The sequence below is a fragment of the Herpailurus yagouaroundi genome, unplaced genomic scaffold (genome assembly GCF_014898765.1).
Source record: "Herpailurus yagouaroundi ecotype Mexico unplaced genomic scaffold, PumYag 29, whole genome shotgun sequence".
NCBI lineage: Eukaryota > Metazoa > Chordata > Mammalia > Carnivora > Felidae > Herpailurus > Herpailurus yagouaroundi.
The window spans coordinates 103815930-103887331 of record NW_024412377.1 but is presented as its reverse complement, the minus strand read 5'-3'; the positions used below and the strand labels follow the sequence as shown (position 1 = coordinate 103887331).

General features: G+C 40.8%; 3 protein-coding genes across 9 annotated transcripts in view; 2 read left to right on the top strand and 1 right to left on the bottom strand.

Annotated features, from left to right (window-relative positions):
- LOC121014789 (general transcription factor IIH subunit 2) overlaps nt 1–15044 on the top strand; it is a 35588-nt gene extending 20544 nt beyond the window's left edge. For 4 of the 5 annotated variants that reach the window (XM_040451387.1, XM_040451383.1, XM_040451407.1 and 1 more), the window contains exons 9-16: nt 328–418; nt 574–661; nt 1884–1991; nt 4821–4884; nt 6667–6770; nt 7761–7863; nt 11016–11055; nt 14453–15044. In XM_040451387.1, coding sequence (XP_040307321.1) covers nt 328–418; nt 574–661; nt 1884–1991; nt 4821–4884; nt 6667–6770; nt 7761–7863; nt 11016–11055; nt 14453–14572 — 718 coding nt within the window. In that variant the 3' untranslated portion in view covers nt 14573–15044. The remainder of the gene's footprint in view (nt 1–327; nt 419–573; nt 662–1883; nt 1992–4820; nt 4885–6666; nt 6771–7760; nt 7864–11015; nt 11056–14452) is intronic. The other variant, XM_040451415.1, reaches the window with a different exon arrangement.
- Nucleotides 15045–26912: 11868 nt separating this feature from the next.
- On the top strand, nt 26913–62847 carry NAIP (NLR family apoptosis inhibitory protein). Of its 2 annotated transcripts, XM_040451339.1 has the most exons (15): nt 26914–27008; nt 29027–29597; nt 31329–31428; nt 33014–33095; nt 34011–34062; nt 37622–37741; nt 40100–40199; nt 47260–47341; nt 48756–48813; nt 48931–51036; nt 54341–54508; nt 55967–56119; nt 56456–56542; nt 58587–58751; nt 62225–62847. In XM_040451339.1, the coding sequence occupies exons 2-15, from the start codon at nt 29030–29032 to the stop codon at nt 62587–62589; spliced, it is 4206 nt and encodes a 1401-aa protein (XP_040307273.1). In that variant the 5' UTR covers nt 26914–27008; nt 29027–29029; the 3' UTR covers nt 62590–62847. The 2 variants fall into 2 exon arrangements, with proteins under 2 accessions (XP_040307284.1, XP_040307273.1); XM_040451350.1 differs by lacking the exons at nt 58587–58751; nt 62225–62847 and adding an exon at nt 57511–57587 and having other exon boundaries at nt 26913–27008.
- Nucleotides 62848–67587: 4740 nt separating this feature from the next.
- SMN2 (survival of motor neuron 2, centromeric) overlaps nt 67588–71402 on the bottom strand; it is a 46102-nt gene continuing 42287 nt past the window's right edge. For both annotated transcript variants that reach the window (XM_040451310.1, XM_040451318.1), the window contains one exon: nt 67588–67944. The gene's annotated coding sequence lies outside the window, so the exon portion shown is untranslated. The remainder of the gene's footprint in view (nt 67945–71402) is intronic.

Genomic DNA, 71402 nt, shown 5'->3' with positions numbered 1-71402 from the left:
TTCATACTTTCCAATGTACACTTTAGACTTTGTATGAAATGAATCTACTAGTTTGTAAGCTTCATGATGTCAGGAATGTTGTTCAGTCTTGCTTATTACTCTATCCCCAGAACCTAAAAACAGTATTCAGTCAGTATTTATGGAATGAATGAATGAATTTTTTGTGTAGCTAACTTTAGAAAAATTTACATTGACGTAGAGTATACTCGCAATTCATTCCTTTGCGGTGTTAAAACAATAGTCTAAATAAATAAACCACATATACTATTTTTTCTAGGTAAATTAATTAATCTACTCCTAATTGGAACATGTTTTATCTTTCTGTAGACACATGCCTGGACATACAAGTAGAGAAGTGCTAATCATCTTTAGCAGCCTCACAACTTGTGATCCATCTAATATCTATGATCTAATCAAGGTAGAATCAGTACATTTCTTTATAATAAAAGCCAGAGGAGAATTCTGTAGTGAATTTATTACTAGTTTTCAGAAACTTGTTTTTCAAGCACATTAATTCTTGCATGTTTTTTTTTCTTCCCCCCCAAATGCTCCATTTATGTGGATTTTATGAAGACCCTAAAGGCAACTAAAATTAGAGTGTCTGTTATCGGATTGTCTGCAGAGGTTCGGGTTTGCACTGTACTTGCTCGTGAAACTGGTGGTATATATCTAGAATCTTCAGTATTTATTCATAATTAGTATGTAAGAAATAACAATTGATTAATTAGGATGTTTTCAGGGCGCCTGGGTGGCTCAGTCAGTTGGATGTCCAATTCTTGATCTCAGCTCAGATCATGATCTCACAGTTCTTTTTTTTTTTTTTTAATTTTTTTCAACGTTTATTTATTTTTGGGACAGAGAGAGACAGAGCATGAACGGGGGAGGGGCAGAGAGAGAGGGAGACACAGAATCGGAAACAGGCTCCAGGCTCTGAGCCATCAGCCCAGAGCCCAACGCGGGGCTCGAACTCACGGACCGCGAGATCGTGACCTGGCTGAAGTCGGACGCTTAACCGACTGCGCCACCCAGGCGCCCCATGATCTCACAGTTCTTGAGGTAGAGCCCTGCGTGGGGCTCTGCACTGGTAGCATGGAGATTGCTTGGGATTCTCTCTCTCTCTCTCTCTCTCTCTCTCTCTCTCTCTCTCTCTCTGTCTCTCTCTCTCTCTCTGGCCTTCCCCTGCTCTTTCTCTGACTCTCGAATTAAATAAATAAACATGGGAAAAAATTATAAATTAGGATATTTTCATGCCACTAAATTTGAATCACTTCATGTCCTGAAGTCTGTAATATGTATAGTCATCTTAAATGTATTATTGATTCTGTAAGATATCAGCTCAAAATGCAAGAACTTTTTAGTAGTTATGGCAGTATTTAGAGGAAGTGTTATGACTCTTGAAATGCTAGAAATTTCACTAATGTGTAATACTTTGTAAAGATCTTAGGGGCGCCTGGGTGGCTTAGTTGGTTAAGTGTCCGACTCTTGATCTTGGCTCAGGTCATGGTCTCACTGTTTATGGGATCGAGCCCTGCATCAGGCTTTGCCTGCTTGGGATTTTTTCTCCCTTCTTTTCTCTCTGCGCCTTCCTTGCTCAACCTCAATCTGTCTCTCTCTAAATAAATAAGTAAATAAAACATTTAAAAAATAATAATAAAGATCTTATAACTTGGCTCTAACTAAATTGTAATTATAGTTATTCCTAGAGAAGTCAGTTTAGAGATGTCAGTTAAATGAGGTTTTTGAAAAATGATTATTTAACTTAAATAATTAATTTTGAAAATGTACATTTTCAGATGGTATAACTTACAGAATTATGTAGAAATTACCATTGATACTCATGTCTGGAAAGCTGATTTTTTTTCTTTTACTTTTCGTCTTCCTAGGCACATACCATGTTATTTTAGATGAAAGCCATTACAAAGAATTGCTGACACATCATGTCAGTCCTCCACCTGCTAGCTCAGGTTCTGAATGCTCACTTATTCGTATGGGTAAGTGTTTATTTTATGTTGTTGTAAAATGGATATTTAAAAATGACTGGGGTCAAATTAGACTTGCTGTTTTCATTTGTACAAGTTTATTTTAATGCTTAAGAATTTATTTCTTTTAACTTAAATGTTTTATAATTAGAGAAAATTATCCTGTTGAAGCAATCTTGGAAAGTACAAAGAAGTTAAAACTAAAACCGGGGTGCCTAGGTGGCTCAGTCGGTTAAGTGTCCAACTTCGGGTCAGGTCATGATCTCCCAGTTCATGGGTTTGGGCCCTGTGTGGGGCTCTGTGCTGACAGCTCAGAGCCTGGAGCCTGCTTCAGATTCTGTGTCTCCCTCTCTCTCTGCCCCTCCCCCACTCACTCTCTGTCTTTCTCTTTCTCTCTCTCTCTGTACCTCAAAAATAAATAATAAAACATTAAAAAAAAAACCAAAACCATTTGTTGTCCTGTCACAACAGCCATTACTGACTTTGTTTTATTTTTAAAGCTAGAAAGGTACGAAGACACTGCATTTATAGAAAAATTCTTATTGTGTTAAGAAATTTAAAAGATAAGCTACAAAATTCTTTGTACTGTTTGATCAAAGCTGTGTAATACAAACTGCAAACACAGAAGGTTGCAGGGAGGTACATCACATTGTTTAAAAGGGATTTTGGGGGGTTGCACCTGGCTCCCTTAGTTGGTAGAACCTGTGAGTCTTGATCTCAGGGTTATAAGTTTGAGCCCCACTGTAAGTGTAGAGATTACTTAAAATCTTTTAAAATAAATAAAGTAAAATATTTTTTTAAAGGGATTTTTTTTTTCAAGAAAAGAAGAATGATGGGTTTTGCATCGTCTGAAACAATTTTTCGTTTTCTTATATTTTCCAAAACTTTTATAATGAACACTTACCATGTTTACAATGGAAAAAGGCATAAACTTTTTCAGTATGAGAAAGGATTTCTTTATACATTTATTTAAAGTTTATTTATTTATTTTGAGAGAGAGAACGAGATGGGGAGGAGCAGAAGAGAGAGGGAGAGACAGAATCCCAAGCAGACTCTGCACTATCAGCATGGAGCCCGACGTGGGGCTTGAACTCATGAACTGGTGAGATCATGACCTGAGCTGAAATAAAGAATTGGATGCCTGACTGAGCCACCCATCCTCTGTCTCCCTGCCCCTCCCACGCATATGTGCCCGCTCGCTCGCTCTCTCTCTCAAACATTAAAAAATAAAGTTAAAAATAAAAATGTTTATTATTTATTTTGAAAGAGAGAGCATAAGCAAGCGCTTGCAAATGCCGCTGGGGAAGGGTCAGAGAGAGAGAAACACAAGCAGGCTCAGTGTTGTAGCGCAGAGCCCATGGGGCTCAATCCCAGGAACCATGAGATCATGAACTGAGAAATCAAGAGTCAGAGGCTTAAGTGACTGAGTCACCTAGGTGCCCTTTGATTTTTTTTATTTTGTTGTGTTTTAAAAAAAATTTTTTTTTAATGTTTATTTATTCTTGAGAAAGACAGCGTGAGTGGGGGAGGAGCAGAGAGAGAGACACACACACAGAATCCAAAGCAGACTCCAGGCTCTGAGCGCTCAGTGCAGAGCCTGATGCAGGGCTCGAACTCACTGACTGTGAGATCATGACCTGAGCTGAAATCAGCTGCCCAACTGACTGAAGCACCCAAGCACCTCTTGTTTTCTTTGCTAATATACATTTTTTAACTGTTAGTGAGATGGAATGCTTTTCTGTCTTTTTTTAGTCCATTTCTAGTACTGGTCAACCTCTCCTGTTTCCTTATCTGTAAAATGATGTGTCTATCTCGTGTGTTGCAACAATTAACGTAATACACTTAAAGCATACAGAATAATACTTGACATAAACAGTTAATATATTTTAAATGTTATGGTTGGCTAATTTTTTTTTATTTACCGATAACATTTCTTTCGCCCATTTTAAAGTTATTTAAACTTATAATAATGTATTCTTCAAATTGATTTGTTAGAGCCATTTAGGAATATCAACCCATTTTTGTCACATGCCGCAAATATTTTTTCATTTGGCCATTTACCTTTACCTTTCCTTGTTTTGATCTGTAGATAGACTTAAATTTTGTAGGTAATGAAATATGTTTTTTTATGGTTTCTGCTTCTCTTGGACTTGTTTTCAGAATTTAAAAATATGTATGGAGGGGGACCTGGGTGCCTCATGTTAGCCGCCAACTCTTGATTTTAGCTCAGGTCATGATCTCATAGTTTCATGACATTTAGCCCCACATCGGGTTCTGCACTGACAGCATGGAGTCTGCTTGGGATTTTCTCTCTCCCTCTATCTCTACTCCTCTCCTGCTTGTGCTCGCTTGCTTTTTCTTTCTCTCTCAAAGTAAAGAAATAATCATTAAAAAAAGAAAAAAGAACTTCCTTAAAAAAATATGTATGGAAAGCAAATTACATGGGTTTGGGCATACCAAAATTTTAAACATAGAAGTATAGTCTTATATAAAATGAAAGTGGACAGCTATGTAATAGACTTCTCAATGATGTCAGAAGTATTTAAAAATTACAAACATTTTCTTTTTAAAAAGCAGCACATGTTGTTACTGAATTAGAAAATTACAAACTTTAGAATCTACGGCCATATGTATGGACCGATCTTTCCCCCATATTCTCAACTTTTAATTTTTTTATAACCTGGTATTACTATACATACTATAATAAGCCATTCTAAAAGTCAGGAGAGAGAACTTTTGTACAACTTTGTGGGCTTTCTGGTAGGAACATTTTTAGCTTCCTAGTCCTAGAATTTTGCTATGTGCTTGGAAAAAGAAAGTAATACATTTTCTTCTATGAAGGATTTCCTCAGCATACCATTGCTTCTCTGTCTGATCAAGATGCAAAACCCTCTTTCAGCATGGCGTAAGTAAAAACTTTGAAACTGTCAGCGATGATGTTTTTACGTTTTAAATTCCTTCTATAAGTTATAAGTTAAAAAAAAAACAACGCTAAAGTTATATGGGCTTGCAGTGTATTTGCTTTTGTAAAAGGTTACCTTCTATATAGCTATAACAAGGAGTGAGGACTATCTCCTTTACTCCTGTGGGGTAATCTTCAGGATATATTATTAGGTAAAACAGCAAAGTAGAGAAAAGTGTATAGTATACTGCCAGTCCTCTAAGATGAAGGCGGAGATTTGACTAGATATACAGTATGTTTATATTAATGATAAAAAGACTAATTGAAATAAAAAGTAAACACTAAAAAAATGTTTACCTGAGCATTGTGTAGTGAAAGGCAAAGGGATAGCCCCTAGACTTTTCTGAACATACCTTGTTTTAACTGTAGAACTTTATATTTTACATAATTATAAAGCAAAGTTAAAATAATTCTTAAAAATCACAAGTAAGACTTGTGTCTCCAGCTATAAAGGTACCATAGGGACTGAATTTACTTTTCTCCCTCCTGCCAGACAAAACATATAACACAATGATTTTCAGACATGGACAACAGACAGTGCAGGTAAATGATCCCTGAAAGAAGGGAAACAAATGAGGTGAGCCCTGTGAGTGCAGCTTACTGCCTAGAAGAAATATCTAGGCTGCATTGTAGGAGGGGAAACCCACACAGAGCCTGGAGGTCTTGATCAGTTGAAGAAACAAAGTCCAGAGTTTGGGGAGGCTGAAATGGCTATAATTTTCTAGGCACAGTACTAGAAAGTAAAGGGCTGGACAGAGAACTCTTGGGATTGCAGGGACTTCCCTGGAGTCATCAGCTGAGTTATGGTTATCCCAGTCCTATGACTGCTACTAGAGGCCCAGGAAAGAACCACTGAAGAGGAACAGGCAGCATAGTCACTGGAGCTCACACGGGGCAGGGAATATTTCATGTTCTCACAGTCATTGTGGAGAAACCTTTTAACAATGGGCATTGAACAGTGTTCACAGCAATGGAACCAAATTAATTCCAGACTAACAGCTATTATGGACAGCCTAATGAACTAAAAAGCAAGTTTTGAACAGATCAAACTATTTCCAAGTATATTCTAGAATATTCTATACTTCATTTCCAAGTACATTCTAGAAAAAGCCCCAGTATATTTAAGGGAATACCAGAAAAATCCAGCACCTAAAACAAAATAAAATTCATAATGCCTGGCAGCCAATCAAAAATGACCAGGCCTGCAAAGAAGTATGAAAATATCACCCATAACAAGGAGAAAATCATTGAACAGAAACATATCCAGAAACAACACAGTTGATGGAATTAGTGGTTAAGGTGTTAAAACAGCTATTACAAAAAAGACCCAAATCAAAGTTCTAGACACAAATGTCTGAGATGAGAAATACCCTGGATGGGATTAACAGCAGATGAGTCCCTGAAGAAGAAAACATGAGTGAATTCAAATACCTTACTGCAAATTGGGGTGCCTGGCTGACTTAGTAGAGCATACGACTCTTTATGTCGGAGTTGTGAGTTTGAGCCCCATATTGGGTGTAGAGATTACTTTTTAAAAAACCCAGAAAACAAAGACATTAATGCACACTATTCAAAACAAATGCAGAGAGAAGAAAAGGTAAAGAATGAACCTTGTGTAAGTAAACTATGAAACAACTTCAAGATTTTACAGGGTAGGATACTTTCTTTTGCTGTAACCATTCACATTGTCATATATCATTTTAAAAGTAATGTTTCCTCCCACAGGCACTTGGATAGCAACACTGAGCCAGGACTTACATTAGGAGGGTATTTCTGCCCACAATGTCGAGCAAAGTACTGTGAACTTCCAGTTGAATGTAAAATCTGTGGTAAGAAACGAACTATCCTGTATCCAGTAAATTAATCTTTAAAAGCTTCTTACATATATTGCTATTAAAGTAAATGTTAGTATTAAGCTCTGCCTATGTTTCTGGATTTAATGTGTGAGAAGAGTGTATTTTTTAATTGAATGCTCAGTACCTCATTTCTAAGAATAACCATGGCATTCTAGAACAGTTTTCTGATTCTCTTTCTGAAATGAGTATATTCTTTAAAGGCATTGCAGTAGATCTGGTAAACGTTTTTGCAGCTCTTACTTTCTTTTAAAAAAAAAAATTTTTTTTTTAATGTTTATTTATTTTTGACAGAGAGAGAGAGAGAGAGAGAGAGAGAGAGAGAGAGAGATAGCATGAGTGGGGAAGGGGCAGAGAGAGAGGGAGATACAGAATCTGAAGCAGGCTCCAGGCTGTCAGCACAGAGCCCGATGTGGGGCTCAAACTCACGGACCGCGAGATCATGACCTGAGCTGAAGTCCGATGCTCAACTGACTGAGCCACCCAGGCACCCCACAGCTCTTACTTTCATTGTTTCATTTATAAGTTGGCTAATGGCCAAGAGAGGTCACACAATTAGTGACAGAAGTAAGACTCCATCCTGGAATCTCCTTTTTAAGAGACATGTAAATAAAGAAATGAATACCAGCAGTCCTGAAAAAAAAAATACCTTGAAAATATTTAGCCTATCATTTCACATTTTAGCCGTTGTCTGTTTTTTTTTTTTTAACATTTATATATTTTTGAGAGAGAGACAGAGCGTGAATGGGGGAGGAGCAGAGAGAGAGGGAGACACAGAGTCCGAAACAGGCTTCTAGCTCTGAGATGTCAGCACAGAGCCTGACACGGGGCCCAAACTCACGGACCGGGAGATCATGACCCGAACTGAAGTTGGATGCTTAACCGACTAAGCCACCCAGGTGCCCCTCAGCCATTGTCTTAATGAGGTTTAGGCTATTAAATATGACTCTGTGTTTTATTTGTTAGGTCTTACTTTGGTGTCTGCTCCCCATTTGGCACGGTCTTATCATCATTTATTTCCTTTGGATGCTTTTCAAGAGATTCCTCTAGAAGAACATAATGGAGAAAGGTATATGAGTTTTGATTAATTTATATCTATTATATGTGGTAATGTTTGAATGCATTGTTACTACATAGAAAAAGATAGTCATATTAATTTGGGCAAGATTACTTCTGATACAGAGAATAAGATGGTAGAATGCCTTCGTTATGACTGAATTGACTCATTATTAGATCTGGATTTCCAGAAATTAATTTTCCTAAACCCATCTATATATAGTAAGTGTAGTCATATGCTGATATATCAGCTCTCCAAAACAACAAAAAAGCCCTGATTTGTAGCCTTAGCCAGTTTCTGTGGTGTAAAACCAAAGGATTTATCCAGAAGGTCTAATACTGTGGTCTAATGTTCTTTAGCTATTTCTTTCCTAAAGGATATTTTCTACTTTTGAAGGACAGAACTTGGTGGATTGAAACGGATTGCCAAGTGCCTAACATAGTTAGGAAATATAGACCCACACTAAAGTTTATTGTTGTGAAATTTTAGAATATGCAGCAAAATACTATCTGTAAGCATTTCTGGAGAGGGAAAGTTAGGTTACATAATCTGGAATTACAATTATTTTGCTTTTCAGCAATACTGGATGTTGCCAGGGAGCAATTTCCATCAAAGTTTGGAGTGACAATTGTTACCAACCTAAATTACGTACCTGGCAAACCTATCAAGTAAATGTAGGTAGGATAAAGACATTTTCAGACTTGTAAGGCCGCAAAACAAGACTTTCTGGGGAAGCTGTGGAAGAGATGTTTCAAAGGAACTGAGAAAGAGAATAACCAGAAGAGAATAGGAATATTTATCTAAAGAAAGCCCTCGGATGATGCTAAGGGGAGATTACAGAATGACATTTGTGTATCAGATATGGAGACTAAATAATCCAATTTGGAGAAGGTCTGAATGCTCCAGCCAGGAGAAATGTCACCTGGAGGACGAATTCCTGATGGAGGCGAACACAGAGAAGGCTTTGAGACTTCTCAGGGAAAGGTTGGGGCTGAGTTGGTGATAATTACATAGAAAACTAAGGTTGTGGACCACAATATAGTTATTAACTCCAGGAAAAAAAATATATTTTTAAGTTTAGTTATTTTGAGAGAGAGGGAGAGAATCTGCTGTCAGAGTCCCATGCAGGGTTCTATCTCACAAACCGTGAGGTCATGACCTGAGCTGAAATCAAGAGGAGTCAGATGCTTAACCAACTGAGCCACCCTGATGCCTCCAGCAAGAAAATATTTTTTTAATGTGCTTTATTATTATTTTCTAAATGTTTATTTCTGAGAGACAGAACACGAGCAAGGGCAGAGGGGAGCAGAGAGAGAGGGAGACACAGACTCCAAAGCAGGCTCCAGGCTCTGAGCTGTGAGCACAGAGCCCAACATGGGGCTCAAACCCATGAACCACCAGATCATGATCTGAGCCAAAGTCAGAGGCTTAACCATCTGAGCCATCGAAGTGCCCCAAGAAATATTTTGAAGAAGAGTTTTATTACATGACTCAGCTGAATATGTTTATGTAGTCATAATAAAACCAAACATTTAATATTGCTCTATTCAAAATGATTTCCTTACGTAGAAAGAATTGAGAATTAGTTGTGTGTATACATGCTGTTGGTTCAAGAAGGTTGAAAGAGAATTAAATTCTCATCTCCCATAGTAGGAGGTCTATAGCCAATGCCAGAAAAAAACGAGATCTCACTGTAAGTGTAGGTAACTATCAAACAGTTAAAGGTTTTGCAAGTGGGGAACTGGAAATGTAGTGGGGGTGGATGGGGAGAGGGCCTCTATTTTTTTGTAGTAAGGTTTTTTTTTCTTTTTTTTTTTTAAGTTCATTTATTTATTTTGAGAGAGAGAGAGAGAGAGAGAGAGAGAGAGAGTCGGGGAGGGGTAGAGAGAGAGAGGCACAGAGAGAGAGAATACCAAGCAGGTTCTGCACTGTCAGCATAGAGCCCAACACTGGGCTTGAAATTCGGGAACCACGAGATCATAACCTGAGCCAAAGTCAGTTGCTTAACTGACTGAGTCACCCAGGTGCCCCGAACTTTTTCTTTTCTTTTTTTTTTTTTTTTTTAAGTCTATTTATTTATTTTGAGAGAGAGAGACAGAGAGACAGAGAGACAGAGGGAGAGAGGTAAAGAGAAGCCCAAGCAGGCTCCATGCTATGAGCATGGCGCCCAGCACAGGGCTGGAACTCACAAACCCTGAGGTCGTGAGTCTAAATCAAGAGTCAGATGCCAGAGCCACCCAGGTGCCCCGTTTTGGGATCTTGTAACTCTTTAAACCATTCCTTGAAAATTAAGCACTTAGGCATCCACACATAAATTAATTTCTGTCCACCTAGAATTGTACCAGCTGTCTGCTGTCTTCAGGAGAGTTGCAAAATAGTCATTCAGATTATTTTCTGTAGGGCTTAATTCCCTGGCAGAATCCCAGTAGGAAAGGTGTGTTCATATTTAACCTTGATGAAAATAAAATTAAAAATTTCTTACGACTTTAATTTATTTTTTATTTTTTAGCCAAAACAATTTTTTATTGAAGTATAATTGACATAGATCCTGTTATTTTCAGGTGCACATCATAGTGATTCAATTTTTTTTCCAGTTTATATATAATTATGTATATAATTGTATAAAATATAATGAAGTACATATATATTTTTTCAAGTTACCTAACATAGAGTGTATATGGTGTGCTCTTGGCTTCGGTTGTAGATTCCTGTGGTTCATCACTTCCATGCCACAGCCAGTGCTTCCTCCCAACAAGTGCCCTCCTCAGTACCCATCCCCCACTCCCTTCCACCCTCCATTTGTTCTCTTTAAAAGTCTCTTATGGTTTGCCTCCCTCTCTGTAACTGTATAGATATATATTTTTTTCTTTCCCTTCTCCCATGGTCTTCTGTTAAGTTTCTCAACTTCCTCCTATGAGTGAAAACATGATACCTGTCTTTATCTGAAAAGTTAAAAATTTTTTAAGGTAGAACTTTCCTTTGTGAGATGACCTTGGGACTATAGAATTTTCTTAAATTATTGGTATTCTTGATTCTGTCTTTCTCATAAAAGTCATATGTAAAGATAATTACTTATTAATTACAGGATTCTTGTTACTGAGATTTTGCCGAACTGTATTAACAAGTGAGTCCCTAACAAATAATTCTTAAACTTTCTTTTTCAGATTTTGTTATGGATGTCAGGGGGAATTAAAAGACCAGCACGTAAGTTCATGTGCTTTCTAAATGCTAAGTATTGTCTAAGAAATACTGAGGAACTAGCATTAGAAGTTTACAGTATATTATTAAAAACCAGGCTCTTACCAGGTTATCCCTCAGAAGGGATAACAGTAGGTAGAGGGTAAATGGAAGTAAATTAGTTTAAATAGGGGCACCTAGGTGGCTCAGTTGGTTGAGCATCTGATTTCAGCTCAGATCATGATTTCACCAGTTCGTGAGTGCGAGCTCCACATCAGACTCGCTGCTGTCAGCACTGAGCCCTCTTCAGATCCTCTGTCCCCCTCTCTTTCTGACCCCGACCCCCCCAGTCATGCTCTCTTTCTCTCTCTCCCAAAAATAAATAAAATTTTTAAAAATTAGTTGTTTTTTTTTTATAATTCTCCATTCTAATTTTCCTGTAATAATATTTTAGTACTTTCAACTGTCTTTAGTTTACAAGCTAAAATGCATTTAGATGGAAAGTATTAAAAGTTTTTTCTCCATAACTTAGTTTAGGCTCTGTCACAGTGTACTTGGAAGTTACCATTTAAGGTGGTTTCAGACCAGAGGTTGTTCCCCGATTGTGCCAATTAGAAAATATTTTCAAAAATTTTGAAGGGTGCAATTTGAATGTATACACTTATGTAAAGATGCAGATAAGATCAGTGTGTAGTTTTATTTTTATTGGTAATGTGTCCATATTTAAAACTGTACTTTATACACTATATAAAATATTAGTTGGAAGGATTGCTTGCTTTATTCTCATATTTGATAAAACAATTTTATTAATTTTTACGTGCCTCTGACATTGGTAGCTTCATCCTCACTATAACCACCATTGAATCTTTTGACTTTTTTTTGGATGGGGAGTGGGTTTGATTCTTACAGTTTTTTTGCTACAAGCTGTGATGCAGGGAACATCTGGTACATATTTCTTTCTGCATATACACAGTGGTTTCTCTGGGGACTCAGAACAGAAATTGTTAGGTCAAAGGGTATTCATATTCAGCATTCGTATTTGACATTTTAATATATGCTACCAGACTGTCCTTCTGAAGGTCTGAACTTAGACTATACTGTTAAATGTGCTTTTTTTTTTTAATTTTTTTTTTTAAATTTATATCTAAGTTAGCATATAGTGCAACACTAATTTCAGGAGTAGATTCCTTAATGCCCCTTAACCATTTAGCCCATCCCCCCTCCCACAACCCCTCCAGCAACCCTCAGTTTGTTCTCCATATTTAAGAGTCTCTTCTGTTTTGTCCTCCTCCCTGTTTTTATATTATTTTTGTTTCCCTTCCCTTATGTTCATCTGTGTTGTATCATAACATCCTCATATGAGTGTAGTCATATTGATATTTGTCTTTCTCTAACTAATTTCACTTAGCCTATTACCCTCTAGTTCCATCCACATGGTTGCAAATGGCAAGATTTCCTTCTTTTTGATTGCCGAGTAATCATATATATATATATACACACACATATACCACATCTTCCTTATCCATTCATCTGTCGATGGACATTTGGGCTCTTTCCATACTTTGGCTATTATTGATAGTGCTGCTATAAACATTGGGGTGCATGTGTCCCTTCAAAACAGCACACCTGTATCCCTTGGATAAATACCTAGTAGTACAATTGCTGGGTCATAGGGTAGTTCTATTTTTAGTTTTTTGAGGAACCTCCGTACTGTTTTCCAGAGTGGCTGCACCAGCTTGCATTCCCACCAACAATACAGAAGAGATCCTCTTTCTCCACATCCTTGACAACATCTGTTGTTGCTTGAGTTGTTAATGTTAGCCATTCTGACAGGTGTGAGGTGGTATATCTCATTGTGGTTTTGATTTGTATTTCCCTGATGATGAGTGATGTGGAGGGAACATTTTTTCATGTTAGCTGGCCATCTGGATGTCTTCTTTGGAGAAGTGTCTGTTCATGTCTTTTGCCCATTTCTTCACCAGATTATTTGTTTTTTGGGTGTTGAGTTTGATAAGTTCTTTATAGATTTTGGATACTAAGCCTTTATTTGCTATGTTGTCTGCATATATCCTCTCCCATTCTGTTGGTTGCTTTTTAGTTTTGCTGATTGTTTCCTTCACTGTGCAGAAGCTTTTTATTTTCATGAGGTCCCAATAGTTCATTTTTCCTTTGATTTCCCTTGCCTCCAGAGACGTGTTGAGTAAGAAGTTGCTGTGGCCAAGATCAAAGAGGTTTTTGCCTGCTTTCTCCTCAAGGATTTTGATGGCTCCCTGTCTTCCATTTAGGCCTTTCATCCATTTTGAGTTTATTTTTGTCTGTGGTGTAAGAAAGTGGGCCAGGTTCATTTTTCTGCATGTCGCTGTCCAGTTTTCCCAACATCACTTGCTGAAGAGACTGTTTTTATTCATTGGATATTCTTTCCTGCTTTGTCAGAGGTTAGTTGGCCATACGTTTGTGGGGCCATTTCCAGGTTCTCTCTTCTGTTCCATTGATCTTAGCATCTATTTTTGTGCCATCATTTGACTGTTTTTAAGAACACATCTTTACTTGTATACTTTTTGAGATTTAGTAATTTTTTTAACTGTGTATGGTGCTGCCTTGGTAATTTTACTCCATGGCACAAGTATCCCTATATGTAATACTGATAGAATTATAGATTTTTAAATTTTATCTTATGTGTGTCTTTTCCCATATTAAGTAGTTCAGTAGTTAAATAAAAGGGGAATATAATTTGTGCAGTTGTGAGATCATTCCCTAGCAATAACTAAATCTGTGTTACAGTTTTGTGCTTTTCTTTTTATTTTTTTTAAGATTTTTTCTTTTAAGTTTATTTATTTTGAGGGAGAGAGGGAGAGAGAGAATCCCAAGCAGGCTTTGCACTGACAGCTGTCTCATATCAATTAAGTTATCTTGAGGGAGAAACAGAGACAGGGAGAGAGACGATCCCAAGCATTCTCTGCCATGACAGCCCAGAGCCCTGGGTGTTTAATCCGTGAGATCATGACCTGAGCTGAAATCAAGAGTCGGACACTTAACCGACTGAGCCACCCAGGTGCTCCCATGCTTTTCTTTTTATTCGCATCAGAGAAATGACCACTCTAAGCATTTGGAACCAGCCCTGCTTTCAAGTTCATGTGTCTTCCCCAGACATTTACCTAAAATGAAGCAATTGACAGTGTCTTACAATACAACAGACTGTAATGAGTCAAAACAAAGTAATTTTCTGATGATAAGGAATAGGGTTTTTTTGGAAAAATAATCACCCGAGATTTGAGAATAAATAGTACAGTGGAAATAATGGGTAGGTGGGTGGAGCAAATTGATAAGACATGGAAGAGCAAAGCAGTGTGAATGTCTTCTAGCTATGCTGCACTTAACTCTGGGAAACTGTTTTTTAAAATCTCTTTTCTTCTTTTCACTGCAGGTCTATGTTTGTGCTGTGTGCCAAAATGTTTTCTGTGTGGACTGTGATGTTTTTGTTCACGATTCTCTCCACTGCTGCCCTGGCTGCATTCATAAGATTCCAACTTCTTCGGGGATTTGATTCCAGCATATAGTGCACATTGTATGTGTTAAAAGGACATGTGCAACTGTAAATGAAATGATCCTTTAAAAGAAGTTCCAGTTAAAATATGAAGGCCAGTTTGAAAGGAAAATATGATTTAAGGAGCTTTTTGCTGAGAAAATAAGGGATTGGAGCACCTGGCTAGTTCCGTTGGAAGAGAATGAGACTCTTGATCTCAAGGTTCTGAGTCCGAGCCCCATGTTGGATTACTAAAAGATAAAATAAACTTAAAAAAGTAAAAAAGAAAATGTAGGATTTTATTACATTTTAAAATTTATGTCTTGTCATAGAAATGCCCAGATTTCAATAGTACTTTACTCAATTTTGTTTTCTATTATTTTGAGTTAACAATGTTTTCAGTCATTATACATTATTGTATTTAAGTTATTTACAATTATTAAATTGATATGACAGTTTTACTGCCTTATAATTAAAGTAAATGAAGAATCTATAGTTTATTTTTATTCAATTTTAGTGTAAAAAGAAAAGTATAAGTGTGAATTCACTGAGATTCGTCTCACATGAAGCAGTAGTTAGGGGCGCCTAGGTGGCTCAGTTGATTAAGTGTCCAGCTTCGACTTAGGTCATGATATCGCGGTTCGTGGGTTCAGGCCTTGCGTCGGGCTCTGTGCTGACAGCTTGGAGCCTGGAGCCTGCTTTGGATTCTGTGTCTCCTCTCTCTGCCCTTCCCCCTCTCCACATTCTGTCTCTCAAATCAATAAATGTTAAAAAAATTAAAAAAGAAAATTAAGCAGTAGTTAGGAAATTATTACTGCTACACCCACCTGAGGGGTTTCTTTAGGCTTAACTAAACAATTAGAATATAATTGCAGAATTTATGCATCTAAAATTATTTATAGCTATGACCAAAAGGGGCCTTTTTTTTTTTTTTTAATGTTTATTTATTTTTGACAGAGAGACAGAACATGAGTGGGGAAGGGGCAGAGAGAGAGGGAGACACAGAATCTGAAACAGGCTCCAGGCTCTGAGCTGTCCGCACAGAGCCCGACATGGGGCTCAAACTCCTAGGCCGCGAGATCATGACCTGAGCCGAAGTCGGACGCTCAACCGACTGAGTCACCCAGATGCCCCAAAAGGGGTCTTTTTAAGTTTAAGCATTCAAACTTAAAAGATTACCATGACCACATGTAGCACCAGTATACTCAAAAGAGATAATAAATGGGAACAGCGGGCTGCCAGTAGGACAGTGTCCAGCAGTCCTTCTTAGCACGAGAGGTCCTGTAGCAGTTCACCCAAAACAGTTTAGGTGCAAGGTGATGAGATCCTTCACAGGCCTCAAGGAGCCACTATCTCTAAGTACAACTTCCAGGGTCCCCACAAGGGACATATCAGTCTTAAGAGATACCACACTCAGAGGAGCCCAAAGCTTGAGGTTCCCATCCGATGATTTATAGTGCATTCAGTCCAGATACAGTTTAGTAGCCAGGAGTCCTTTATGTCACGAGAAAGTTGCCTAGAAACAGTTGACATTCCTACCTTCATCAGTTACTGTGATAACACAGCCAGAAAGCTTAACTAAAGGGGACATTCACACGGAGGGAAAGAAAAGGTCTTCCTTCACTTTCATAAGGTAAGCCTACTGCATCCTTTGTAATAGTTGGTAAAGGATTTTACCTAATGGAGTATATCTAATACCACCATTCTGTTGGATATGAAACTCGTTTACCTTTTTGTTCAGGCTAATGAAGCCAAAGTTGTGTCTATTCCTGTTAGCCTCATTCAGGTTCATACCCAGGGATTATTCAACAAAATCCCCTTTAACTTTCCCAGTGTTTTCACTGGAAAAACTTAGGTGAGAATGTATGAAGAGGTCTGTATTTCAGGTTCAGTATAGAGGTACCATTATAGGGAGAACTCTTCATGGTATACCCTGTTGAGAATTATTAAGGTTTCCATAGCAAAGGTATGTTTATTTTAAATCTACAAACTTTACTCTAGATTGTCACTGTGATATTTATGATTTTATAAAAGCAATTCTTAGTGAAAAACATTATCAGTAAAAATGATATAATCCTACCTTAGAGAGTCTATTCAATAAATCTTGGGGCACCCACATGGCTCAGTTGGTTAGGCATTCAACTCTTGTTTTGGCTCAGGTCATGATCTCATGATTCAGGGGACTGAGCCCTGTGTTGGACTGCGCTGACAGTACAGAGCCTGCTTGGGATTCTCTCCCTCTCTCTCTGCGCGGGGGCCCCCCGCCCACGCCGACACCTGCAAAGGGAAGGAAGAATCGTGAACTGAGGCCAGAAATATGCATTTTGAATAGTGTGCACAAACACGAAGACATAATGTGACCAAATGAAAGTAATAGATCTTTCTCCCATGAGTCTTATTACTCTCTGAGCCTATCCCCAAATTGTTCTTTATGCAGAAATAGATTTCAGCTATAGGTAAACTGCTGTCTTCCTTCTGTTCTGTCAACAGAGGTTATCAGTAGCTTCTAGGAGATTCCTTAACATGATCACAGTATTGTATCCCCCTCACCTGATTTAGAAGAAAGGCCATGAGTGGTCACCTCTTGAAAAGTTACTAGACATATGTTAGAGATACACCCTCGCTACCTTATATAAAAGGAATATTCAGTGCTATCTTTTTTTTTATCTGCTTTATCTCTCTACATGGTTGCATTTCCTGTGCATACTTGGTAAGGGTAAGGTGAATATTTTAGTTAGGCTTAAGGAGGAATTTCTGTCACAATTATAGAGAAGATATTGGCTTGTTGGAGATGCAGAAATAGGGGCGCCAACTGGGTGGCTCAGTTGGTTAAGCATCTGACTCTTAATTTCGGCTCAGGTCATGATCCTGGGGTTATGGAATCGAGCCCCGAGTTGGGGGCTTATAATTCTCTTAAAATTCTCTCTCACTCCCTCTTTGCCTTTTCCCCTGTTCATGCACGCTCTCTCTTTCTCAAATAATAATAATAATAAAAATTTAAAAAGATTACAGAAATAGAAATGGTGATCTAAGACTTACTTCCGGTCTTTACTTTCCGTGTTGGAACTTCACAGTATACTATGATATTGAAGGAAACTATTTAACATTAGAGATCTTTCTGAATGGTATGGATTTCTCAGTTCTTTTATTGAATTAATGAGAAAACTTTTTAATACATAGCATTCGTTATGAAAATTAGATTCATTTTAAATACTTTTAATTAATTTTTTTTTTCAACGTTTTATTTATTTTTGGGACAGAGAGAGACAGAGCATGAACGGGGGAGGGGCAGAGAGAGAGGGAGACACAGAATCGGAAACAGGCTCCAGGCTCTGAGCCATCAGCCCAGAGCCTAACGCGGGGCTCGAACTCACGGACCGCGAGATCGTGACCTGGCTGAAGTCGGACGCTTAACCAACTGCGCCACCCAGGCGCCCCCATTTTAAATACTTTTAAATGCCTACGATTTACTTCATATATTTTTTAAATGTTTTAAATGTTTATTTATTTTTGAGAGACAGAGTGTGAGTGGGGGAGGGGCAAGGAGCGAGGGAGACACAGAATCCGATGCAGGCTCCAGGCTCCGGGCTGTTTGCACAGAGCCCGATGCGGAGCTCTAAACCATGAACCATGAGATCATGACCTGAGCCCAAGTGGCACATTTAACCAGCTGAGCCACCCAGGCACCCCTTACTTCATATTCTCTTTTATTTGGCCTGACAATCTTTGTTTTTTAATTGAAACATTTAGTCCATTTACACTTAATGTGCCTGCTGATATATTTGGATTTAAATTTACCATCTAACTTTGTGCTATTTGTTTAAACTATTCCATCTTTATTTTTCTTTTCTTGTCCTTTTTTGGATTGACAGTTTACCATGTTATGTTTTTCCGTGTCTAATTTGGAAAGCGTATACTTGTTTTTATTCTTTTAGCATTTATCCTAGAATTTGCAATACACACCACTATTCAACTTGAGTCCTCTAGAAAGTAGAACTTGAGGCAGAAAATGAAAGTATTAGGAGGTATAGATTCAGGGAAGTGAGGGTAGGGAAGAAAATGGAAAGTCCTGATGTGATGTGTTCCCACAGTGGCCAGGCTTGGTCATGAGCTGTGAAGAGTCACCCAGCATGCAGTGTTTACTCAGAGTGCGTGACTTCTCCAGGAGGTTTATAAGAAGAAACTGCCCCTCCGAGCAGTTCTTCAAAGGGAGGAAAGAGGGCAGTGTGATTTCCTAACTTCTTCCGTCTCACATTTCCCGTTGGCCAAGGCTTGCCACACAGAGTTGTCACTTGGTCCATCGGCAACTGCTTAGAAAGCCAAACCTCCTGCTCAGTGGCGTGGCATTGCAGGTAACTGTGGAAGGTGGGGGAACCTCGGGTCAGATAGGCTTGGTGTACTTCAGTTTGGAGGCAGGCAAGAGTCCAGAAAGAAGGAAGCAGCCACGGGAATGTAAAGGGGAGTTAGAAGTTTGTGTTCAGGGGCGCCTGGATGGCTCATTCGGTTAAGTGTTCAACTCTTGATTTCAGCTCAGGTCATGATCTCGCGGCTCATGAGATCAAGCCCCGTGTCGGGCTCTGCTGACAGTGCAGAGTGCTTGGGATTCTCTCTCCCCTCTCCCTCTCCCTCTCTCTGCCTCTCCCCCCCTCATGCTGTCTCCCCGCTTTCAAAAATAAATAAAAAGTTTGTGTACAATACTCATTCGTAACATGAGAATCTAAAGTTGATATGGGCCTTTACGCTCCTCACAGATAATACAGTAAACCTCATTTACCTTCTTCCTCATTTCTATGTTATTGTCATTGTATATATAATTATTTCCTTCGTTTCATAAAACGATATTTGTTTTAATCAGTCATCGTTTATTAAGATCTAATTACATATTTACCAGTTTCATGGCTCTTCATTTCTTCTTACATCTCAGATTTATTTAGGACCATTTTCCCTCAGTTACATCCTTCAGAATATACTGGTGCTCAAAGTACACAGTGTACTACCTCCTATTTATGTCAGGAAGAAGGAAAATTCAGATGATTTGTGTTAGTGCAAAGAAATACTAGAAAACCGTAGAGAAAATCAACAAACCTAAAGTTGGTTCAACAAAATTGAGAGATCTTTAGCTAGATTAACCAAAAAAAAAAAAAAAAAGAAGACTCCTGTTACTGAGATCAAGAATGAGGAGCCCCACAGTGGGCATAGAGATTACTTAAAAAAACAAACAAAAAACAATATACGTTAAGATGCCTGGCCGGGTCATTAGGTAGAGCATGAGATTTGATCTCTGGGTTATGAATTCAAGCCCCATGTTGGGCCGAAAAAAAAAAAAAAAGAATGAAGGAAGAGATATCTCTCTGCACCTTAGGAAAGTAAAGATTGTAAACGAGTGCTGTGAACAGCTAGGGCAATGAGTGAATGTTAATGGGCATAGAGCTACTTTCTGGAGTGATAAAAATAATCTAGAATTGTGTGGTGGTAATGATTGTTCAACTCTGTGAACCTACTGAAAACTGATGAATTGTACACTTTGAATGGGTAGGTCGTGTTGTATGTGAAGGATATCTCAGTAAGGGGCCTTTAAAAAATAACACACAGGGGCACCTGGGTGGCTCAGTTGGTTATGCATCGGACTTCAGCTCAGGTCATGATCTCGTGTTTGTGAGATTAAGCCCTGCATCAGGTTCTGCACTGACAGATTCACTTTCCCTCTCTCTCTCTGCCCCTCCCCAACTCACGCGTTCTCTCTCAAATTAAATACACTTAAAAAAAAAAAAAAAAGTAGGGGTGCCTGGGTGGCTCGGTTGGTCGAGTATCTGACTTCCGCTTGGGTCATGATCTCGTGGTTCATGAATTTGAGCCCCACATCAGGCTCTCCACTGTCAGCAAGGAGCCTGCTTCAGATCCTCTGTCTCCCTCTCTGTACCTCCCCTGGTCACTCTCTCTCTCTCTCTCCAAAATAAACACTTAAAATAAATAAAACACTGGAAGAATACTTGCCTGGGGTGAGGGTCTAGAACTGAGTAGACAAACACAGGGAAGAGAGTGAGAATTATTTTTCACTATTTTTACACAGTTTAAATTTTTGAGCCCTGTAAACAAAGTATTCGAAAATAAAATTTACGGAATCCTGGGAAACTGTAATGAAGCAAATGAAAATAAAGTAATGTAGTTAAATGTTACCTGTTAGTTGAGGGCCTGAATAATAACGCAAAAGCAGTCATGTTCATCAAATGAGGTAGGAAGTATGGAGCTGGAGGTTGGAAGGGAACTGGAATAAAATTTTATTTGGGTCATGGGTTCAAGCAATACATTTTCCATATGGCAATATACCCTTGAGGATAACTATATCTATGCAAGATGAAGAAATGAGTAGATGAAAAGCCTGTAGGTCCTGTGTTTAAGGACTGTATGTGACCCACTGTATATATGAATACATGCTGTACTCACAGTGTGGAAACTGTGAGGGGACAACAGGGCCACTGATGCTCCGAATGGCAGAAGAAGAACCATAAACATTTTGCAACATTTCTCAATCCTTTGTAACTTCCTCATGTTTGCGGCCATATCTGTGTTCAGCTGTCTGTATCTCTGTAATCATTGGCTAATACATAACAAGAGGAATGGTTTCATGGTGGTGACATAGGGTATGTCCAGATTGACAGAAAGTGGGGTGGTAGAATCTTAAGGCCTTTAGTGGGTGCAAGAGTTCATGAGAAAGGGTGAGAAGTTTGAGTTCCGGGAACCTAGCAAGGAAGAAGGGGTCAGAAGACATTGGCACACTTTTGGGAAATAGTCTTAGGAGTGTCCTAATACCCTCTTTGGATCTGGTTTTATAAGAATAGAGGGTTCATTATATTCTTTCCATGTTCTCTAATCTCTGGGGCCTCCAGTTATGAGGTTGACTGGGGACTCTCCTGGGGTTTTCATGGGACTTAAATTCTTTATTTCACTTGACTAAATTGCTATTTGAGTCACACCTCGGGTCAGGGCCCTGGAAATAATACACAGCTTCTTGATTTATAAGTTCTCTAAATAAACCTTGTACACCTGCTGCCTACCTGATGGGATCGTAGGCATTAGGACGTAGACACCAAAAAAAGGACACAAACTCTAACCCTGTGGATCAGTGGACCTACCAGCCTAAGAGGCAGAGCTATGAAGAAGTCAGTGTGAAAGTGCTAATAATGAGTTCTCCTAAGTTTTAAGTGTTGACATCTAATTTTTTTTTATTTTTTTTTCAACGTTTATTTATTTTTGGGACAGAGAGAGACAGAGCATGAACAGGGGAGGGGCAGAGAGAGAGGGAGACACAGAATCGGAAACAGGCTCCAGGCTCTGAGCCATCAGCCCAGAGCCTGACGCGGGGCTCGAACTCACGGACCGCGAGATCGTGACCTGGCTGAAGTCGGCCGCTTAACCGACTGCGCCACCCAGGCGCCCCCAACATCTAATTTTTAAAAAGCGCACAGGCTATATGATGTATAGAATTGTTGAATCGCTACTTGTACACCTGAAACTAATAAAACGCTATGTTAACTGTATTAGAATTAAAATAATTTTTCAAAAGCCACACAGGCTAAATAACACTTATCTACTGGCCTGTCTCTATCTTACCGTAAGGGCAGATAATCTTTTAATTTTCAGGTATCTGACTTTCCTGAGATGTGCCACTCTTGGGATAATTCAGTTCCAATTTTAGGTATTAAGAATCGACTCTTTGGAGGAAGACGGATGTTTCAAGGACCTCTATAATCAATGATTCTAAGGGTGGTTCCTGGACTAGTAGCATGAGCATCATCTGGGAACTATAGACAGGCATATTCTCAGGCCTGTCACCAGTGTTGGGAATGGGCCTAGACATCTGTGTCTCAGCAAATCCTCCGGGTGGCTGTGATAAATGCTAAAGTAGGAAAAGCACTGCCTCTCACCATATTGTAAACGTGCACAGAGCTTAAAAACAGGTAGGTCCTAATAATAGAATTCTACTAACTTTTAAGGCTATGTAGAGTTCAGTGCCGCTGGGAGTAAATGGGGACTTCTTTCAACTGATAAGGGATATCCACTAAAAATCCACATCAAATATTCTTTTTTTTTTTTTAACACATTCATTTTTGAGAGAGAGAGACAGAGTGTGAGCGGGGGAGGGGCAGAGAGGGAGAGAGACACAGAATCCAAAGCAGGCTCCAGACTCTAAGCTGTCAGCACAGACCCTGATGCGGGGCTCAAACCCACAAACCATGAGATCATGATCTGAGGCGAAGTCAGACACTCAATCAACTGAGCCACCCAGGCACCCCCCACATCAAATATTCTTAAGGGTGAAAGTTTAGAAGAATTCCTAGTGAAGTCAAGAATAAGGGTGGGGTGCCTGGGTGGCTCAGTCAGTTGAGGGACTCTTGATTTCGGCTCAGGTCACGATCTCACGGTTGATGGATTCGAGCCCTGCATCTGGGCTGACGATGTGGAGCAGTCTTTGGGATTCTCTCTCCCTCTCTCTCTGTCCTTCCCCTCTCTCTCTCAAATAAATAAACTTAAAAAGAATCTTATAAAAAGTAAGATAGGATATCTATTATCACTGTTTTAAAGCAACATAATATTGGGGTGCCTGGGTGGCTCAGTCGGTTGAGCAGCCGACTTCGGCTCAGGTCATGATCTCGCGGTCCGTGAGTTCGAACCCCGCATCGGGCTCTGTGCTGACAGCTCAGAGCCTGGAGCCTGTTTCAGATTCTGTGTCTCCCTCTCTCTGACCCTCCCTCGTTCATGCTCTGTCTCTCTCTGTCTCAAAAATAAACGTTAAAAAAAATTTTTTTTAAATAAATAAAGCAATATAATATTGAAGCATATAATCCATGTGACAAGACAATGAAATGACTGTAAAAGACCAAAGTGTCATCATGTTGAGAAGATACAAATATCTACTTCCAATATACAAGAGGATTTACACTCATACATTAAAAAAAAAAAAAAGGTTTTTTTAACGTTTATTTATTTTTGAGAGAGAAAGAGAGAGAGTGTGAGCAGGGAAGGGGCAGAAAAAGAGGGAGACACAGAATCCGAACAGGCTCCAGGCTCTGAGCTGTCAGCACAGAGCCCGATGCGGGTCACAAACTGTGAGATCGTGACCTGAGTTGAAGTTGGACACTTAACCGACTGAGCCACGCAGGCGCCCCATTACATTCATATCTTTAAAACAGACCAGAAAGAGTCCTGTACATCACCAATAAATATTTTGAAGATAGAATTTTAAGTTAAAAAAAAAAATCCAGTCCATAGAGGCAACAAAATCTATAAGATGCTACAATAAATGTAATGTGCATTGGGCAAGACGCACACAACATTATAGATGAACAGTAAGGTCGATTGGGGAAAGTTTTATAGGCAGAAGTGTCAGCGGTGTGGACAGGTTCCACCGACCTCTGGACTACCTATAAGAGGAACTGTTGGTTCAACAACAGCGGGATGCACCACGGAAAGTGCTTCAAAAGAGCACTGTCCCTGTAACATTATACATGCTATTAGAAAAGCGAGGAGGGGCTGGTGAATACCCGGTCATCTAGTCAACAATGATTGCTTCTTAGCTGGGAAACTGACCTTGTTGGATCAGAGCTTAGCCAGTGAGTTCACATTCCAATGATGCGGGTAACAAAAGCCTCCCTAACTCAGCAATTTGCTCAACTACCAAAAAGGGTAGGGAATGAGCTTTCTGGATTACCTAGGTTTGCCTTTCCCTAAAATCTAGCCTTATGGCAGCACAACATAGCAGTTAAAAGTGCAGACTCCATAGCCAGACTATCTGATTCATCTGAACCCCTATGTGCCTGAGTTATCCCGTCTGTAAAATGGAGATCATAATCATACCTACTTCCTTTGGACTGTTCAAGGGATTGGATGGACACATCTAACACACTTAGAGCTGTGCCAGGCAAGTACTAGACCTTAATAAATTTACCTGTTAAATTACCTACTTAATAGACCTATTTATTTTAGACCCTAGTAAATTGCCCATTATTGGTAATAGTTACACAGTCTTGCTGAAATGATGTTAAAAAGTATAAACCCTCCAAAATTAAGAAAGCAGGAGGGGACCATCCGTGCACAGAATATTTTAACAAATTTTTGGAAGGTGGGAAGGCCACTGGGAGTTCCCTTGGGAACAGCACACCGCTGTAGTAATCAATGAATAGGCCGAAGAAAACCACAGCCTGAATGTACCCATAACCTGTGGGAGAGTATGTCCCCTGCAAAGAAGACTGGGGACCCAAATTGCCAGGTGAGAAGGGCAGGAATGACAGGAAGGGCTGAATGTCGAGGGACCAATTTAAAGGCCAGCTCCCTCTACTGCACCATTCGGTTATTTGTAGGAAGGTGTTAGCCCCAAGGCAAAAAATCAGATTCTTCTCTTAAAAAACAGAGAAAAAACTGTTTCAATGAACTTTGAGGAGTTAGTGTGGGCACTGGCACCCCCAAAGAATCCTTCCAGAACCGACCATTTGATTCTCAAGGAACATCTCAAGTGAGCTTTCTTTCAGCTAGCTGCTAGCTCTGTCCCTACAGGTAACTGGAAATCATTTTCTGAGGGGTTTCTCTGACATTTAAGGCTGGCTTGGCTGGGGTAAATCTTGGTTTTCCAGTCTGTTCTCCATAAAGTAAAGGGCTTAGGTTCAAATCACACTCATGTGACTTAATTGGATTTTTTTAACCCTAACTCTGACCAATCAGAATTTAATTTGCTTCATTCTTTTTTTTTTTTTAAATTTTTTAACGTTTATTTATTTTTGAGACAGAGACAGAGCATGAACGGGGGAGGGGCAGAGAGAGAAGGAGACACAGAATCAGAAGCAGGCTCCAGGCTCCGAGCCATCAGCCCAGAGCCCGATGCGGGGCTCGAACTCACAGACCGCGAGATCGTGACCTGAGCTGAAGTCGGACGCTTAACCGACTGAGCCACCCAGGCGCCCCTAATTTGCTTCATTCTTAAATGTGAAACCGAAGACCAGGATACATTTGAGGAAAGCTGATGATGTGAAAAATAGACACCAAGATAAATGGTAAGAACCTTGGAGGAAACAGATAATGCAGGAGACAGATGGACTTAAACATCAGTATTGATAAAGTTAATTTGTAGACAGGGACCCACAAAATGGAGATGACCCCAGGGGCCCAGGCCAAGTCACAAATCTAAACGTAAGTCAGGGGCAGCTGGGTGGCTCAGTTGGTTGAGGATCCCTCTTTGGTGCACAGTTTGTGAGTTCTAGCCCCGCATTGGGCTTCGTGTTGTCGGCACAGAGCCTGCTTCGGATCCTTTGTTCCCCTGCTCCTCCCCTCTCTTGTGCTCTCTCTCAAAAATAAATAAAAACATGAAACAAACAAACAACAACAAAGCCTAAGTCAGCCTGCACTTACAGGAAACACCTGTCAAGGAAGCCTAACGATACCAGTCACAATCCTTCAACTCAGCTTTAGCTACTTTAGCTCACTGTAGAAAACAGAGCCTGCCAGCCTTACAAGGGAAGCGTCGACCTCCTAGCCAGTCATACTGTTTCCGTGTTAACTCTTCTCTATAAAGCTGGCGCCAGCGCAAAATCCCTCGGGCAGAGCACGCTAGCTGCTTGTAAGGTCCTGTACTCCCCCATACGTGGATTCTGTTCCCTTGAATAAAGGACATCAAACTTGTTACTAGATTGTTTTAGTTTTGTCATTTGATAGTATCAGAGAAGAGACTCAAAAGGATCGCATTGGTTTAATAAATTAGATGTGAAAACAAGGAACCGTCACCACAAGAAAGACCTGTAGGGAAATAGAAGTAGAATGGCTGACACTAAGGATTGTTGTGGGAGAATTGAAAGAATATAGGAGACGAAATCTCCAGGAAGTAGAGCAAACTGGTAAGAGAATGTTTGAGGGAAAAGAAAGTTAAGACTTAGATTTCCAACTGAATAGGGATACCAGGCAGAGTGAAAAGAGAAAAACAGTAGGAAGTTAGGAAATTAAAGATAATCGCCCAGGGCTGTTGGGAGCTCCAGCTGTTCCGAATGAAAAAGCCCGCTGGGTGCTCAGGGCAATGAATGTAAGAGCACCCACACCTAGACCATATCCTAAGAATGTTTATAACCCCAAAGATAAAAGAGAAAATCCTCAAAGATACCAGAAAGGTAGAAAATGCCATCTTCCCAGAAAGAAGATTTATACTAGCATCATAAGCTTTCATTAATCATGAACTATTTAGAATAAAATACTTTCTGCTGTGGGACTTGGCAGGTTTTATTATTCCTTTCGAGTTCTGACCTAATGCCTGTTGACTCACAACCCTGGAACATTGACCGGTAACTTCCCAGTGAACTATGCAATTTGAGTTTTGGTTCCTCAAATGTTTTCTCAGTGCTTCCCATTAAAGGGCTAGCACAGAGGCTCAGCCACACACTCTCCTTCCTTCTGAGTGGGACTCCGGACAAGCCTCTCAGTAAGTAAATGACCTTCTCTGACCATGGTGCTTTGCTTCCACACCTCACCTCGCAGTTCTCATGTTTCTCTCATTCCTGTTTGTCTCTTGGGAGGCCAGAGGACAGGCACTAGGGTCACACAGATGGGTTTGAATCCTAGCTGCACAACACAGGAACCTCCCTGGCTCTCTTAGCTCTTGCTGTAAAAGAACAGGAAAGCTGGAGAGGGCTTCGGAGGTCTCTTCTGCCCAGAAACAGCCTGGGGACCAGCAAAACTGACCGGTGAACTTTGTTGTCTACGTACAGGACGACTGCGGACCAGCTGGTCTCTTGCAATCCTGTACTTCCGTACCCCCGGAGAGATAGGGATCCGAGATGCTGCATGTTTGCCAAACCTGAATGAAATGTCCAAAGTGGTGATGAATGTAGTCAGTCGTGTGCTAGGGTCTGAAACAGGCCGGGGCCCGGGGGGGGGGGGCGCAGCTGGCATCAGCTTGTTTCTGGTTTTGGGACCGGTCACGCAGCCTAGTTTTGGTCACAGGACCAGAGGGGTCTCTAAGATTCCTCCTCAGATGAGATTATGGTTTCTCTAAGAGCTACCTAGGTGGTTCATTACCTAAAATGAAGAATGTCCTGTGCAACAGAGAAAAATCCCTAGGTACTGATCCTGGAGTCTGAGTCCCTCTCTCGTGTAGACCTGTTTTTAATTTTTTTTTTTTTCAACATTTATTTTTTGGGAGAGCACAGGTGAGGGAGGGACGGAGTGAGGGAGACAGAGGATCTAAAGCAAACTGCGCTGACAGGCTGACAGCGGCCAACCCGACATGGGGCTCGAACTCAGCAACCGCAAGATCATGACCTGAGTGGAGGTCAGACGCTTAACCGGCCGAGCCACCCAGGCGCCTCATGAATTTTAATTTTTGTATCTTATCTTTCACTGTTGTTAAAGCCTTATGTAACTATACTGTGTAGAGTCTTGTGAGTTTTTTCAGTTAGCCAACCCTGGGTGATGGCTGGAGACAGGGCACTGTGATTGCATACTGGAAACCCGTGGTTCCTCTTTTAAATTTAAATGATGGCTAAGACTTTGGGAGAAAAAAAAAAAAAAAAAAGAATGAAAAGTGGGAGAATGAGAAAAGAATGCAAAGAGTTCAAGCCACAGAGGCCAGGCTGGCTGCTGAGGCATCAGTGGCTTGATTTCAAGTAGGAGAACTATTGATGGGAGGAAAAGCAGAGCAGGGAGGGACCGGTAGTAGATCCTGAACCAGAGCAAAGAGCTAAGCTATTCACACAAACTCAGAGAGGAAGTCCTCCAAGAAAACCATTTCTTGGCGGGTTTGGGCTGCTTTGGCAAAAATGAAAGTAAGAGCCTCAGGCAGCCGAGCCCACCAAGGTTTGATCTGTTCATTCTGGGAAGGGATGTGATGGCAAATGAGAGTTGGGGAGATACTTCTTTTGGTCATAATGTGACTCTCATCTGCTAGCCACCAAAGGGACTGTACAGGGCAAAAGAGAATTGAAACAAAGGGGCGATTCCGTCGAAACCTTGGTAACCTTCTGGTCTGATAGACCTTCCTGGATAACCTCCTCGGAGACAAATTTCCTGCACTAATGACAAAGGAGCTCTTCCTTGCGCTGGATCCGGCCAAATGAAGGGCATGCTTGCTCTTAATCAAGATCCTCAGCTGCAGCTTTTGCAGAAATGTGGGTAGATGGGCAAGTTCTTGATCAGCTGAACCGGGTAAAGGCGGGAGTGGGTGGGAAGTGCATAAGCCCACCTTGCAGAGCGGAACCACCCAACTTCATGTTGGGTTTAACAGAAGATTAACAGGGATTAACAGAAGTTTAACAGAAAATTAACAGGGATTAACAGAAGACTCCTGAGGCTCCCGGAGTGTGGAGAATGCAAGCAGGCATGCTGTGGCTTGTTATATGATGGTGCTATGGGAGACCCTGTTTTATGCCTTTGACCTAAATGGTGACTTACCTGCAGCTGCTCAGGTGGAAGTTCATCAACCTGCTTTTCTTTCCTTTTCAGAAAATGGCGGCCCAGGAGGCGGCCCAGGAGGATAGGATTTCCGAGTTTGATTTTGCTTTGCTCCCGGAGCTGTCTGCTTTTCTAGGCATAGATGCAGTTCAGTTCGCCAAAGAAATGGAAGAAGGATTTCAGAAGGAACGAGAAAAAATGCAGAAAGGCTTTAACTCACACATGCGCAGTGAAGCAAAAAGGTTGAAGAGTTTTGTGACCTATGAGCACTACAGCTCATGGACGCCACAGGAGATGGCAGCAGCCGGGTTTTATTTCACTGGCGTAAAATCTGGGATTCAGTGCTTCTGCTGCAGCTTAATCCTCTTTGGTGCCAGCATCCACAGACTCCCCATAGAACTTCACAAGAAGTTTCGTCCACGTTGTGAGTTCCTTTTGGGCAAAGATGTTGGTAACATTGGCAAGTATGATATAAGAGTCAAGAATCCAGAGAACATGCTGAGAGGCGACAAAGCAAGGTACCAGGAAGACAGGGCCAGACTCGAATCCTTCCAGAACTGGCCATTTTATGTGCAAGCGGTATCCGTGAGGGACCTCTCAGCTGCTGGTTTTGTCTTTACAGGTAATTTTTTTTTTTAATGTTTATTTATTTTTGAGACAGAGAGAGACAGAGCATGAACGGGGGAGGGTCAGAGAGAGAGGGAGACACAGAATCTGAAACAGGCTCCAGGCTCTGAGCTGTCAGCACAGAGCCCTATGCGGGACTTGAACTCACAGACTGCGAGATCATGACCTGAGCCGACGTCGGCCGCTTCACCGACTGAACCACCCAGGTGCCCCTACAGGTAATTTTTAAAGTCATTTTCTGGGGGCGCCTGGGTGGTTCAGTCGGTGAAGCGTCCGACTTCATCTCAGGTCACGATCTTGCAGTCTGTGAGTTCGAGCCCCGTGTCGGTCTCTGGGCTGATGGCTCAGAGCCTGGAGCCTGCTTCCGATTCTGTGTCCTCCTCGCTCTCTGTCCCTCCCCCATTCATGCTCTGTCTCTCTCTGTCTCAAAAATAAATAAACGTTAAAAAAAATTTTTTTTAAAGTCATTTTCTGAAGTATTTCTCTGGAGTTTTGCGTTTGGGTCCCATGTTGGAATTGGAACATTCTGTGAACTTCTCCTCAGTTGTTAAATGAGTTACATGAGGCATAAGGTGTGTTTTATTAAAATTGAACCCTTGTAACTTGAACACACTGTACAAAGCATCAAGTTAATTTGCAAAATGTATTATAAAGTAAGGAAGTTACTTTTCCTTAAATTTGGACCTCAGACAATGCTGGTTGCATTCTCACTGCCCTCGTAATAAATCACGAAGTCAAACTGACCACAGTTTTCTTACCCGTTCCCTGGTTCTTCTATGATCTTTAATTCCTTTTTTTTTTTTTTTTTTAATGTTTGTTTATTTTTGAGACAGAGAGAGACAGAGCATGAACGGGGGAGGGTCAAAGAGAGGGAGACACAGAATCTGAAGCAGGCTCCAGGCTCCAAGCTGTCAGCACAGAGCCTGACGCGGGCCTCAAACCCACAGACAGTGAGATCATGACCTGAGCCGAAGTCAGATGCTTAACGGACTGAGCCACCCAGGCGCCCCTTTCCTTAATTCTTTTAATGGCTGCAGTATTGGGAGGGGGGGAGTTGTTTGCTTTAATTTTAAGGCTAACTTTAATGTATAGGGAGAATTGCACTCTAGAAAACTGCACTATGTTTGAAATCTCCTGGCCATGCCATAAATGTTAGGACAAGTGTGAATGACAATTTTGAAAGCAGCTATCATTTACTAAGTATGTGCTTGATGCTAAGTTCAAATTCAGCCTTAATTCTAATCCAACAACTTGCCCCTTCCCCACGTCTCACAGTTGAGTTTATTAGGCTCAAAGAGTTTAAGAAATGTGCTTAAGTCTCCACGGAAACTTCATGGTGGAACTACAAGTTACAGCTTCTAATGGTACCTTACTTTATGAGTGCTGGTGTTTCTTGGTTTCCTGACTCCTTCCCTGAGAGCTCAAAGAGCAAAACACCAGCCCTTGGAAGGAATTGGGGCAAGTGCATGAGCAGCTGACCGTTCTGTATGTGAAGTAGGGCTGTGGCTGAGGGGTAGGGTACCCTAACTGCTCCCTTAGGGGAGCAGGGCTGTGTGTGGGTAGAGATTCAGCCTGCAGGGGGTGTGAACAGACAGACATGCAGCAGTGCCTTTTGCTCATGCACCAAGCAGTCAGCTCCTGGAAACTCGTCTTCTGCCCTACCCCGTCTTCTGCCCTACCCCATGGAGCCATTGCTGGGAGATCTAAATGTGTCCTTTGCATGTAGGTAAACGGGACACTGTGCAGTGTTTTTCCTGTGGTGGATGTTTAGGAAACTGGGAAGAGGGAGACGATCCTTGGAAGGAACATGCCAAGTGGTTCCCCACGTAAGTAGATAAATATATTTTTCCTGTAATTATCTTTGTTTGTTGTTGTTGTTGTTGTTGTTGTAAGGCAAAAGACAAGTCATCTGGAGTAGAGTCTTCAGTCTTGATCGTTTCCTATCCGATATTGGAACATTTCAGAATTTATTCAAGAAAGGCTTGATTACTTTGTGGAAAATGTGAATTGTATCATTTAAAATCGTTTTGGGGCACCTGGATGGCTCAGTCGGTTGAGCGGCCATCTCTTGGTTTCAGCTCAGGTCATGATCCTTGGGTTGTGTGTTGGAGCCCCGCATTGGGCTCCACACTGAGCGTGGAGCCTGCTTAAGATTCTCTCTCTGTCTCTCTCTCTGCCCCTCTCCCCTGCTTGTACTCTCTCTCTCATTAAATAAAAAATAAAATAAAATCACTTCTTTTTTTAATGTTTATTCTTTGAGAGAGAGCACATGCATGGTCACGCATGTGAGCAGGGGAGGGGTAGAGAGAGGAAGAGAGAAATCCCAAAAATTCTGTGCTGACAGCCCAGAGCCTGTCATGGCGTTCAAAGTCACCAACCCTCAGATCATGATCTGAGCCGAAACCAAGAGTTGGACAATTAACTAACTGAGCCTCCCCAAGCGCTCCATTATAAAACCACTTCTTAAAGGTTTTATTATATCAGAATCCTATCTGTTTGGCAAAGTAGTTCCAGATCTGCCTTAATTAATAAAGAATAATTTGCATGGGGATGATGTAAAATAGTGTATAAAGGAAGTTGGAAACTAACACCATGTTTAAAATCTTACTACACATGGTTACATGTACTGCTGAATATATACCTCATGCAAATGTTTTATTTCAAAAACTGAAAAGTTTTGATTACAACATTTCGTTCTCTGCTTAGAAAATGAAGTATGTTTAGGGGCGCCTGGGTGGCGTAGTCGGTGAAGCGTCCGACTTCAGCCAGGTCACGATCTCGCGGTCCGTGAGTTCGAGCCCCGCGTCAGGCTCTGGGCGGATGGCTCAGAGCCTGGAGCCTGTTTCCGATTCTGTGTCTCCCTCTCTCTCTGCCCCTCCCCCGTTCATGCTCTGTCTCTCTCTGTCCCAAAAATAAATAAACGTTGAAAAAAAAAAAAAGAAAATGAAGTATGTTTCAATTATCTTTAATGCTATGTTGAGTAGTATTTTCTACACGACTTTACATCTCCCAAATATGGATTTATTGCTTAAACCTTTTTTTAACTTTGATGTTGAAAAATGTTAACGTTTTTTTATTTATTTTTGAGAGAGAGGTAGATAGCGAGCAGGGGAGGGGCAGAGAGAGACAGAGAGACAGAATCCCAAGCAGGCTCCCTGCCATCAGCACACAACCCGATGTGGGGCTTGAACCTATGAACCATGAGATCATGACCCGAGCCCAAACCAAGAATTGGATGCTTAACCAACTGAGCCACCCAGGAGCCCCTGATGTTGAAAATTTTAAACAAAAGTAGAACAGTTGGGGCACCTGGGTGGCTCACTTGGTTAAGTGCTGGATTCTTTTTTTTTTTTTTTAATGTTTATTTTTACTTTTGAGAGAGAGATGTTTACTCTTGTTTACCAATTACAGATGTGAATTTCTTCAAAGTAAGAAATCCTCAGAGGAAATTGCACAGTATATCCAAAGCTACAAGGGATTTGTTGGTGTCACGGTAATTTATAACAGCAGATATTTTCTCAAGTTGGCTTTTGGTTACCTGATACTTTGTGAATTAGAAGCGGGGCGGGGGGGGGGGGGGGGGGGGGGGGCATTTTTTTTTTGTCATCGGCTCCATTTGTTTTTTCTTCCCTTCTTTCATTTCTCCTACCTCTCTTCTGGTTGACTGCAGCAAACCACATTGTCTTGCTGAACTACAGCCAGTCTTACCCTCTTTGACTGGAGTCACCCTCACCCCCACCCCCACCCCACTTCCGCTTCCGATGGCTGCCCCCACCTGAATGCCTGCATAAGATATTCACACCTGGTACCCCCAGCCCAGCTGGCCTCAGAGCTGCTGCCTCCCAGCTGGTTACTTTATACTCTATTAGTAAGGATTCCCTAGTGCCGGTCACTTCCCGAATTGGCTTAAACAAGAAAAGAGTGGATTGGCTAAGGGGACTCAGAAGGTGAGAGCCCTGGAAAGAAGATGGCCTGAAAGGGAGGAGGAGTGTTTGCTCAGAAAGAAATCTGGGTGTAGTTTCAGGATTGGTTACTTAACACCTAACCACCTCACTGAATCCGTTTTCCTCCATATAGCTTATACTGCCTCATTAGTCAAAGTACATCTGTGCAATGTTAATATAACTCTGATTTTGAACTGGATCTTTGGAAAACATGACCCTGAGAAGGCTCCCTGTTGGCTATAAACACTCACAGGTGTTTTTTTTTGTTTTTGTTTTTTGCACTGCATTAAAAAATTCCAACATCAATAGAGATGGAAATTAGGAATGATCCCACAAACCTGCCGCAACCCAATGAAACTATGGGGGGGGGGGCGGGGGAAGGAGAGTTCTTACCACTTGTGATTCATAGATCACTGTATTGTCTAAGTCAAATAGTGGATAACTTGAATTTTAATTTTCTTCAGGGGGAACATTTTGTGAATTCCTGGGTCAAGAGAGAGTTACCTATGGTGTCAGGTAATATCCCAAAGGCTTTGCTTATTTCTTTCTTTGCTTTTTTTTTTTTTTTGTCATCTTTTTTTTTTTCATTCTCTTCCTCACATTGTGGTGTCATAATAATTTTTTTAATGTTTATTTTTGAGAGACAGAGGGAGACACAGAATCTGAAGCAGGCTCCAGGCTCTGAGCTGTCAGCACAGAGCCCAACGTGGGGCTCATACCCACAGACCACGAGATCATGACCTGATCCCAAGTCAGAAGCTTAATCAGCTGAGCCACCCAGGCGCCCCATGGTGTAATAATAATAAAAAAAAAAAAAAACCAAAAAACTATTTTCATAAGAGATTTCTAGTCTTCGGGAGTGACTTAGTTTTTTTGTTTGTTTTTTAATGTTTATTTTTGAGTGAGTGAGACAGAGTGCAGGCAGGGGAGGGGCAGAGAGAGGGATACACAGAACCGGAAGCAGGCTCCACTTTGGGCTGTCAGCACAGAGCCTGATGCGAGGCTTGAACTCAGGAGCTGTGAGATCATGACCCAAGCTGAAGTCAGACACTTAACCTACTGAGCCACCCAGGTGCCCCTGGAATGACTTTGGTTTTTTTTTTTTTTTTTTTTTTTTTTTTTTTTTTTTGCATAAATCAGCATATGACAGAGTTAGGTCTTCGACACTTTCTTTAGAACAATGTCCTAAATTTTCTGGATAAAACACTTCTGAATATGTTCTTAAATGGATCAGTGTTAAGAAATTAGGTGTGAGATAATAGAAAATACATAAACTCCCCCAGTTCCTGGCACCTAGCGCCTAAAACCCTTAAGAATTCCTAAGTGATCAGGGGCACTTGGATGGCTCAGTTAAATGTCCTACTTCTGCTCCGGTCAGGTTCTCTGTGAGTTTGAGCCCCGCATCTGGGCTCTGTGCTGACAGCTTGGAGCCTGGATTCTGTGTCTCCTTCTCTTCTTACCCCTCCCCTGCTCATGCTCTGTCTGTCTGTCTCTGTCTCTCAAAAATAAATAAACATAAAAAAAAAAAAAAGAATTTCTAAGTGATCACAGCACTTAGAGGATCTTTTGTTCTAATGAGGTGGGTGGCTCTTGGATGCAGTGGGTGGGATCCTGGATGGGGGCTGCTCATTAGGAAGGCCAAACCACCTTTAGAAGCTTGGAATTTTCAGCCCTTCCTCCCATTCTTCAGAGAGAGAGAGGAGGGGGCTGAAAGTGGAGGTAATGATCAATCAGGCTTACATGAGGAAGCCTCCTTAAATAGCCCAGTAGTATAGTGTTCAGAGAGCTTCCCGGGGAGAGAATACACCCACAGTCAACTCCCCGCTGGACAGAAGCTTCTGTACAGAAGCTTCCCACACACACATACACACTGGGCCTATGTATGTCTTCATCTGGTTGTCCATGTGTATCCTTTATCATCCCCTTAAAGAAAGTGGTAAGTAAGTGTTTCCCTGAGTTCTGTGAGCCACTCTAGCAAATAAAGTGGTGTGGGAGCAGTCTTGTGTGGCTGAGCCCTTAACCTGTGGGATCTGACATATCTCTGGTAGAGTTAGATTTGGGTAAATTGTAGGACACCCAGCTGGTGTCTGAGAATGGCTTCAGGGGGCGGGCGTAGGACCCTCACACATCTGGTGTCAGAAGGGTTGTGAGTGCGATAGTTGTGTGAGAGCAATGGACACGTAGGAAAAGATGGGTTTTTCCAAAATACTAAGTAATATTCAGATTAAAAACGAAGTTAATGGCAGGATCCTGTGTTCAAAGGTAGAACACCAAGGCAAGCTTTCATCTTAAATACGCAGAACCAAATTAACATAGGTTAGTTTTCTTTTTTTTTTTAATTTTTCAAAAATGTTTTTATTTCTTTTTGAGATACAGAGAGTATGAGTGGAGGAGGGGCAGCAAGAGGGAGACACAGAATCTGAAGCATGCTCCAGGCTCTGAGCTGTCAGCACAGAGCCTGATGAGGGGCTGGAACTCACGGACTGTGAGATCATGACCTGAGCTGAAGTCAGACACTTAACCCACTGAACCACCCCGGCGCCCCCATAGGTTAGTTTTCAAGTCCTCACAGGGTACAGAAAGAAGACAGGAATGCAACCCCAGGCCCAGCCCAAGGTGAGAAGTCCAGTGGAGACTACCTCACAGAGTGGATACCCCAAAGGGTATCCTGCCTGCTCTTAAGGGAGATAACAAGGAAAACTTGATATTCTCGAATCTTGACGCTAAGCTGGGGAAAAGGGGAATCTCCTCTAGCACTGTCTTGTTTTATTTTGATGGTAGTTGATGAGGGAGCCTGGGGCGAGCTGAGGGCAAAACACAGGCTGGCACCTACACCCCCCGACCCCCAGGTGGGTGATATGTGATATTCCTCGGACACTCCTGTGTTTAAACAACACCAAGGGGGGGCGCCTGAATGGCTCAGTCGGTTAAGTGTCCGACTTCAGCTCAGGTCATGATCTCGCGGTCTGTGAGTTCGAGCCCCGCGTCGGACTCTGGGCTCATGGCTCAGAGCCTGGAGCCTGCTTCCGATTCTGTGTCTCCCTCTCTGCCCCTCCCCCGTTCATGCTCTCTCTCTGTCCCAAAAATAAATAAATGTTAAAAAAAAAACAAAAAACAAAAAACACCAAGGCAAGCTTTCATCTTAAACACGCAGAACCAAATTAACATAGGTTAGTTATGTTAGAGGACAGACGAAAGGGGTATAAATGCTTGCCATGGTGATGTGGAAACTAAGGCAAATGAAAAATTGAGTTCCCTTACTGCCTATAGCCCACTGGCAAGTCCTTGAAACCGGCAGACTGACCTCCTCGGAGCTCAGCTGTCTGATGATGACACTTTGCTGGGGGCAAAAGGGAATCTTAGTCTAACATTATCTCAATCTCGAGGATCCTGTAAGTCTACTTCCTTTACCTCAACTGCCCCAAGATGTATGCTGGCAATCATCCTCCAAGCTTATGGCCCCCCTGATATGCATCTGCAGGGTCTCATGATTGAGGTTTTATTAAATATTAATAACTGGCATTTCCCTAGCAACAGCTAGCCCCTCAAGGTCCTGGAAATCTTGCTTTCAAAATACCTTAGAGATTTAGTCTATCCCTGACCCCCTCCTAACATGACGGTATATAATGAGTTACCCCTCACGACCCCATGAAGCTCTTCCTGCCCATGGGTCCTGTCCCCGTATTTTAATGAAATCCCCTTTTTGCACCAAAGGTGCCTTCAAGAATCCTTTTTTGGCCATCGGTTCTGGACCCCCCCGCCATCACCCCAAAACTTCCTCAGTAGATGACGAAGAGATCCTTTTGAAATGTTTTATTATCGAAAAATGTTAACCTACGCAGAAATGAGACGGTAGTATTTAGCCACCACATATCTACCAGTGCTTCAGCGCTTCGACATGTGGTCAGTCTTGCTTCATCGTAACTATTCCATCTTTTCCAACCCCTCCTCCAATTACACTGAAGCAAAACACAATGCATCCATATTCCATCTCTAGATACAAAGGGGTAATTTGAACACTGATAGTTGGAATCTCAAAGCTTGCTGATCTCCCCGTATGCCTTTTTTTTTCAAGCGTATTGCAATGACAGCATCTTTGCTAATGAAGGACTACGACTGGATTCTTTTAAGAGCTGGCCCCATGCATTCCCTGCAGGAGTTTCAGCTCTGGTCAGAGCAGGTCTTCTCTATACAGGTGAGTCGCTAGTTTCTGCCAAGCTCTGGTCTTGCTCTTTCTTATGTCCACTTAAACTCCATTTATACCTTATGGTCCTGGACTTGTGTTTATCTAGACTCAACAGTCTCTGCTTTTCTTTTTTAAATGTTTATTATTTTGAGAGAGAGAGAGAGCGCTCACAGGAGAGGGGCAGAGAGAGAGAGGGAGAGAGAGAATCTCAAGCAGGCTCTACACTGTTAGTGCAGAGCCCCACATGGGGCTTGAACCGTGAACCATGAGATCATGACCTGAGCCAAAACCAAGAGTCGGATGCTTAAGTGACTGAGCCGCCCAGGTGCTCCTACAATGCCTTTTACTTTCTATACATTATTCTCCAACCCTCACCCCCTACCAACCTTGGCTTCCCTGGAAACTGTCACATGACCTTTGTACTTCCCTTCTGCTTCTATCTCTGTAAACTGAATTTAGTAGTCATGTGGCCATACCTACCTATAAAAGGAGCTAGGACGTTCATTCTTTTTCCTGGATGACTAGCAAAAAGGGGGGTTTCTGTTACCATGGAAGAAAGAGAGATACTGGGAGTGTGGATAGCAGCCTTTGCCATACTCTATTTGGAAGAGAACATCAGGCAATTCTTGTGTTTTAGGTAAGTTTTTTTTTTTTTTAATTAAAGTTGATTTTTTTAGTCATCTCTACACCCAACATGGGGCTCAACCTCACCACCCACAATCATGAGTCACATATTCTTCCGACTGAGCCACCTAGGCTCTCCCAGGAAGTTCTTCTTTATGATTTCCGACCATGTAGCATCTTCTGTCAGTTGGTAATGTTCTCTGTTTAGTTGTTGGTCCTCAGGCAGCTCCACTCTGTAATCCAGAGTGGGTTGGTTTTCCTCAGCAAAATATCTGTATGAGTACAGCAAGGTGATCAGAGAAAAGATAGTGTGCCCTTCCTAGGTATCTTGCTGGCCATTGCCTTTTTTTTTTTTTTTTTAAGTGACCTCTAGGCCCATTGTGGGGCTTGAACTCACAACATGAGGTGCAGGCTCTACCAACTGAGCCAGCCAGGTGCCCCTTGCTGTCCTTCTTTAGACCAAACACACACATGGAGTGATGATAGCAGAGGTCCATGCAGATCTCGTGCTGAGCAGTCAAGTAGGTATCAGAAATATTACAGGGCGTTGTGGGGTACGGGAATGCTATGGTCACTTTAGCAGACCTATTCCATTGGTACAAAAAAAAAATTTTTAAGATTGCACATTAAAAAAAAATTATTTATTTTTGAGAAAGTGGGAGACACAGAATCTGAAGCAGGTCCAGTGTCTGAGCTGTCGGCCCTGAGCCTGACGTGGGGCTCGAACTCGTGAACAGTGAGATCATGACCTGAGTGGAACAGAGGCTCAATCGACTGAGCCACCCAGGTGCCTAGTACAGAAAAATCTTAATGCCTCACATTCTTAAGCATTTAAAAAGACATTCCCCCCCCCGCCCCCACCCAGCCCCGCTTTCTCCATACTCTATTCTTTCTCTTGCCAGTGTCCTCAAAGATCCTCTGCCCAGTGTCCTCACCCTCTTCCTTTTCAAACCTCCAGCTCTCCCCACAAATCTGAGTCCTCTGACCCTTTTAGGATTTTGCAATCTCTAAGACCTTGTAGTTTTGTCCAGATACAAAGGGGGGGGGGGGATTTTCTTCTGCCCTAGCTTTGCGGTGCCTACAAGGGTCCAAGAGTAGAAGGAAGATGATGGATGTTCCATTTCTATTTCAATCATTTGGTGGGTTCTAATACTAATTTCCTTTCAGAGAAATAATCTCGTAAGGCGACTTGATGCTGCTTGTAGTGAAATAAACCAGGGAATCATGTAGTAAGAGGCACTTGATTCTTCATGAATTTACTTATATACGGGCTGCTACATTTCCTCAAAGATTTTTCCCCTTGAGCTCCAAATACATTCTTTCTGTCCTATTCCTTAAACAAGTACTTATTGAGTGTTTAATAAGAAGTGCTAGGTATTTTTCTAGGTCAGTGAGCTTCATGAGTGAGCAAAACGGACAAAAATCTCTTGCCTCGAGGAGCTATAATTCCACATTCTGATTTGCAAATCTCTCTCTCCATTAAAGGAGAATGGGACAGGGAGAGGGTGTTCATCAAAGTGCCTGGTACCTTAGGAGCATTTGGTTCATTAGTTGATTACTCTGTTGGCCAAGAGAAGAGTCCTACATAGAATATCACCTTGCTGGTGACCCCAACTGTGACTCTGTCGCAAAATCCGATTGGAAATGCGAAGAGCGTTTTGCTTGCTCATAAAGGCTTCGTGATTGTTATCTGTGGCACTTGACAAATGCACATACAAGTGGATGGAATTTCCTTACTTTTAGGCAGGAAGGACATCGTCCAGTGTTTCTTCTGCGGAGGATGTATGGAGAACTGGAAGGAAGGTGATGACCCATTAGAAGATCATGCCAAATATTTTCCCAAGTGAGTGGAATGAATGTTTAGTGTCTGTGAATTTGGATGCACGTTTAATAATTCTCCCCGTCCCCCAGTTTTATCTTCTAAGTCTTTACCCACCTCTTGGATTCATGTTATGTAGCATGAGTGTTTATTTCTTTCATCCTCTTGCTCTTGTGGCATCCTTCACATGTAGAATTCCTTGCTACATGTGTAGTTCTGGTTAGAGCAATAATTTTTACATTATGTGTTTTTATTATCATGACTATATAAATGCTGTGCAGAGCTAAACCTTGTAGTAAATTAACACTTTCCCTCCCTGTACAACTTTTTTTTTTTTTTTAATTTTTTTTTTCAACGTTTTTATTTATTTTTGGGACAGAGAGAGACAGAGCATGAACGGGGGAGGGGCAGAGAGAGAGGGAGACACAGAATCAGAAACAGGCTCCAGGCTCTGAGCCATCAGCCCAGAGCCCGATGCGGGGCTCAAACTCACGGACCGCGAGATCGTGACCTGGTTGAAGTCGGACGCTTAACCGACTGCGCCACCCAGGCGCCCATTTTTTTTTTTAATTTTTTTTTTAACGTTTATTTATTTTTGAGACAGAGAGACAGAGCATGAACGGGGGAGGGTCAGAGAGAGGGAGACAAAGAATCTGAACCAGGCTTCGGGCTCTGAGCTGTCAGCACAGAGCCTGACATGGGGCTCGAACTCGTGAACTGTGAGATCATAAACTGAGCCAAAGTCAGATGCTCAACCAATTGAACCACCCAGGCACCCCCCACCTTTTAAAATATTTATTAAAGAAGGTATAGCCATTTGCTTAGTTTTTTGTATATAGTTAGTTCATCTTCAAATTCTCCCAAACGTTTAAACCTCCAATCCTTCATTTGGACCTACAAGATACCCCAGCATTTTCATTTTCTTGAATGGGTCTGTCCTGATGTCTTCTGACCTGATCCAGTATGAACTACTTGTCCTGTAGGCACCTGGGATCCTGGGATCTTCCCTCACATTCATCCTGGGTATTCCCATTTCTTCCCTCCTGTGTTGTAGCTCCCGCTTGCTGGATCTAATGCCATCCTCTTGGTTCATTTACTAATGCAGAAGATTATGCATATATTTATACTCCAAACCCCACACTTGTGTTTGGGTAGTTTAGCTAGTTTTAGTACTCTAGGTTGGAAGTCCTTCTCATTCTGAATCTTAGAGGCACTGCTACATTTCCTAATAGCTTCCAGTGTTGCTGTTGAAAAGTTCCATGCCTTTCTAATTCTTAATCCTGTGAGTGCAAACTACTCTACCCCTCTTTGGAAGCTTTTAGAATTTTCTGTTTGTTTCCAGTGTTCTAAAATTTCATGAAGAAATGAGGAAATGCCCATTTCTTTAATATTTCTTTTCTGTGAATTTTTTTAAAAAAATGTATTTTAGAGAAAGAGAGGGTGAGAGGGAGGGAGGGAGGGAGGGAGGGAGGGGGAGAGAGAGAGAGAGAGAGAGAGAGAGAGAGAGAGAGAGAGAGAGAGGATTAATTCCAAGCAGGCTGCACGCTCAGCACAGAGCCTGATGGAGGGCTCAATCCCACAATCCTTGGGTCATGACCTGAGATGAAACCATAAGTTGGACACTCAACCCACTGAGCCACCCAGGCGCCTGCAAGAAGAAATAGGTTCTTTTCACTTGGTAATTAGTAAGAGTTTTCCCAGAAATACATATTAATACATACAGATCTTCAAATACTTCCATCTAATTCTAAGATTCTAAAGAGGATACTGCTTCGAACAGGTTTTGACAGGAGTAGTTGTTTAGTTCTCCTTTATTATTTGGATTTAGTATCTAGTAAACTGTTGGGAACAGTAAGGACAATTTTTTTTTATTAAAAAAGTTTTTTTTTAAACGTTTATTCATTTTTGAGACACAGAGACAGAGCATGAATGGAGGAAGGTCGGAGAGAGAGAGAGGGAGACACAGAACCTGAAACAGGCTCCAGGCTCTGAGCTGTCAGCACAGAGCCCGACGCGGGACTCGAACTCACAGACCGCGAGATCATGACCTGAGCCAAAGTCGGACGCCCAACCGACTGAGCCACCCAGGCGCCCCAGTAAGGACATTCTTAATTCTTGGACAGATAAGTGAGGTTGTAGTCTAATATTATTTAGAACATTTCCGGGAATCTATCAAACTCCCTTTTCGTCTTCCTCTTTTTTTGAAAAAAATTATAGTTGATACATAACACGTGAATTTCAGGAGTACAACATAGTGATTGAACATGTTATGTAGGCTATGCTCATCACAAGTGTAGCTGCTTCTTCAACTGAAGTGCAGTTGACGCACTATGTTAGGGGTTTCAGGTGTACAATGTGGTGCTGTGACAGTCTAAACCACAACGTAGCTATCATCTGCTGCCATCTGCCTTTTTTATTTTCTAATTTTTAATTTTTTTTATTGTTTATTTATTTTTGAGAGAGAGTGCAAGCAGGGGAGGGACAGAGAGGGAGGGAGACACAGAATCTGAAGCGGGCTCCAGGCTCTGAGCTGTCAGCACAGAGCCTGATGCGGGCTGTGAGATGACCTGTGAGATCATGACCTGAGCCCAAGTGGGACCCGTAACCAACTGAGCCACCCGGATGCTCCTATCTACCTTTTTTGGAAAAAAAAAAAAAAAAAAACAAAAACCAGCAAACTAGAATGCCTGCACTAGAGTACCTAAAATATTTACGTATGATTTAAAGGACTGTAATAAACCAATGAATCCATCCGTAAAGTTATAAAATGGAACATTACTAATTCTTTAGTAGGTCCCTCTGTGCCCACCCTCCCCAATTCTGATTATATCCTCATCCTTCCAATCCAGAATTAAACATGATCCTGAATTTGGGGTTAATTGTTCCTTTGCTTCTCTTTAGGGTTTTATCAACTAAGTGTATATCCTTAAACATATTTAACCGCCTGTTCTTCAAGTTCAAATACATGTAAACATACTGTGTGGTTGTTGTGTAATTGTTTTGTTTCATATGGTTTTTGAGACTCATCCATAATTACACGTTGAGCTGTAGTTCACTTGTCTTCACTGCTGTGTTCGTATGTTATTTTATGAATATATAAGATTTATCCATTTTTTTCTTGATTCAACACCTGGCTTGTTTTTGAAGTGTTGCAAGTAATGCCACTGGGAACATTCTTGTATGTATTTCCCAGGGCTCGCGTTTGTTACTCCAAAATACATAACAAACCATAAAATTGGAGGGTCATAGGTTTGTACCTATTCATCTTGGCTAGGTTATGCCAAACGTTTTTCAAAGTCGTACCAATTGATTTTCCCACGAGCATAGATGAGTTTCCACTGGTCTGCTTCCTCACTTGGTATTGCCCAAATTTTAATTTTCATCAGTCTAATTACTGAAGACATTTAGCATAATTTCATATTTTCTGTATAACTGCCATGTTCTTTTCCTTCAAGAGAATGTGTCTTGACTATTCTTTGCCCTTGGCTCTTTCATAGAGAATATATGAAATGTTCTTCCCTATCCTTCATAATATTCCTTATTTTTAAGTCATTATCTAATACAGACCAGCTTTACTATAATCAGTTGTTACATAAGTCTTTTTTGAAATCATTTTTTTTTTTTTAATTTGAGAGAGAGACACCACACCAGTGGAGGAGAGGGGCAGAGGAAAGAGAAAGAAAATCTTTTTTTTTTTCTTTTAATTTTTTAAAATGTTTATTCATTTTTGAGAGATTGAGAGAGACAGAGCATGAGCGGGGAAGGGGCAGAGACAGAGGGAGACACAGAATCCGAAGCAGGCTCCAGGCTCTGAGCTGTCAGCACAGAGCCCAACGTGGGGCTCGAACTCACGAACTGTGAGATCATGACCTGAGCTGAAGTCAGACGCTCAACCGACTGAGCCACCCAGGCACCCCGAGAAAGAAAATCTTAAGCAGGCTCCACATTGAGCATGGAGCCCGATGTGGGACTCTATCCCACAACCTTGGGATTATGACCTGAGCCAAAATTAAGAGTCGGACACTCAACTGACTGAGCCACCCAGGCACCCCTTTTTTGAAATAATTCTACTTTTATATCTATGACTTGACATTTAAAGTGAGTTTCTGGTAGGCATAGTTGTGTCTTTGATTTTTTTTACTAGTCTAATATCTGCTTTCTAATGGGGGTGTTTAAAAATGTATATTTAGGGGCGCCTGGGTGGCGCAGTCGGTTAAGCGTCCGACTTCAGCCAGGTCACGATCTCGAGGTCCGTGAGTTCGAGCCCCGCGTCGGGCTCTGGGCTGATGGCTCAGAGCCTGGAGCCTGTTTCCAATTCTGTGTCTCCCTCTCTCTCTGCCCCTCCCCCGTTCATGCTCTGTCTCTCTCTGTCCCAAAAATAAATAAACGTTGAAAAAAAATTAAAAAAAAAATAAATAAAAATGTATATTTAATGTAATTATTGATATGGCTAGATTTAAATATAGTATTTTGATACTTGCTTTCTATTTCTCCCATCTTGTGTTGACTTTCCTTCTTTCCCAATTGTTTGGAATTTTTTTTTTTTTAAGTATTCCGTTCTATCTACTGTTGGCTGATGAGCTGTGCATCTTTATTTTGGCCTTTTACGGCCTGCTCTAGAATTTACAGTATGCATGTTTAATACATCTTCAAATACTATTATAAGACTGGACATAGAATGTATGAACCATATAACAGTAGACTCCTGTTTCTCCGCTCTTACACTTTGTGCTTGTGTTGTCCTATGTTTTTACTTTCCACATATATGACAAATCTCACAATACAGTGTTAGGTCTTTGCTTTCAACTGTTACCTTTTAAATACATTTTAAAAAGAAGAAAAAAATATTTTTTTATTTACCATCCAAGTTAAACATCCAAAGCACTCTTCGTTCCTTTACGTCTGTTACCATTTTGCTTTTACGGAAGAATAGTGCTGGTCTGCTGGCTACCAAGTGTATTGGCTTTGTATGAAAAAGTCTATATCTTATCTTCCTTCAGAGTCCTTTCCTTGATGGTTTTGTCAGTATAGTAACCTTGGACAGAAAAATTAAAAGTCCTACTTGCTGATGGGGCGCCCTGGGTGGCTCAGTTGGTTGAGCGTCTGACTTTGGCTCTGGTCATGATCTCACAGTTAGTGGATTTGAGCCCTTCGTCAGTCTTCTGCACTGTGGGCACAGAGCCCGCTTCAGATCCTCTGTTGTCCTATCTCTCTGCCCCTCCTGGCTTGCGCTCTCTCTCTCAAAAATAAATAAATATTTTTTTAAGAAGTCCTACTTTCCGTTTACCTGAAACTATCCTTTTATTCCTGGACTCCTTTCCAACCATACAATAAGAATGTATTATCCTTTGTTTTGATTCTGCAGCATGAAAATGAGCCTGAGACAGTTGGCTGTTCCTAGTTATCCAATTTATCTAGTCACTTCTATAGTTTTCATGTGTCCAAGGTAATCATTGTAGAACTCTTTAGAAATTTCCCCCTTGGTTTAAAGGACATCATACCTGGGTTTAAAGGATATCTACACCCAGTTGGATGATGTCTGGCAAATAGCTTTTGTTTCAAATTTTTATTTGAAACAAATTTAAATTCTAAATTCTAGTTAACATACAGTGTAATAGTGGTTTCAGGAGTAGAATTCAGAGATTCACCACTTACATATACCGCCCTGTGCCCATCATAACAAGTGCCCTCCTTAAATTAATGTCCATCACCCATTTAGCCCATCCCCGTACCCATCTCCCCTCTAGCAACCCTCAGATTGTTCTCTGTCACTAAGAGACCCTTATGGTTTGCCTCCCTCTTTTTTTTCTCCCCATGTTCATCTGATTTGTTTCTTAAATTCTGCATATGCATGAAATACATGGTATTTGTCTTTCTCTGACTTACTCACTTAGCATAATACATTCTAGCTCCACCCATGTCATTGCAAATGACAAGGTTTCATTCTTTTTGATGGCTGAGTAACATTTCATCTTCTTTATCCCTTCATCAGTTGATGGACCTTTGGGCTCTTTCCATATTTGGCTACTGTTGATTGTGCTGCTATAACCATTGGGGTTCATGTGCCCCTTTGAATCTGTACTTTGGTGTCCTTTGGGTAAATACCTAGTAGTGCAAATGGTTTTTAAGTATATTTGTGGTTTTTATCTATATTCATGTTGATGGAGCTCTTTAGAAAATAAACTTTTGATTTGAGAATGACTTTAGATTTAGAGCTCAGGTACAAAGATAAAACAGCAAGTTCTTATATTCCCACACCCATTTTCTTAAATCATTGTGGTACATTTGATTTAAATCACATTGGTATGTAGCCAACATTGGTACATTACTATCAATTCCAGCTTTCTTTACATCTTAGCAGTTTTTCTACTCATGTCCTGTTTTGTGTTTCGTAATTCATAGATGGAGTTTTCTTCTCTGTTTTTGAATCTTTAGGTCCATTTTAGTAAGTTTCATGGATGAGTATTAAATGTGCACTCATTCCTCCAAATTTACTGGCTGTCTGCATTGTTACTTTGTGAACCATTTGCATTGCTGTTGCTGAGAACCATTCTAGATGTTTAATTTTTGCTGTTAAAAACTTGATAACAGTGGGGTGCTTGGGTGGCTCAGTTAGTTGAATGTACGACTCTTGATTTCAGCTCAGGTCATGATCCCAGGGTTGTGGGATCGAGCCCCAGGTCTGGCTATGTGCTGGGCGTGGAGCCTGCTTGAGATTCTTTTGCCTTCTTCCCTGCTCGTATGCATGTGTACTCTCTCTCAAAAAAGAATCCCAGGGGTGCCTGGGTGGCGCAGTCGGTTAAGCGTCCGACTTCAGCCAGGTCACGATCTCGCGGTCCGTGAGTTTGATGGCTCAGAGCCTGGAGCCTGTTTCCGATTCTGTGTCTCCCTCTCTCTCTGCCCCTCCCCCGTTCATGCTCTGTCTCTCTCTGTCCCAAAAATAAATAAACGTTGAAAAAAAATTTTTTTTTAAAAAGAATCCCAAAAACAGAAAACACAGAATTCTATTACAGTATATTTGAAAACCTAATGCAAACGTTTAATTACATACAACTGTTTTTATAACTTTTAACTTTGTGCTTAGTTGTCAGTTTCTCCAAAATCTGAAGTCCTGTGCAGAAGGGATCCCAGACGATCACAACCACTGTGAACTTTCTGAATTAACGGTAACGAACATGACCTTGTGAATTTTAACAGTATGTGATCATGTGACAGAAAAAAAATTTTTAAGTTTGTTTGTTTGTTTGTTTGTTTGTTTAGGGAGAGAGCTGGAGAGGAGCAGAGAGACACTGAGAGAGATTCCCAAGTGGTCTCTGTGCTGTCAGTGTAGAGCCCCATGTGGGGCTCAGACTCACTAATTGTGAGATCATGACCTGAGCCGAAACTGAGTTAGATGCTTAACTGACTGAGTCACCCAGGCACCCCTAGAAAATGGTTTTTGAACAGGAATTGCTCATCCTAAATAAGGAAATACGTTCTACAAATACCTATTAAGCACCTATCGTGTACTAAGTATAGATGAGGATACTATAATAAGACCTAAAACTTAGCTTCACGAAATGTAGAGTCAGTCCCTTCTACTCTGGGGCCCAGACTCTTAGACTTAGATCTGATTAGCATCCAGGCTACCTGGATTCCCTATGTGATCTTTATTTGGAAGACCATAAAATTTGACTTGGCCTTTTTCTAGGGCTCAGAAGATAATATTTTTCTTTACAAAAGCAAATGAGCAACTGATAAATCCAGATCATAGGTTGGTCCCTTTAAACTGAGAAATCCGGGGCGCCTGGGTGGTGCAGTCGGTTAAGCGTCCGACTTCAGCCAGGTCACGATCTCTCGGTCCGTGAGTTCAAGCCCCGCGTCGGGCTCTGGGCTGATGGCTCAGAGCCTGGAGCCTGTTTCCGATTCTGTGTCTCCCTCTCTCTCTCTGCCCCTCCCCCGTTCATGCTCTGTCTCTCTCTGTCCCAAAAATGAATAAACGCTGAAAAAAAAAATAAATAAAAAAAAATAAACTGAGAAATCCTACACTGTTCTCTGAGATCAAAGTCACTGTTAACCTAGTACAGATGCACACACCTCTTCTTTGAGGCTGTATGTTAGATGTTTTATGTCTTTCATTCTACGAAAAGAAAACAAAGTAACTTGATCTGCACTTGATGGAAAAATAAAATTGAAGAAGAAAGTCTGGGGATATCTCAGTAACTTATTTTGTAAGAAATACGATCGTTCCATATCCCAGGTATGTATATTAAAAATGTGAATAACTATGGTCAGAAGCTGCACTCAGTTATGTTTGCAGGGCCCCTCTCGTTGCACACGTTGTGGTTCTGGTTGTCTGGAGAGGAACCACTGCCTGATTCACCCGTAGCATGTGTCATACATGGGCCACCTAGGAGACACTTGAGGGTATTTGCAGATCATTTATTGTTTCCTATTTGTGCTGCTCTCCCCTTCAACCGGCATAAACATCTGGGCGGGGGGGGGGGGGGGGCTTTGTTTAGATGTTTGGTCCCCAGCTGTGACATGATGCCCTACTGTCTTACACAGAATTTGATTTAACAGAGCATTTTATTTTCAAAGGACACCACAAGTGAAAGCTGTGGTGAAGATTCAGCAGCAGTTAGTTCTGTAGTACCAGGTAAGGATTTCAAAGCGACACAGGGGATGATACGCATGTGTACCTCTATTTGTGTGTAGCAGATTTGAAGAGAGAGAGTACATCTTTGTAGCTCTGCCTTTTTTCTTCTCTCCACAGCAGCGGCCCAGGGTGAAGCCCAGTGGCTTCAGGAGGCGAAGAATCTGAGCGAGCAGCTGAGAGAATCCTATACCAGTGCCAGTTTCCGCCACATGTGTTTGCTTGAGGCCTCTCCCTCTCTGGCCACCGACCACTTGCTGGGCTGTGATCTAGCCCTGGCTTTAAAACACATCAGCAGTCCTGTGGAAGAGCCTGTGGTGTTGCCGGAGGTCTTTGCCAACTTGAACTCTGTCATGTGTGTGGAGGGCGAAGCAAGTAGTGGAAAGACAGTCCTGCTGAAGAAAATAGCTCTTTTATGGGCATCAGGATGCTGTCCCTTGCTGAACAGGTTCCAGCTGGTCTTCTATCTCTCCCTTAGTTCTACCAGACTGGACCAGGGGCTGGCCACCATCATTTGTGACCAACTCCTAAAAACGGAAGGCTCTGTCACCGAAACGTGCCTGAGGAACATCATTGAGCAGTTAAAGAATCAAGTGTTATTCCTTTTGGATGACTACAGAGAGATGTGCTCAGTTCCCCAGGTCATAGAAAAACTAATTCAAAAAAACCACTCAAGGAGCTGCTTATTGATTGGTGTACATACAAACAGGGCCAGGGACATCCGCCGATACCTAGACACGATTCTGGAGATAAAAGTGTTTCCCTTCTATAATACCATGTATTTATTACGGAAACTCTTTTCACACGATATGAGTTGTCTGCGAAAGTTTATGGTTTACTTTAGAATGAGCGAGAATTTGCGGGGAATTCACAAGACTCCTCTCTTTGTAACATCACTGTGTGCTAACTGGTTGCAGTATCCTTTGAACAAAGCCATTGATGGTGTGGCTGTTTTCAAGTCGTATATAGAATGCCTTTTCTTAAAGCACAAATCTAAAGCTGAATTTGTCAGAGCAACCGTGTCCTCTTGTGGCGAGCTGGGCTTGAAAGGTTTGTTTTCATCTTGCTTTGAGTTCAGTGATGATGACCTTACAGAAGCAGGAATTGATGAAAGGGAAGGTTTAGTCTCGTGCCTCTTGAGCAAATTCACAGCCCAGAGACTAAGACCGGTCTACCAGTTTCTAAATCCCGCATTCCAAGAATTTCTTGCAGGGAAGAAGCTGATTGAACTTCTGGATTCTGACAGGCAAGAAGATCAAGATTTGGGACTTGCTTATTTGAAACGAATTAACTCATCAGTGACGGCTGTAGGTCTCTACAGCACTCTTTTGGATTACCTCTCCTGCCACCCTTCAACAAAGGCAGGGCCAAAGATTGTATCTCATTTGCTTCATTTGGCAGATAGTAAAGAGTCATTGGAGATAATATTGAAAAACAGTAACTACTTGAAGCACCATCCAGAAATTTCAGAGAAGTTGGAATGTATGAGGTCAGTGTGGCAGGTATCTCCAGAAAGTTACTTTTCCATCATTTCAAACCAGTTACTGTCTCTTGCCATAAAAATTGCTTACCAAAGCCACACTGTTGCTGCCTGCTCTCCATTTATTTTGCAGTTCCTTCAAGGGAAAACCCTGAATTTGGATGTACTTAATATACCGTATTTTTTTGACCACCCAGAAAGCCTATTATTGTTGAGGAGCATCCAGGTCTCCATAAGAGGACATGAGGTACACACACTAGATTTGTCAATCTTGGAAACATGCATAGACAAATCACAGGCACCGACTGTTGATCAGGACTGTGTTTCTGCCTTTGAATCTGTGAGTGCGTGGAAGCAGGATATAGCTGAAAAAGAAGAAAACATAAAGCACTTTCAGAACCTGAGACTCGCGAAACTACCAGACATCAGTTCTGGCTACTGGCTTCTTTCTCCAAAGCAGTACAAGATCCCCCTTCTGGAAGTGCATGTGTCTGGAGGGGCCACTGTGAACCAGGAGATGCTCAGGGTTCTCACAGTCATTTTCTCAGCCTCACAGTGCATCGAACTCCATTTACAAAACAGTGGGGAATTTATGGCCGGCATCAGCCCTGCTCTGGAGCAGAGTAAGAACTCTGTCACCAAGTGCTCAGTGTTCTGCCTGGAGCTGAGCACAGCAGAACAGGAATTGCTTCTCACCCTGCCTGCCCTGGAGTCTCTTCAAGTCTTGGGGACAAGGCAGGTACCAGGTACACCTGAATATATCTTAGATGACTATTCTGATGTGTAATTTTATTTTCTCACTCTTAGTTTTAGGTTGATGGAAACTTCTGAAAGCATGAGACCATAAATGCTGGCTGATAGAACAGATATAAGATAATCCTTTGACAAAAAGGGAATTAGATGACAAAAAAAAAACAAAGATAACCGTTGACTAACCTATTTTTTCAATAGGATTAGTGAAAGGCCTCTGAATAATAGAATGCTTTTTGAATAATTGACATAAAATTAAAATATTAACCAATGAAAGCTTTTTTCTTAAAGTTTGCTTATTGATTGATTGATTGATTGCATATGGGGGAAGGGGCATTGGGATGGAGAGACAGATCCCAAGCAAGCTACGCACTGTCAGATGGAGCCCAACTCGGGGCTCAAACTCAAAGTGAGATCATGACCTGAACCAAGGTCAAGAGTCGGCCACTTACCCGACAGAGCCATGCAGGTGCCCCCCCAGTGAAGGCTCTTAATAACCAGACACAAATTACTTACTCGTAAAAGGATAGGGGAGCCTGGGTGGCTCAATTGGTTAAGTTCTGACTTCGCCTCAGGTCATGATCTCATGGTTCCTGAGTGTGAGTCCCACATGCGCTGAGCTTGAGCCCACTTCGGGTACAACAGGAGCCTTGATGCTCTTTCTCTCTCTCTCTCTCTCTCTCTCTCTCTCTCTCTCTCTCTCACTCTCTACCTCTTGTGGGATTCTCTTTCTTTCTCCTTCTCTCTGTCCCATGCTCACTTGTGCCCTCTAAATAAATTCATTCATTCATTCATTCCATGTACCATGATGCTTGAGAATTACCCTTACCCTGCCTGCTTAACAGAAGAAAGGGCTTGTACCCTCTGGGAAATAATCGTTCTCATTTGTGTCCCCTGTCACTTGTCTAAGCAATATTTGAGAGGTTTCAGTGTCGCCTTTGTGTGTCCTGCATTACATTTATTCCTAGGTATTTTAGACACTTTTGTAAAAAGTATTTACGTTGTTTTTTTTTTTTTTTCTTTTTTAATTTTCCGCTGCTACTATGGCTTTGGTTTTCAGCAGTTTGTTATATGCCTAGGTGTGCTTTACTCTGTGTTACCTTGCTGGAGGGTCACCGAACGTTATTAGGATCTGTGGGTAGATATTTATCCTCAGATTTAGAAAACAACATACTCTTTTTAAAATGCCTTTTTATGGTGAAATATTCCTAACGCTTAACGTTTTAACCATTTTTGAGTGCACATTTCAGTGTTATTAAGTACATTTCCAGTGTCACACAACCAGCACTTTTATCCATTTCTAGAATGTTTTCATCGCTCCAAACGGTAACTCTGTACCAGTGAAACAGTGCCTCCTTCCTCCACCAAGCCACTGATAAGATCTATCCTACTTTTCATCTCTATGAATTTGTCCATTCTAGGTATTCCATAAGTGGAATCATACAACATTTTGGCTTTTTGTGTCTGGCTTGTTTCACCTGGCATATTTTCGAGATTCATTTGTATTGCAGCCTGTATCAGAACTTGGTTCCTTTGATAGCTAATCTTCCCATGTATATATCATGTTTTGTTTATCCATTCATCTGTTGATGGACACTTGCTTTGTTCTGGCTATTGTGAGCAATGTTGCTATCAACATGGGTGTACAAATATCTTTTTGAGATCCTACTTGCAATTCTTTTGGATATATACCTAAAAGTGGGGTGCTGGATGATGTTAACAATAATTCTAATTTCTTTGGAACCTCTAAACTGTTCACTACAGTGGCTACACCAGTTTATATTCCCACCAGCAATGTATGAGGGTTTCAGTTTCTCCACAACCTTGTCAACGCTTGCTGCTACATACATTTTTTTTAATTAGAAAGTCATCCTATTAGGTGAGAAATGGTATCCCATTGTGGTTTTGATTTGCATTTCCCTAATGACTAACAGTGTTGAGCATCTTTTCATGTACTTACTGGTTATGTGTCCTTTTTTGAGACAGGTCTATTAAATCTTTGCCCATTTTTTTTTTAATTTTTTAACATTTATTTATTTTTGAGACAGAGAGAGACAGAGCATGAGCAGGGGAGGGTCAGAGAGAGAGGGTGACACAGAATCCGAAACAGGCTCCAGGCTCTGAGCTGTCAGCCCAGAGCCCGATGCGGGGCTCAAACTCACGGACCGCGAGATCATGACCTGAGCCGAAGTTGGACGCCCAACCGACTGAGCCACCCAGGCGTCCCTATCTTTGCCCATTTTTAAAATAATTTTTAACATTTATTTTTGAGAGGAGAGAGGGAGAGACCGACAGACAGAACATGACCAGGGGAGGTGCAGAGAGAGAGGGAGACACAGAATCTGAAGCAGGCTCCAGGCTCCGAGCTATCAGCACAGATAGCTTGAACTCATGAACCATGAGATCATGACCTGAGCCAAAGTCAGACGCTTATCCTACTGAGCCACCCAGGTGCCCCATTCCTTGCCCATTTTTTAATTGTGTTATCTTTTTGTCTTGAGTTGTAGGAGTCTTTATAGAATAACTAATATTGTAGTTATTGAATCTTTAATGGACATATGGTTTGATAATATTTTCTATTTTGGAGATAGTCTTTTCATTGTGCCAATAATGTCTTTAAATGCACATAAGTTCTAAATTACTGTTTTTTTTTTTTAAATTTTTTTTTCCCAACGTTTATTTATTTTTGGGACAGAGAGAGACAGAGCATGAACGGGGGAGGGGCAGAGAGAGAGGGAGACACAGAATCGGAAACAGGCTCCAGGCTCTGAGCCATCCGCCCAGAGCCTGACGCGGGGCTCGAACTCACGGACCGCGAGATCGTGACCTGGCTGAAGTCGGACGCTTAACCGACTGCGCCACCCAGGCGCCCCACTAAATTACTGTTTTTGATAGCATATCTAAGAATACATTGTCAAAGCCAAGTTTATGAAGATTGACTCCTATCTTTTCTTGTGGTGGCGGTTCCATTTTGAGTTAGCTATGTATGGTGGTGGGAAGTAGGGTCCAACACCATTCTTTTGCATGTCGAAATTCTGTCATTTCAGCACTGCTTGGGAAGATGTCTTACTTATTTTTGTGCATCCAGAGTAGCACAGGGCTTCTCATAGAGTAATCAGTAGACACTACAAAAAGCAGCATGTTCATATATGTGCTTTCTAGAAACAAGAATGTTTTATGATATATGGAAGGTTTTTATTTGAAAATAAGAAAATAGATTGCTGACTCAAAATGACAGTTTCAAATTTTCCATTTGGAATTCCTTAGATTAATAATGGCAAACTGTGTGCTGATTTCTAGGTAAACTTCTTACTAATTTGGACAAGTTCCTATGCCTGAAAGAACTCTCTGTGGATCTGCGTCATCAACAAAATGTTTTTGCACTTATTCCTGAAGAATTCTTCAATCTCCACCACATGGAGAAATTATTGATCCAAATTTCAGCTGAGTATAGTCCTTCTAAGCTAGGTAAGGATGGCACTTTGATTGATGTGTTTTTGCATCGTTTGGAAAGGCAACTTGGCCAATAACTAAGAGTTACAGCTTTTGTAAATCTCAGGTTGTAGCCTGTATCCATAATGAATTGTGGGAATAGCACTCGTCCTCATTAAGAAAACAGAGAACTGTAGGGGCACTTGGCTGGCACAGTCAGTAGAGCCTGCAACTCTTGATCTTGGCCTGAGTTTGAGCCCCATAGTCAGTGTAGAGATTAAACAAATCTTTAAAAAGAAAGCAGAAAGGTATTTGAAATTTTTGAGCCCTTACTATACACATCCTAGCAATTGTTTTTTTCCTTAAAACTTTTAGCGTTTTTATTTTTGAGAGACAGAGACAGTATGTGAGTGGGGGAGGGGCAGAGAGAGACACAGAGATGCGGGGCTCAAACCCACCAAAGGTGAGATCATGACCTGAGCTGAAGTCATACGTTTAACTGAGCCACCGGGTGTCCCGACATGTTAGGAATTGTTCTAAACATTTTACAAATATTAACCCATTTAATCTTCAGACCCTTCTATGAGGTAAGGTACTATTAATGTTACCTTAAAGCTAGGGAAATTGAAGTATAAAGAGGATAAGTAATTTGCTTGAGGTCAACCAGCTAAGGAAATGGTAAATCTGGTAAATCTGGGATTCTAGGAGTTCTGATTACTCCTAAGTCTGCGCTTTTAACCACTGGTAAAATGTCTCTCCAAACTATTTGGGAGAATTATTTTGATTTTATTTAATTTGCTCTTAAATTTCAACTTCCAGATCTTCCAGACTGGACTGGAGGAGGGGGAATCTACTGATGGGTAGCAATTGGAAGTATTTCCCCTTTTCTCACCAGCCTATGCTACGGATTGAACAATTTGTGCAGCCATCTTTCCTAAATGCATCTTGTAACAAAATGACTTAGGTGTCCTCAATTCCTAGTTTAGTGAAGACTGAGCCCTACATATTGAGGCAGTGTAAATCTCTGTGGAATTAACAGGAAGAGTTGCATGCTATAAAATTCTTTGAAGCTGAAAGTGGAAGTGGTAGTTTTCTTGTATTTGTCAGTAATTTTTACATCAAATTTAGGTTTGCATCAGATTTGTCATGGCTGTTATGTTTCTTTGTATCATATTCCTACTGTGTAAATGCCGGTCACATGCAAACTTAAGACATTAGCATGTTAAAGCCTAAGGTGACCTTACTGAGTCTAAATTCTTAGCTCTTATTTTATAAAAGAGAAAACTGATCCCCAGAGAGTGTCAGTAACTACCTGTCCAAGTTAACATAACTACTGGTTAGTTGCAGAACTTGAACCTATAAGTGGCCCAATTCTTGGATCATTACTTCATGGTGCTTTGTTCTAACTCTGTATTGTTGAAATAGAATGATATGGCTAATTCTGAAAGAAATTTGCAATTTTCTCTAATTTCTGAAATCTTTGATATTTTATAGTGAAATTAATTCAGAATTCTCCAAACCTTCATGTTTTTCATCTGCAATGTAATTTCATTTCGGATTTTGAATCTCTCATGACTGCACTTTCTTCCTGCAAGAAACTCAAAGAAATTAATTTTTCTGGATCATTTTTCACACCCATCCCATTCGGTAAGACCTAAGATCATAAAATTTTGGTTTTAGATGCATCTGTATGCACATTTTAGGCACTTTTAAAAGGTAAATTTTATTAAATATGTACTTGAGGTCAAAGAATTAAGCTATTAGATCTGATTTTAAATGAATTTTCAAATAAGGTGTACTTGTTTCTGGAAGTTTAAATATTTGTAGTTATCAGAATTATTTCCTGAGCTTTAATTATTTAGTCATACTAATTAATAAAATCTGAATTACTGTATTGATTTCAGTCATTTAAAAATACTCTTTACATACATTTGTTGGTATAAAAAATGTAGCTGACATACCTATTTGTTTTCCCTTTTATAGTCACTGCTTTGCCAAATTTTATTTCCCTGAAGATACTAAGTCTTAAAAACCAACAATTTCCTGATAAGGAAACATCTGAAAAATTTGGTATGTTTGCAAAATTGTGCCTTTTACTTTTTATTCTTCCCCTGAAGTCCTTCTTCTATTTTGTGTAAGCCACAGCAGATCACTATAGGTATTAGCGGCCCTTACTCATTTGGAGGAAGGGGCAGGGCTGCTCAGCTTTGAGCCTCCAAATGCCTGATCTCACTTGATCTCATTCAATAGTCACTCATTCTTAGAGTGACTTATTTCTTTGAATACATGTTTGGTCATTACAGCATGATGCAATTTCATTGTCAGGGACCCATTCCAAACCTGCTAAATCCCTGTTATGTCAAAGGTTTTTGGAATATAGATAAAACTATCTTTTCAAGGTTAAGAGAACTTTGTGAAAACTCAGAATTAACAAAATGGTAACTATCGAAGTTGCCTAAATACTTACTCAATTTTTTTATGATTACAAAAGGAATGTGTGCTCATGGAAGAATTCTAATAGATGTTAAAAGATAAATGCAGGCATATTAGAAACTTTGAGAGTTCATTTGAACAAAAATGGATTTGAATCACGCAGTGTCCACTGAATGAAGGACATAGCTCTGAGAGGCTGAACCAAACGAAATATTTTTTTATAGGCATAAGGGAGCAGGAACAGGGAAGTTATAGTAGACAAAAAAGCAGGTGCGTTGGTTACTGTAAGGTTACTTTCCTTTAGAAGGGATGGCAGAGTTCTATTGGGTAGATTACCTAACCAGTGCTGATCTGGCAATTCCTGATTGGCTGGTTTTAGATTCCATTTCTGGGACAGCTCAAACTAAAAATTAAGTCTTGGTTTAGTGATGTGGGGCCAGGCAAAAGCAACTCATTTTGGGCTTTTTGCTTTTTTCTTTTAACACAGAAAAATATAAGAGGAGGCAGTAGAGATAGGGAGTATAGAGCAGTTGTGCTTCTCAAACATTAGCGTGATCACCTGGATGTCTTCCTCTTCCCTTCTCTCCTCTTGCCTTCCTTTGCAGGCAGCATGTGGCTGGGGGAGGAGCAGGAAGACTGAGTGGGGCAGAGGCAAAATTGAGGGGCCAAGGAGGTGGCTGGCATATACAACAAGTTGATTAAATTAATAATACATTAAGTATAATGAGAATCAAATTTCCTCATGGTTGGAGAAGGAATTGACAAATATTGAAAGGAAAGGCTAGAAAGAACTTTAAGGTATTAAATTAGATGTGGAAATACTGGTGTGGACTCATGGTTTTTAATGTTTATATATATATATATATACACACACATACACATGTTTATATATGTGTATATATCCACATTTATATATACACACACATATATATGTGTGTGTATATATACACATATAGTGAGCTACATATCTCTCTATACACACATATACATAACTTGGTCAACTGAGATATTAAAAAAGATCCTAGTATTAATGAGTGCCCCAAATGCCAGATCTTGACTCCTAAATACTGGCCTCCCTAAAAGGAACCACGGTCTTTAGAGAAATGGCTGATAGAAGAACTGGATGGAACACAGAATTTAAATCCCAAGCTTGGAACACTGTTGGATGCTAGAAAATGTTAAAAATATTTCCAAGTCTAAGGTCTTAGAAGGAGATCACTTTCAAGTGATCAATAATGTACCAAGCCAAGGTGGGGTCGAAGTGCAAAGGTATGAGTAGCGGATTGTGAAGCTTCAGTGCTGGGAGGCAGAAGTAGAAGTCACTGAGGATGATATAGCAGGAGATAGGATTGAAAGGAAGGTGGCAAGCCATTTAAGAAGCTAGGAGAATATCCTGGAGGCCAGTAGAAGCTTGAGTCTAAAAAGGAAAAGGAAGTATCGTAGGCATTCTGGACCTCAGTGCAGGAGAGATTGGTAGGGGGATGGTGGAGGAATTGTTGACTGGAGGTAGCAGTGAGGATCAAGGTGTAGGCTGACCCCTTTCTCTTGCCCTTTGGAGAGGAAGAGGAACAGCCTCCATGCTACATGGGGCCTCCTGGACTATGCATGATTTTGAGGCTATACATGACCATTATTTGGTAACACATTGTATGGAAAATACCTTTTTTGTCTCTTCTGATAGCCTACACCTTAGGTTCTCTTAACAACCTGGAAGAACTGGAACTTCCTACTGGGGATGGGATTCAGCAAGTGGCCAAACTGATCATCCAGCAGTGTCAGCATCTTCAGTTTCTTCGAATTCTCTCATTGTGCCAGATTTTGGATGATGACAGTGTGATGGAAATTGGTGAGTTAGCCTTAGATAAATGGTTTCAGCTTGCAGAAAAGCCAGTGTTAGTACTCAAGCTTTCTCTTGCAAAAATGTTGATAGCCTCCTGTTTGAGACTACACAGTGCCTCAAATCTGTTTTGACTTTGTGTTCCTGATACCAGGCCACATATCCTCCATGCACTCCTTCTTATAGCATTTTAAAAACTGAAGATTACACATACAGAAAAGCACACAAATCCTAAGTGTACAGCTCAATAAATTATCCAGTAAACATACATCAACATTTTATTAACCATACTTGGTGGTTAACCATACTTGGTGGAAATCACCCAGATTACAGACTATTGCAAAGATCACAGAAGCCTACTTCCGTGTGCTCTGACAACATTCCCCTCCTTTCCACAGGTGACCATTAGACCCCTTTTGTTCACCATAGATTAGTTTCACTGTTTTAAACTTTATGTAATGGAATCCCTCCCAGTATGTACTTTACCTTTTTTGGCTCACCTTTATATTCATTGCATATTGCTACATGTGGCTAGCGTTCACGGATTTTCATTGCTATATATTATTCTACTGTAGGACTATATATACACCTCAACTTACCCATTCACTGGCTATTTGAGTTATTCTCAATATTTGACTAGTGTGAATAATGCTATGAACATTATTATGCATGACCTTTGATGTATGTATGGAAGTATGTTAGGGGCGGAATATGTGTCACACGGTATAGACAGATTCAGTTTTCCACAGTTGTACCAATTTACATTCCTACCAGCGGTTGTGTCACATTCTGGCCTGTACTTGTACTGTCAGATCTCTGAACTTCAGCCATTCTGATGGATCTGTAGTAGTATCTCATTGTGGATTTTTTTCTATTGGTATATTTTTATGTTTTATGATGGGTAAATTTCAGCAACTTAGGTTTTTTTGCTTTTTTTTAGAGAGAGAGAGATGAAAAACAGGGCAGGGACAGAGAGGGAGAGGAACAGCATACCTGTATCCCTTAGGTAAATATCTAGTAGTGGAACTGCTGGGTCGTAGGGTAGTTCTATTTTTAGTTTTATGAGGAACCTCCATACTACATTCCAGAGTGGCTGCACCAGCTTGCATTCCCACCAGGAATGCAAAAGAGATCTTTTCTCCGTGTCCTCGCCAACATCTCTTGTTGCCTGAGTTGTTCATGTTAGCCATTCTGACAGGTGTGAGGTGGTATCTCATTGTGGGTTTGGTTTGGATTTCCCTGATGATGAGTGATGTTGAGCATCTTTTCACATGTCGGTTAGCCATCTGGATGTCTTCTTTGGGCAAGTGTCTATTCATGCATTCTCTCTTTTTTTTTTTTTTTTTTTTAGCTGATTGGTTTACCAATTTATTGCTTTCATTTCTTTTCTTACCTCTATTATCTTCTACAGATAGAAGGTTTTTGTCCTAACGTCTTGAGATGGGATAATTTCAGTGCTTTTGGCTTTAGCTCCATCTCACAAATTTTACATGTCATATTTTCAGTCTTACTTAGTTCAAAATATTTTGTTATTATTTATTTTTTGGCCACACCAGGTATTTAGAAAGGTACTGCTTAACTTCACTGTTAAGAAAGAATATACAGTATATGATTTTAATTTTGAAATTTGTTGAGACTTGTATTATGGGTCAACATAACATAAAATCACACTAAAATGGTCAATTTTAGTAAATGCTCCATTTTGCTTGAAAAAAAAAAAGTTTTCTGCAGTTCAAATGAAATGTTGAGGGATGCCTGGCTGGCTCAGTGGGAAGAGTATGTGACTCTTGATCTTAGGGTCATGAGTTCAAGTATGCTCACATTGGGCATGGAGCCTACTTAAAAAAAAAAAGGTGAAATTATTGTTCTAATGTTTGATATTTTTATGGATTTTTATTTGCTTGTTCTAACTAGGACAGGGGTGTTAAAATCACCCCAATTAATCTTCTTTTCCCTTTAGTTCTGTTTTTACTCTACATATTTAAAATATATAGGTCCATACATATTTAGGATTTAAATCTAGCTACATAGAGATTTAGAATTGTTAAATATTCCTGGCAGATCAACCCTCTTTATTTCTAGTAAAACTTTTTGCCTTATTATCAGTCATTTCATCATACATTAATACAGTTGCTCCGGTATGCTTTTGGTATTTGCATCTTGGCTTTTCCCTTCCTTTTAATATTTTCATGTCCTTATATTTAAGGTGTGTCTCTTGTAAAAATCTATAATTAGGTTATTTTTCTTAATTTTTTTAATGTGGGAGACAGAGGCTCTGAAGCGGGCTCTGTACTGATAGCAGAGAGCCTGATGTGGGGTTCATATTCACAAACCATGAGATCAGGACCTGAGCCAAAGTCGGCTGCTCAACCTATGGAGCCACTCAGGCACCCCTCCCCCCACATTTTGCCTTCGTTTTTGACATTTGTTTCAGAGAGTATGGAATTCGATTTTGGTGCTCATTTTCTTTCCCATTTCTAGCTCCCATCATTTCTTTTGCTCAGCAGGCAGTCTTTTTTTGTATTTGAATGTAAGGTTTATCTGGCCCTGCTTTAGTAGCTTTTAAGATTTTCTTTGCTTTACGTTTTGTCATTTGCTATGAACTGAATTGTGTCCCTCAATGATCCATGTGTTGAAACCCTAACCTTTGGAGACAGTCTGCTTGAGCAATGACAACACAATACCCTACAATGGTAGTTGTACTACATTGTGCTTAGGTGTGGATTTCTTTGTATTTATTCTGCTTGGGGTTTATAGACCTTGAAGCTGTGGCTTGGTGTCTTAAGCCAGTTTGGAGAAGTTTTTGGCCAACATGCACATAGCTGCTTCCCAATTCTTTGTCATTTTCTTTACTCTCCTTGTGATAGCAGAACTCAACCTAATTTGGGGTCATAGGATCAGGAAAAAGAGTTGTATAGAGAACTGAAGAAAGAATGGCCCAGACACATTTGGGAGGGGAGAGACTGAGAGGCAGGAGGGGCGCCTAGGTGGCTTGGTCGGTTAAGCGTCCGACTTCGGCTCAGGTCATCATCTCACGGTCCGTGAGTTCGAGCCCCGCGTCAGGCTCTGTGCTGACAGCTCAGAGCCTGGAGCCTGTTTCAGATTCTGTGTCTCCCTCTCTCTCTGCCCCTCCCCTGTTCATGCTCTGTCTCTGTCTCAAAAATAAATAAACGTTAAAAAAAATTAAAAAAAAAAAAAAAAGGCAGGAATTTGTTGTGAGAATAGACTGGAGAGGAATGTAAAAGCCAGACTGGAGGAAGCTTCACAGGATGTGTTAGAAAGGGTGAATCTCGGGGCGCCTGGGTGGCTTAGTTAAGCATCTGACTGGCTCAGGTCAGAACTCACAGTTTGTGAGTTCGAGCCTCATGTCAGGCTCTGTGCTGACAGCTCAGCCTGGAGCCTGCTTTGGATTCTGTGTCTCCCCCTCTTACTGAAATGAAAGTCCTTATGATTCTATTTTCACCAACACTTTGCTTTTATAGCCAAGGTAGCAATCAATGGAGGTTTCCAGAAACTTGAGGACCTGAATCTTTCAGTCAATCACAAGATTACAGAGGAAGGATACAGAAATTTCTTTCAAGCACTGGACAACATGCCACACTTGAAAGAGTTGACTATTTCTAGGCATTTTACTAAATGCATCAAAGCTCAGGCCACAACAGTCAAGTCTTTGTGTCAGTGCATGTCACGACTGCCAAGCCTCATCAGACTTAACATGTTCAGTTGGCTCCTGGATACAGAAGACATCACACTGCTTACCGCCATGAAGGAAAGACATCCTCAATCTAAACGTTTATTTATCCACTGGAAATGGGTACTGCCATTCTCTCCAATTGTTCAGGAATAGAAGATGTTCCTAAAAACTGAATTACAAATTTGTGTCAACAATTCTAAAAACTTCCCTCTCCAAAAACATTTTATTATGTCCTGCACACAAAAGGATATTTACAGTAAGAAAACCCCAAAATCACTACCAGAACCTTTGCAGTCCCTGAATGATTCTCCCCAACTAAATAGAGATCAGTTCTTCAATCAAGTTTATACACCTAACCCTCCATAATCGAGGATCAGCATCGAGTTTTCAGACTCATTGTGGTAAGGAGGATAAAAACAGCTATGGGAATGGAGTGAGGTACACAGATGGCTCTTACAGCCACAATATGGAAGAAGTATTCAAGTTACATATAATGTGAATTTCAAGACTGAATCCATTTTCTACATAAATGAAACAAGCCTTTACCACCAGTCCAGTTTAATCTTTTGTGGGCCAAGAGATACGCCTTAATACTTCTAAGATTTGTTGGGTATATTAATTTTGGTATAAGAGGCCCATACAAGGTAGAAGTAAGATTTACGGGAAAAAGTTCCTAGTACAGAGGCTTTTGATTCAACACTTACTGTATCAGCATAAAGTACAAAATAGCACTTCTAAGATTCAGACTAAAATGGAGCGGGCGCCGCCCTCGACATCAGGTTTGTTGAAATGCAGCCCAAGAACGTTTGAGCTGTGGGCATTTGGCTGACAAAGTGCCTTAGAGGAAGCCATTCGTGTGGGGGTACTGCATTAGAAAAACCACGCGTTGCATCGATCTGCTAGAAGAACACACTGGAAGCAAGGAAAGAAGTCTCTTGCTCCTACAGTGTCTTACCACTACTCTCTACTGACAAAGCTTTATACTGTGCTTGCTGCGGGGACTGGTCGTTACAGAGTGAAGATCTATTACTGCAGAGAAGGGCAATAAAGGCTGGATTTGGACAAGAGAAGCAACAACTTGATAACTGATAAAACTATTACTTATTAAATAGCTTAGACCTAAACTAAAAAGAACCTTGTTAGATTTAAGATTGATAGGATGCACATAAATATTTATAGAAAACGTCTTACATGATCTAGAAGACACAGGGAACCGGCTAGTGATTGACTTCAGGGAGGGGGCCAGGATAGCAAGGGCATAGGAGGAAGGTCTGATTCTTTTTTCTTTGCAGATCTTTTGTACTATTTGAATTCTGTACCGTATGTGTGTACTATTAAAAATGGGATTTTAAAAACTAAGAGAACTCCATGCAAATACCTCTCCAAACCTTCTGATAAAGCAGGGGTCTCCAAGTATGGCCTGAGCCTGTAGAGCCTCTGAGCGAAGACTATTTTTTACATTTTTCCAAAAAAAAAATAACATACATGTGACAGAGACCATGACCAGTGGCCTGCAAGGCTAAAATAATTCTGGCCCTTTACAACGAATGGAATACTTCCATGACAGACTGTTTTTAGATTGTAAGACTACCATGCCCTTTTATTCCTGTATATGTTAGTCTCCACATGATGCCCAGGCCATCCCTCATTGCCCTGACCGTCACCCTCATGTTTCTAAACTTCTCCCTTTCTGATCACATGTTCCAACACTCTACCACTATCTAAATCCTTCCACTGTACCCTACCCACATGAGAAACATCCTCTACCATTCTCAACTTCTTATCCAAACAATACCTTTATCTTCTTGTTCTACCTTCCCCTTTCTCGAATTTTTACCATGACTCACAGTAACAAATTTCCTATCAACAATCGACACATTTATAAACATGTACACAAATGAACCAAGATTCACAAAAAACTCTAAAAGCTGTATGTGATTTTACTAATATGATTTACTAATATTCAGAAATAGAAAATTCCTTGAAAGAGTTGTTTATACAGTGTTTTATTCAATTGTTCTTTCTTACATTCTCTCCTGCAAGGCTTTTCCTTTCTCCATAGCACTGGAAGAGCTCTTAACGAGGGTCACCAATGATCTCTGCAATGCTCAATTTGATAAACACTAGTCTGCATCCTTGACTTATTCACAGCACCTGACCCAGCAGTAGCTTGATGCCGCTGGTCACTCCCTCCTCTCAAGTTTCATTTGGCTTCCAGGGCATTCCTTCTGGATTTCCTAACCAACCTCGAATTCTCTCAGCCTCCTTTACTGCTTTTTCTCATATCTGACCTCTAAACACTGATAGCTCTATGTAAACGCACTTGCTTCGTGATCTGGTCCTGTTGCACGACTTTAAATTCCAAGTCTATGCTAACTTACCTATTTTCAGCTCTATCCCAGATCTCTCCTCTGAACTCTTGACTCCTATCTGACTCCTGTTAATGGGCATCTCAGATTTGACCTGTCTTAACCCAATTCTTGTCTTTCCTTTCCCACAAGTACTGTTGGTTACTTAATTTTTTTAGAGTGCATGCAAGCAGGGGAGGCGGCAAAGGGAGAGAGAGTGAATCCTAAGCAGGCGCCATGCTCACCTCAGAGTCCGACACAGGGCTCAACCCATGACCCTGGGCTAACGACTAGAGCAGAGGTCAAGAGCTGGGACACTGAGCCGATTGAGCCACCCTGGCAAACCTCCCACAAGCACTCTTTATGCTGACTTCTCCCTGTCTTTAATTCTTTGTTCTTCCACTTGCTGAGGCCCAAAATCTTGGGGGGGGGGTCATCCTTGATTTCTCTCTTTCATACTCTACATGTAATCTACTGGCAAATGCTGAGCTTTACTTAGCATTTGTCAATAGATCCCATCACTACTGACCACTGGTCCTAGTCAGCCTGCTTCCTCCCTTGAAACTTATGGCCTATTTTCTATTAAAAAAAATTTTTTTAAGCTTATTTTTCAGAGAGGCAGAGGTAGCATGAGTGGTGGAGGGGCAGATAGAGAGGGACAGAGAGAATCCTAAGCAGGCTAAGCGTAGCCAGTACAGAGGCGGATGTGGGGCTGGAACTCACGAAACCATGAGATCATGACCTGAGCTGAAACCAAGAGTCGGACGCTTAACCAGACTAAGCCACCCAGGTTGCCTGTAAGGTCTATTTTCAACACAAAAATTGCAGTCATAAGACTCTTCAATACATTAGATCACGCTATGCCTTTGGTTCAACACCTTCCAATGGATCCCAGATCAAAGTAAATACAGTGGTCTATGTGTGACCTGACCCCTGACTACCTACCTCTCTTACTTACCTCGATCTTTTTAATCTCTCCTCCTTGCTCACTTCCATTCCAGCCATACTGATTTCTTTTTGCCATTCCCTGAACAGGCCAAACTTATTCTTAGGGCCTTTGTGCTTGTCATTTCCTTTGCCTGGGAGGTTCTCTATTTATGCGAATGGCTCTCATTTTCTTCACATCTCTGCTCCAATGTCAGCTCAATTTCCCTCACCATTCTTTTTTTTTTTAACTGTTTAAAATTTTATTTTTAATCTCTACACCCAAATGGGGTGAACTAACAACCCCGAGATCAAGAGTCGCATGCCCTACTGACTGCGCCAGCCAGGTGCCCCCTTGACCATTCTTTTTAAAAAAGAAGGGGCGCCTGGGTGGCGCAGTCGGTTGGGCGTCCGACTTCAGCCAGGTCACGATCTTGCGGTCCGTGAGTTCGAGCCCCGCGTCAGGCTCTGGGCTGATGGCTCGGAGCCTGGAGCCTGTTTCCGATTCTGTGTCTCCCTCTCTCTCTGCCCCTCCTCCGTTCATGCTCTGTCTCTTTCTGTCCCCAAAAAATAAACAAACGTTGAAAAAAAAATTTTTTAAAAAGCATCCACAGGGGCCCCTGGGTGGCTCAGCAGGTTAAGTGTCTGACTGTTGATTTTGGCTCAGGTCATGATCTCATGGTTCACGGGATCAAGACCTGTCCTTTCAGCGTGGAGCCTGCTTGGGATTCTTTCTCTCCCTCTTACCCTTTCTCGCATGCTCGCTCGCTCTCTGAAAATAAAATAAACAAAACAAAGCATTCACATTCCAATTGCCTTCTGCCTAACCCCCTTTCCTGCTTCATTTCTGTCTATGGCATGTATTACTATTGCCACCTTATACATTTTGTTTACTAGTGTTCCCCACCAATGTAAGCAGGAACTTTTGTCTGTTTGGCTTACTGTGGTCTCCAAGCACGTAGAAGAGTACCTAGCACACAAACAAAACTGAATGAATAATTCCTGAGATGAATGATTTGCCAGAACCTGCAACCACTTTCCAACGGCATTAGGTATCAAAAGACGTAAGATGCAAAAATGTCTCTGAAAGCAAATAAGCTACCTTCATACCTGAATTTAACCTGCCACACCTACTTAGGCAATGAAAATATGCAGAATGTATAAAATACTGGCTGACTGTCATGAAAAATAAAAATCTACTCACCGGTACCAGAAAGCTTAAGCCACTGAATATCCCATTCTGTGAAGCTTACTTACCAGGAATTGAATGTTCATTTTATTCAACAAATATGTACTGGGCAGCTACAAACAGGTTAGGCATATTTAGTGTTTCCAGGCAAAATCTCTGAAAGAAATAGAACTTTTTATATTAACCTCTGCTCCCACAGCTAAAAGGACTAGGAAGAATCCCTGGTGCATGGATACCAATGCTTACACTCAATTGAAACAATAGGATTTTCTCCCTCTCCTGAGAATTTGAAGTGACACACACATAGTCAAATGGATGATAGACGGAACCACAAGGTAGTGATGAGGGCAGAATAGCTTGGACAACCATGTTAGGCAATGGGCATGATGAAAATGTGAAGGAAGCTAGATGAAAGGCAGATAAGTGAGAGAAAGAGGAGAGGATAATGACAATATGACTTCCAAGAAACGGAACAAAGCCGTGGTTCCTGACTGGCGAGGTCTACTCCTGTGACACTCAGCTTCAGAGAAGCTGTGTTTCTTAAGCCTGGATTATCAGCAACACTGTTTTACAACTGGTTGGGTCTTTACAATACTACCTTTTCTCCAAATAAGTCTGACTAGTTCTCTTTATCCGTTACTAGATTTCCCTCACCATATATATTCTAAAAAAAAAAAAAGACTCATACAGTCAAGCTTAAAAAAAATTTGTCATTTATTTTTAAAGGCATTAATAAAAAGCTTAACATACTTACTAAGAAAGTTACAATATACAAATATGTTCAGTCGATATTTTCACAGATTGACTTTTCTGCACTATGTGTGACTTTGAGTTTCTTTTAGTTACTCACATTTCCACTGTTGAGTTATTCAAACTGATTATTCCCTTGAAACACATGGCTGGTTATCGAAGCATGAGTCACATGCAACATAGGGCAATGCAGATGGCTATGCCACCCAACCAACTGTTCATGAAGAAAAACATGAAATTTTATTCACATCAACCATGGCGCATCAAAATACCATTCTCCTTGGGAGAGAGCTGCACCTGAATTTGGAGAGAAAAAGTCCAGATATAATTATGCAATTTAAAAACTTATTTTCTTATAAAATAAAAAAAAAGGAAAGCAATACACTCACCATGGTAAATAAAACTAGAACAAAAGTATGCTAATATAGACTTTATGCAATACTAAATTCAATCTTTATGGGATAAATAATTAGACTAATTGTGATATTCATTTGGAAGAGTAAATGTGAAAGATTAAAAAAAATTTAAGGAGCACTGGTATTTCATCTGTCCTAACAGAATTTTTTTTTTTTTAATTTTTTAAACGTTTATTTCTTATTGAGAGACAGACAGAGACACACAGGGTGAGCAGGGGGAGGGGTAGAGAGAGGAGAGACACAGAATCTGAAGCAGGCTCCAGGCTCTGAGCTGTCAGCGCAGAGCCCAACATGGGGCTCGAACAAACTGTGAGATCGTGACCTGAGCCGAAGTTAGTAGCCTAAGCAACTGAGCCACCCAGGCGCCCCGGTCCTAACAATTTCTTTTTTAAAGTTTATTGAGAGAGAGGGGCACCTGAGTGGCTCAGTCAGTTAAGCATCTGACTTCAGCTCAGGTCATGATCTCGTGGTCTGTGAGTTCAAGCCTGGCATCAGGCTATGTGCACAGAGCCTGGAGCCTGCTTCCGATTCTGTGTCTCCCCCTCTCTCTGCCCCTCCCATGCCCATATTCTGTCTCTCTCTCTCTCAATAATAAATAACCTTAAAAAAATTAAAAAAAATTTTTTTGAGAGAGCGAGTGAGCTCGTGTGCAAGTGGGGTAGGGGCAGAGAGATAAGGAGGAAAGAGAATCCCAAGCAGGCTCCACACTGTCAGTGCAGAGCCTCACATGGGGCTCGATCTCACAAAACATGAGATCATGTCCTAAGCTGAGATCAAGAGTAGGATGCTCAAATGACTGATCCATTCAGAGCCCCAAAAGTACTGTGCTTTTATGGAATCCACGGGAATCAAAGAAATGATAAACTAGAACATAGTAAAAATGTATCTGAAATCTAGAATGAGTATTTATAAGATAAACATATTCAGGTTCATGCATACTAATGAACAGTTAGCTGCATATAAACAATGTTATCTACTTGGGCACCTGGGCGGCTCAGTTGGTTAAGTGTCCAACTTCAGCTCAGATCATAGTTTCATGGTTTGTGGGTGTGAGCCCCACATTGGGCTCTGTGATGACAGCTCAGAGCCTGTATCCTGCTTTAAATTCTGTGTGTGTGTCTGTCTCTGCCCCTGCACTAGAGCTCTGTCTCTATCAAAGATAAATACACATTAAAAAAAAAAAAGTTTTAAAAAAGGAAAAAAGAATGTTATCTGCTTTAGGGTGTCTGAGTGCCTCAGTCAGTTGGGCATCCAACTCTTGGTCTTGGCTCAGGTTATGATCTCATGGTTTGGGAAATTGGAGCCCCACATTGGGCTCTGCGCAGACAACGTGGAGTCTATTTGGGATTCTCTCTCTCCCTCTCATTGATTGATTGATAAATAAAACAATAAATAAAACGTTATCCACTTTAGATACACAGACATACATGCACATGAATGAAATACTGGGAAAAGATGGAGTAAAAACTTGGGTTTGCTGTATGTAATTTCTCAATGAAATTGCTAACAAAGTTATTTTCACTCTCTGTTCTATGTAGACTGCTTGTAAAATGACTTGAAAAGAAATGCATTCAATTCTCATTATTCATGGTAGTTATGTTCTAAAAAGTCACAACAGGGGGTGCCTGGGGGGCTCAGTCAGTTAAGCGGCTGGCTCTTGCTTTTGGCTCAGGTCCTGATCTCAGGGTTGGTGAATTAGAGCCCTATGTCAGGCTCTGAGCTGACAGTGTGGAATCTGGTTGGGATTCTCCCTCTCTCCCTTTTCCTCTGTGCCTCCCCATCTCTCTCTCTCTCTCTCAAAAATAAATAAATAATAAAATTAACACTGTTGTTTAAAGTAAAATAAAATAAAGTCACTAAAAACAATAAATTTGTGAGTACTAAGCCAATGTTCCTAGAAGAAATACAAGGCTAGGTTCAGGCAAGCCTCTGGTCACATTCTTATCAACTGACCAATTCCTAATCTTTTAAAATGTGTCTTTCTGATGAAAGACACGTTACTTAATACATATTGATGTTACAGGTGACTTTTTTTTTTTTTTTTTTTTTTAAGTAATCTCCAAGCTCAACCTGGGGCTCACACTCACGACCAGGAGATCAAGAGTCGCATGCTCTACTGACTGAGCTAGCCAGGCTCTTCTAACATACTAATGATTCATTAACACTGAAATTACAGTCAGTGGCACTAAGTCATGCCTGAATGGGGCTTACCTAACACATATAATTTCCCTGTCAGGCACATCACAGCCTTCTTGCACTTGGGAACACAAAGCACAATGTCTGGTGTCCACTTTAAAGAGTGAAATCAAAAGGCGCAGACACATGAATAATGTGGCACTAAAAAGACTGCACAAAGAATGCTTGTTTAGAGCAGGAGATGACACATGAAGACAGAGCACTGTTCAACCTCAGCTGAGAGTATCTGTGTCAGAGGATTCAAATTTTTTGCCACTCTGCCCTTGTCAAGTAATTCTTGACTTGGGTATGATAGATAAATTTTGGCAAGCTGGCAAATTTGCAAACACAGAGTCTGTGAATGAGAACTGACTGTAGATAAACTATGAAAAACAATTTAAAGTAAACAGAAATATCTAAAATGATAAAGGGAAAATAATCAAATGGATAGAGGAGAGCAAACATTTCTGTTCAAATGACAAGAACCACTATCACCAAAAAGGAAGGTCAAATAAATGATAAACTAGAAAGCAAGTATTTGCAAATCCTATCACAAAGAATTCTTGCAAAACAAAAAGGAAAAACATAGATCCCAGTTAAAAAGTGGGCAAGGTGATACTCATAGTTTCCAGTAAACATAAGACAGAGCTCTTAAACACACAAAAAGATGAACTTTACAATAATAAAATCAATAAAAAAAATTATAAATACAATTAGAGGACTATTTCGAACTATTTGACCATGAATGATCCAAAGGTTTCACAGATTACTGAATAAGAATGTGGGAAACAGGAGCTCTCAAACAATGTTGGTGAGAATATAAATACAGTCTCTACTGAGAAGCAACATGGAAAAAATCTATTAAAATTATAGATGGAGGTTCTCTTCAATCTAGCAGTTCTAATTCTAGAATCTATATCCAGATTAGAATTATAGATTCTATTTAGAGAATTCTAAAGATGTGTTCATACATCTACAGAAAGAATTATGTAAAAGAATATAACTATAGCATTAAATAGCAAACAACTGGGAACAACCTAAAATTCCATCCATAAGAGCTCAATTAAATTAGTACAATTCTGTATACAAAAATATCATGCAATTTTAAAAAAACATTAAAATTTTTTTATACATTTATTTATTTTTGATAGACGGAGAGAGAGC

Coding starts and splice junctions, on each gene's coding strand:
- NAIP (XM_040451339.1), top strand. CDS start 29,030: ATGGCGGCCCAGGAGGCGGCCCAGGAGGATAGGATTTCCGAGTTTGAT. Junction 29,598..31,328: donor TGCTGGTTTTGTCTTTACAG/GTAATTTTTTTT, acceptor CTTTGCATGTAG/GTAAACGGGACACTGTGCAG. Junction 54,509..55,966: donor GTATAGTCCTTCTAAGCTAG/GTAAGGATGGCA, acceptor GATATTTTATAG/TGAAATTAATTCAGAATTCT.